This window comes from Neltuma alba, unplaced genomic scaffold (assembly GCF_004799145.2).
Source record: "Neltuma alba isolate B1F8T4 unplaced genomic scaffold, ASM479914v2 tig00011483_pilon, whole genome shotgun sequence".
Lineage (NCBI taxonomy): Eukaryota > Viridiplantae > Streptophyta > Magnoliopsida > Fabales > Fabaceae > Neltuma > Neltuma alba.
This window is the reverse complement of record NW_021636152.1, coordinates 57,219-129,307: the sequence shown is the minus strand read 5'-3', so window position 1 is coordinate 129,307 and position 72,089 is coordinate 57,219. Positions and strand designations below refer to the sequence as shown.

At 35.4% G+C, this 72,089-nt stretch overlaps 5 protein-coding genes and 1 pseudogene across 9 annotated transcripts; 4 read left to right on the top strand and 2 right to left on the bottom strand.

The window, feature by feature from the left end:
- Positions 1 to 1,467: 1,467 nt before the first annotated feature.
- LOC114713989 (GLABRA2 expression modulator-like) lies at positions 1,468 to 4,309 on the bottom strand. Its single transcript, XM_028898686.1, has 4 exons — positions 3,988 to 4,309; positions 3,812 to 3,913; positions 3,020 to 3,291; positions 1,468 to 1,692 (listed from the first exon to the last, which is right to left on the bottom strand). Exons 1-4 carry the CDS (start codon positions 4,304 to 4,306, stop codon positions 1,501 to 1,503), a joined length of 885 nt encoding a protein of 294 aa, XP_028754519.1. The 5' UTR covers positions 4,307 to 4,309; the 3' UTR covers positions 1,468 to 1,500.
- A 4,937-nt stretch (positions 4,310 to 9,246) lies between these two features.
- LOC114713991 (classical arabinogalactan protein 7-like) lies at positions 9,247 to 10,063 on the top strand. The gene has a single exon (XM_028898688.1). It carries the CDS (start codon positions 9,294 to 9,296, stop codon positions 9,738 to 9,740), a length of 447 nt encoding a protein of 148 aa, XP_028754521.1. The 5' UTR covers positions 9,247 to 9,293; the 3' UTR covers positions 9,741 to 10,063.
- A 6,143-nt stretch (positions 10,064 to 16,206) lies between these two features.
- Positions 16,207 to 20,436, top strand: LOC114714017 (protein DETOXIFICATION 27-like; annotated as a pseudogene).
- Positions 20,437 to 34,962: 14,526 nt separating this feature from the next.
- Positions 34,963 to 38,786, top strand: LOC114713986 (BTB/POZ domain-containing protein At1g67900). 2 transcript variants are annotated; one of them, XM_028898681.1, is made up of 5 exons: positions 34,963 to 35,137; positions 35,715 to 35,888; positions 35,975 to 36,044; positions 36,151 to 37,413; positions 37,957 to 38,786. In XM_028898681.1, exons 2-5 carry the CDS (start codon positions 35,830 to 35,832, stop codon positions 38,452 to 38,454), a joined length of 1,890 nt encoding a protein of 629 aa, XP_028754514.1. In that variant the 5' UTR covers positions 34,963 to 35,137; positions 35,715 to 35,829; the 3' UTR covers positions 38,455 to 38,786. The 2 variants fall into 2 exon arrangements, with proteins under 2 accessions (XP_028754514.1, XP_028754515.1); XM_028898682.1 differs by lacking the exon at positions 34,963 to 35,137 and adding an exon at positions 35,527 to 35,555.
- A 13,940-nt stretch (positions 38,787 to 52,726) lies between these two features.
- LOC114714016 (ethylene-responsive transcription factor ESR2-like) lies at positions 52,727 to 53,881 on the top strand. Its single transcript, XM_028898715.1, has one exon. The coding sequence runs from the start codon at positions 52,727 to 52,729 to the stop codon at positions 53,879 to 53,881; it is 1,155 nt and encodes a 384-aa protein (XP_028754548.1).
- Positions 53,882 to 62,972: 9,091 nt separating this feature from the next.
- LOC114714010 (cell wall integrity and stress response component 1) lies at positions 62,973 to 65,097 on the bottom strand. 4 transcript variants are annotated; one of them, XR_003737404.1, is made up of 5 exons: positions 64,864 to 65,097; positions 64,005 to 64,770; positions 63,801 to 63,910; positions 63,603 to 63,669; positions 62,973 to 63,462 (listed from the first exon to the last, which is right to left on the bottom strand). XR_003737404.1 is itself a non-coding variant. In XM_028898709.1 (2 exons), exons 1-2 carry the CDS (start codon positions 65,015 to 65,017, stop codon positions 64,241 to 64,243), a joined length of 684 nt encoding a protein of 227 aa, XP_028754542.1. In that variant the 5' UTR covers positions 65,018 to 65,097; the 3' UTR covers positions 62,982 to 64,240. The 4 variants fall into 4 exon arrangements, 1 of the variants encoding a protein (XP_028754542.1); XR_003737403.1 differs by having other exon boundaries at positions 62,973 to 63,445; XR_003737402.1 differs by having other exon boundaries at positions 62,973 to 63,669.
- Positions 65,098 to 72,089: the final 6,992 nt, after the last annotated feature.

The following is a 72,089-nucleotide window of genomic DNA, read 5'->3' as shown; positions in this document are numbered from 1 at the left end:
TCTCCTCAAATTAGTCAACTGGGTCTTATAATTAGGACCGGAGGTAGTAATTAAGTAGGCCATTTGAGCTTGCTTCATATATATTAAGTTGGATCAAAATTAAGAATCTACGTTTGAATCTATTGAGGAATAAATTATGTAAGATTTAACCCTAACATTTACCAATAGATCTAATTAAAGCCATAACCACATAACTTAATCTCACACGTTAACCTTTGTCTTCCATCTCAGGCCATTGTTGGAGATGAAGGTCCACCTCATCATCATATCGGTTATTGGCCATGTCCCAAATTTGAGAAGGTCATATACATATTATGATTAGGTCAGTATAGTGCTACTGTGCCAAGGCATTAACTCTAGCATAGGGTTTGGTTTAATTTCCACACTTTCGCCTTAAGACACTGGAAAGAGACTTTACAGGTTTGGAATGATTCATTACTGACCCACTTAGAAATTGTGGGTTTCTTTGACTTAATAATCACTGCCCTCTTGATTGCTTCCGGAGAATTAGATATCCTTTTTGACATTTGTGAGACTAATGATTCTATCATTAACAGTTAATGGTGCCAATGCCAAGTCAGTTCCAAGAGCACTTTTACCGTTCTTGGTATATGTTATAGTAATTATTCTTTCATCGTTTTTAGGAATATGGTAACTATCAGTCCTTGAAATTTTATTATTCTCTGCATTTGGGTGAGACTTGAAAAGTGTCCTCATGTTAAATGTTAAGCCCCCTTTTGTACGCACATGAAAAATTATAACATCCCATTCCCATAAAAATGAAATAAGCACTAATTGTTATATACTCCCTCCGTCTTTGGGGGAAAAAAATTGTATTTGCTACATATTAATTACTTTTAACTAATTTTAACTATTTTCTTAAACCACACAATTTAATTAAAAAGATCTTATAATAAGGGACAGAGTAGTCTATTTATAGCCATTATTTAACAGTATTTTTGTGATTAATTTTTATCTCGAGACATGACAGATATTTTGCATATGTAATTTCTAATATATGTAGCTGCTGATATTAAAGATGATAATTTAGATTTTAACCATAAGATCACTGAATTAGTGGTTTTATAGATCTTCTAGCTGCATATTGACTTCTTTTTTATACATCAACTAAGAAATAGCTATACACAGTAAAACCCAAATTACGTGAATTTAGGCAAAGAACTTCCCAGTGCTGCAAAACCAGATCCCTTATAGCGTGGAAGAGACTGCAAGGAAACGAAATGAATATAATTTTTTTTCTGAACTATTCTATACATAATGCATATCCTCGAATGTTGTATATATGAATACTATATACAATTAATTCGTACAAAGAAAATTGCAAAACAATTTTCAATCAGCGCGATAATTTTATGTTCAACTGCTCCAAGGCTAGAAACATAAACTCTTCCCTTACAAGTGCACAACACATACAGATAAATAAATATATATAGGCACACGTGGAGTTAAAAGTGCTGCCTGGATTCACAGAGCTATATGCTACTGGTCAGGTTGTGGGTCACTGGATTGAAAAACTTCTTTGAGGCACTCCACAGCACCATCGTAGTCAAAGAAGCCCATGAACCAAAATTCCTCATTGTCGACTGAGACTAGATGGATGTACTTTTCGGCTGGATTGTGTCTGTTTGATGATGGAAACACTGCTTTAAGCTCATGTAATGGGATGATAACCTACATCCATTACAAGTCAGCAAATAATATACATATCATCAAGCGAAAGAAAAACAAAATAAGATTGAAGAATGCTCTTGGCCGATCAAATTGAACAAAAAAGGGTAAACTTTGTTGAGTCAACAAAGCATGCATAATTCTTAATGCCCCATGAGCAGAAAATCATAAGAGATGCTGCTTTTTTTTAAGCATCTCTTATAGAAACAGAGAAAACGCTCATTAGAAGTCGAGACAAAGGAAAATTCTGAATGAAAGGATTCCTTCATTGAAGAGAAAACAAAGCCTCCCCTTCAGATGCATGTGTCCTTCCACACTGAACATAATATGCAGACAAGACAACTCCTTTTGAATATGAATTACAGCTTACCAAGTATATATGTCTTACCACCTTAAATGATTGGGATATTACTTTTATTAATTCAATTTCTGCTCAACGCATATTCCCCCTCTAGCTATAACCAAGATCTGTCTTTTCTGCGAATATCTATAATAAAATTCTTAGACAGATGGAAACCGCGACTGTCGTTCTCACATTAAACACAGGCAAATGACTTGCTCCAGCCCCAGGTTCTAACATCACAATCAAAAGAGTAACAAAAAGAAAAGAAACTATATATGATAATTACTCCTCCAATCTTTCATACAGGACTTAATTGGAGAATTGATGTTGATTCTATACGTAAGACCTATTTTACATGTTTATCAATTTCTTTTCAAATTAACACTATTATTATATATTCCCTCAGCAATAATCTAGTAGGAGAGCGAGGGAGGAAATTAAGGAAGATGATTATAGTATTTTAGAAAAAAATATTTGATATTAATTAACTAAGTTAATTAACATCATCTTTAATTTGTTCAAATTAATTAATTAAATTTTATATTAAAGAGTGCAGGAGTAGAATAATTTCATAAGCATGCCAACAGGACATGGACATATATACATTAATAAATATGAGCACACACCTTATTACCACTTGCGAAGACGCCTTAAGAGAAAAAGGCTCCAAATATGTCACGTTAATAAAAATCATGCATGTCTCATTGTCACCTAGACCAATGATTCAGCTATGACAAACATTGCATGAAGATGAACAGAAATTTAAAAGGAAGGTGCACGTTGTTATCCTCCCACACACAATAGAAGAACTTCAACGAACTTGAGATTTAAAAGAGGATCTATTACATAAAATTATGCCTACAAAATTCTCAAGAAGTATGAACTTTTAACCTCAGCTTCAATTGAACAGGAATCCATCCTGACTAATGCTAAACATGTATAAGCTATCAGATAGACTAGGATGGATCTAGGGTATTACGTATGTACCTTGTAATGACTCCATTCTGTTTTCGTTTCATATTGATAGGCAAGAGGGTTGTCACTACAATATGCAATCTTTTCAGTGGATATATATAAAGTTCCCATTACTGGACCAACTGATGTGGATACATAACATGCATAAGCTTTCAGAACCCGTTCCCCAGGAACCGACTCAAAAGTTTGTCGGAAGATATTATCATGGCCCCCTTCTGCAAGTATCTTTGTTCCCCGGGCAATCCTTCCCACAGCAGCCTCAGTAAAACTCGGGTTTGTTCTAACTTAACACATGATGAAAAGAAGCTATTTAAGTAATATGATGTTGTAGATTCAATACCAAAGAAAACGAATAGCAGAAGATGTAGGAGCTGCATAAAATGCAATGGTGATGAAAAAAGAAATGAGGTAAAGATTGTTCTTAACAGAAACGCTGGTTGAGGTGATGACATAGTCCCGAAGGAAAAAGTGTGAGTGTTGACGGCAGAAAACAGCATCTTAGAACAGAAGTTTAATATTTCCAAAGAAAGCTGTTAAAGAGGCCTTGAACCTTTTGATCACATTATATGAGCAGCAAAAATAAAACGTAAGAACAATGTCACACCCTCACTGCATAAATTGAAGCTGTCAAAGTGATCTTTCTTAGTGGTGAAAACTATTTATATAGCATAGTGCTTCAATTTTGATGCTGCCATTTCTCAAAGAAGAAAGGAATATAATACCGTTATAATTCCATGAATATTGTTACAGCAACAGCAATAAATAAATTAATGACAGACAAAAACAAAAAGGAAGAAAACTAACAGTGAATCCAAGTGTTTTCAGCCAGAGTCTCTGCCTTCTTTGTTGCTTCTCCCACCCCCCTCCCCAGTCTTCCTAGCACATTCCGAACGGTCTCTAACTTGTCTGATTATAACAACATGAGTCATAACATATTCTTGCAAGCGCGCATTCATATTGGTATGAGATAAAAAACTGACCCTTTACCGAGAAGGAGGGCGAGGACAAAGGGGAAGAATGAAAATATCGAGGCGATTCTTGGGGAGACGCCACGAAGATGGATTCCTTAACCAATTCGGGGTTCCAATGCACAGATTTCTTAGTGACGCCACCAGACGACACGACGAGTGCCAATGATTGCCCCGTCGGAGGATGCGATGCCGATTCCTTCGCGGAACTCGTTGCGTTTCCACCTTCATTAGGTGCTTGGCCAGACTCTTCAGGAACAGAATTACCCTGTTGGGGCTCTCGAGCATTGGATTGGACGTTGGGTTGGGTTTCCTGATTCGACTGTTCCATTCTCTTTCAGATCAGAGTTGAAAAAACGATGGCGCGTAAGGGCGCTGAAATGTAACGTATAACTTAATTTGAATTTGAAGGTTTCATCATTTTCGAGATTGAAACTGAGGAAAGCGTTCGTGCATATGGCTGAGGCTAAAGAATGAAGGAAGGAATAGTCATTGAATGAAAAATGCAGAAGATGATCCTTTTTTTTAATTATTGTTTTGAAAAGAAAAGCGCGAAGAAGATGGAGACTTCGCAATTTGCATGATTCTCAGCTTCTGGTCCTGGCTCTGCATATTCTTTGCTTCAAGATAGTCGAGGGTACCTTTGTAATTTTATTCTTTTACGCGGGAGGTGTCTTCTATTTTTTTTTTTTTAAATACTCCTCCGTTACTTAATATAATCGAAGTTAGGAAATTAATTTATAAAAGTTAAAAAACTAGTTAAATTAATTAGAGTGTTTATAATGAAAGTGTTAGTTTCTTTAAAATGCTACATTTAATTTTGACCGAATAAGATGTCAACTTGAATAAAAAAAGGTTAAGTGAAAATCTAGAAATAGAAGAGAAAGGGACAGGGATCCTAAAATAAGCAACATGATTCATGTGGCTTCTGAATACTAAATTACTTAGAAGAGTCATCGTATTCATGTTTTTAAAAGAAGATAGTCTGTATAGGATTTTACCAATACAATGGAGACTTTTTCCACCTTTTTTTTATGAATATCAAATTTTATCGCCTTTCGTAATGAATTTTTTCAGGGCTGGTCGATTCAATTTTGGTGGATGGAATTTTATTTCTCTAGAAGGGGTCATGCCGTCATGGCAGCTCAAACATCACTCTCGGCCTAAAAACGAAATTTAAAAAAAAATTATTGGCAGTGGGATTTAAAGGGCTTGTGTAAGGCCCAGAAGCCCAGGTGAAGAGGGGCCCGTGAAAGGGTTTTGGAGACCCGTACACTTCAGAAACCCAAAGTCCTCTTCATGTTTTGGGATTGGTTTTGCTTCTCTCTGATGCGCTTCAGGATCCAAAATAATTGGATTATTAGAGTAATTTTGTTTTTGTTGATGAACATGTTTCTTATTCTAAATTTCATGATATAAATATTACTTATTTTAAATAATATCCCAATTATATGAAGGGCACTAGATGGAGGTAGTTAATACTTAAAATGGCGTGCTATTAAATGGAGGGCAGGGGGGGGATAATTTTTGCATGGTACATAAATTTGATTTGATATTTGTTGTTCCTTTAGATTTTTCATAAAGTAAAGTTCCTTTCAAATAACTTATTTTTTTTTCCGTTTTTATAGCAAGGAGGGCAAATATAACTTACTTTTAGACGGGAAAAAAAAGGGAGGATAAAAGTCACGGCCTTCGTTGTGGATTCACACAAGTAACCATCATCCCTCCTTTTTTGTCATTATTTTGTCTCTTTCTTAACTTCAACCGTCGACCCGTGATCGGAAATTGCTGACCGCCTTTTCTCGGACATTCCTTCTCACTTTCATCATTAATCTAACGGTCATCCTTTTTTGAGCTCTTCAGTTAATAAAAGTTTCTTTTCACATATAATAAATAAATGTGGGATATTTTTTTTGAAAGAACTGATAAAAATGAACAGATTCCATATGCACTATCACTTTTACTGTTTTACATCACATCCTCATTTTAATTTAAACGATCCATTTCACTGTAAAAGATTCATTTTTTTTTCTCAAAAAAGTTAACTTTTGTTATATGAAATAGCTGTCCCGTGATCTGAGAGCGAAGTGTCCTCATAACACCTACTCGACAGAAAATTCTAAGAAGTTGAACCTAGTGGATTTATATTACTCCTATTGATTAATATACTACTAACAGGTTTCAATAATGGCCAGCTTTTGCCAGCTCGTGTTTCATCATTGAAAGCCGAAATAAACAAACCCCCGAGTGAAGACTTTTCCCTGCATTCCAATTCCCAACACCCCAATAAACAAATGCCAGTTTGTGCTTCCCGCATCCCTGCCTCTCCCTCCCGACACGTGTCCCTCCCGAGCACGTGGCGTCCAAGCAAAGGAGGTCCCCTCTGGATCCAGCTGATCCGAGGCCCGCCTCTCATCATGTTCGCGACAGCCAAACATGCGCCATTTGGGACGACCATTTTCCATCCCTCCCTTTCCTTCCTTTTATTCTTATTTTATTCTCCCTCGCATGTTAGTTGTTCTCCATTGGCAACATTATTTATTATTTTACTTTAATTTATTAACTACCCACGAAACGGCTATATCAATTAAAAAAATACGAGTAATATAATCCCAGTTTTGTGATCGGAGGGTCGACGGAGAGAACAGAAAAGGCGAAAAGTCAAGTTAGGCTTTTATTGAGTCCAAAAAAAAAAAAAAGTTAGCCTTTTCAGCTTTCCCGAAATGACGAAGATGTCCTCATCGTCCGACCCGCGTTGACTCGATCCATGTTAATCAGATCGAACAAACAAGAACGTGTGTCTGCAGCGAGTCAGGGACAGATGCACGGCTAGGATTTGCGGGTGCTTCGCGATAATCGGAGACGAGGACCGTCAAATCAGACCATACATGTGAAAACTAGAAAGGGTCAGTGAACGCGGAATGGGTCCTGAGTTCTGACCCGTCTGAAAGCCGAGAAGGCCGGGGGTTGGACAGTAACATCCTTGATACGTCTTCAATAAAAAATAATATATGTGTTGTTATTAGTTATCATACAATAATTACTAGTAAATTCCTAAAAGATACGTGCTACCCAAGCATTTTAAAAAAATAATACACATGATTTGCTTTAATTTTATATGATATTGGGCCGTAAAACTAATGAAATTTTAACTATAAGCTACTAATGTGATCGATAACAATAATAAGCCTTATCTCACTAAGTAGGGTCGACTACATAAATCACACGATGCTATTGTGCTTTGTCAACAACCCAGTCTTTAAATATGTTGTTAATCATGAGGTATTGTTCAATGACCTCATTAAGTGTTATTCTCGGTCTTCCTCTGTCACTTTTTATGGGACTCCATACTATTTGATTCACCCTCCTCACCAAGACCTCCAACTACCTTCTCTGCATATATCCAAATCACCTTAAGCAATACTCAATTATTTTCTCTTGCATAGATGCTACGTCAATCCTTGCTCTGATATTTTTATTTCGAATATTATTTTTTCTTATATGACCACACATCTATCTCAACATCCTCATTTCTGCTACCCAACTTTATGCTCTTGTTTTTCTTTTATCGCCTAACATTTACTACCGCACAACATGACTAGTTTTATAGCAGTTTGATAAAAAATTTTCTTAAACTTCTCATATACCTTCTTATCAATAACTCTGGTAGCCTTTTTCCACTTTGAAAAAGGCTACTAATGCAATCATATGTTTAAAAAAAGTTACCGAAGCACGTTTCTCAATTTAAGAAGGGGAATATTGTATTGCCCGTTTGGAAAGTAAATTAGGCATTGGATCAAAATATACAGCATTTTATTTTGCCATAAATATAAAACCGAATATAGATGTGATTTTACGTTGAATATATGAGTTTCATCTGCTATTTTTCTCATAGAAGGGGTATTTTAATAAAAGTGATACCATTTGCATGTAATGTTAATAATAATAATAAAACGATCAACTTAATCAATTTACTTAATATTTATAGATCAGTCACATAATTTTTATGAAAAATATCAGTAAGATGTCAATGAGTTTATAGTGTAATAATATGAAAAATACTTCATAAATTAGAGATAACATTTTTTTTTTACCAGCAAATAAGAGGCCACATTGGATCTTGTAATTTCAAATTGTGAAATAATTCTTTTGTTTTTTGTAAGAATTGGTGTGGGGTCCTAAAGTGAAAGATACTCCCTCCGTTCCTTATTATAAGAGACAGATAACCGAAATACGTTGATCAAAAAAACAGTTAAAATTAGTTAAAAACAATTAATGTGTAAAAAATATAATTTGTTTTCCAAACATGCCCTCATTAATAAGGAAAGAGAATAGGAGAGAGAATAATTAAAATATTAAAAAAAAGAGAAGTGGGAGGGAGAGAGAATGTGGGTTGGAGATAATAAATATGGGTAAAATAGGAAATCAATGCAAAAAAGTAGAGACAACTTTTAAGTGTCTCTTATATATAGGAACATACCATAAACATCAAATGTCTCTTATAATAAGAAACGGAAGGAGTAATTATTAAGAAATCTAAATGAAAAGTCGAGGCCTGTTTTCATTTAATTATTTCGGAAAGTTGTCACTACATCCTGTTATTATGAAACATTCCGCGTGAATATGTTTTTCACACGAAACTTATTACAATTTTCACTATTTGTTTATTTATTAATTTTTGGAAATGATATTAGTACGATGGGGGGGTGGCGGTACACTGGGGAGGCAGAGAGAGGGACCGCTCACTGGCCGTTTGCGAACCGACACATAAGGGAACGAACAAGGAAGGGTGGTTATGGTAGTAATGTACAACCATTACAGGACAAACTGAGTACATTCACGAAATCACAACTGTGGTCATCAAGTTATATCAAGTTCGCCACATGAGTCCAACACTTCACAGGTGGCACTCTCCCATTCGACATGATTAGGTGCGGCCAGCCCACCACCCCATTCCCATCCATCTGTTCTTGCACCAAAATTCAAACACAACGGAAATATATCTACCCAAAAAAAAAAAAAAACAAAGAGGACCCGTTACACGCAGGCACCGTCCATTGATGAGTTAACCCACGTTACGAATGTGGGTTAGAAATATTCTTTGATGAAATGATAATGAGAGAACGGGTTTATTAATTTAAGCGACTCGAGGAATCTTTTTGAGCATTATTGGTTGATTAAGTCGCTTGTCTCTCTACACCCTTCCCCATCTCGCCTCTTTATATTCACTCTCTTCTCCTTTTCGTCTCCCACTCACCTCCATCCTTCTTCTTCGTCTTTCAATCTCTGTTCTCTCTGTCTCACTTTCAGATCTCGCCATGGCCTTCGCTGCTCTTCGAGTGTTCCTCATCTTGGGCCTTTTGGCTACTTCCTGCTTTGCTCAGGCCCCAGGAGCTGCTCCCGCTCAGCCCCCAGCTGCATCCCCACCGACAGCCACCACACCTCCTCCCGCCACCCCACCGCCCGCGACTCCTCCACCTGCTACTCCACCTCCCGCTGCCGCGCCTGCTCCCACCACTCCTTCACCAGTGGCTTCTCCTCCCTCAGCCACCCCTGCTGGTTCTCCGGGGCCATCCTCCGAATCACCTGCTGGCTCCCCACCCGCCCCTGCTGCTGAGGGCCCTTCAACCGGCGCTGCCGGCCCTGCTTCTGGGCCAACCGCCGGATCTACTCCACCACCCTCTGCCGCATTCTCGGTCAGCAAGGCCTTCGCCGCCGGGACTGCTTTTGTGGCTACATTTGCGGCCATGGCTGTGATTGCTTGAAGCTAGGGAAGGAAGGATTGGTTTTTCATGGGATTCGTCTGCCGCACATAGATGAGCCGTTGATATTGATATTTATGGATGGAGGGACGAGATCTGTTTGATTTTCTTCTGAGCGTTTCTTTCTATTCTTCCGATCCGTTTCATATCTATTGATTTTGAGGGTTTTACTTTTTCTTTAATGGTGTTTTTATTTGTTGGTTGGGAATTGGGTGATGATGATGATGATGATCATTGATCTGGGGATTCATATTGTTTGTGTTCACACGTGTATGTAGATGACTATCCTGATCATTTCGGTGTACATCTAATGATAGAGTATGAATAAAACAGTTTGTAATTCTTTCACTTATTGGGAGTGTATCCGTAAAACAGGCTGCTTTCTCTCCCTGTTAGAACTAACCAATTATGGTTCTCTGACCAAAATAGGATTATTGATTGTGACATTATAACATCTTGATTGTGATTTCGGCTGAAATGAGGCCGACCACTTTAGGATCTAGAAACAATCTGTCTTCAGCAAAAGAAATTGCTTCTTTTATGCGCAGATCTGCAATTGAATTTCTGGGGCAGGTGGCAGATGTAGAATGGAAAGAATGAGTATTGTAGTACTGTAAAGTGAAAGCAAGCAATTTCTTTGACGGCAACCCAACAAGTTTTTAATCTAGATATGTGATATGTGACTTGAGTTGAGCAACAATACGAGGTTAATTCGGCTTCAAGTTGTTTCCTCTTCTTTCTTTTTTTCCCACCAAAAGTTCGGCGGCGTCGAGATCAAAAGCGTATGACGAAGGTACAACGACTTTTTCCTTTCCGTATTGCTTCTTTTTTAAAAAAAGAAGGAAAAGAAAAGATCATCTAGGGGCTTTAACTTCTCTGTGTAAATGCCTTTGCCTTGGATCCTCTGACTAGGCGAAATTGGAGATCAATCTAGGCGCTTAATTTAGCTTCCCCGGTTGGATGCTTGCCACTTGTACCTTCCCTTTTCAAATTTATAAAAAAAAAAAAACACGAGCAGAGGATTGAGTTCTGCATCGAATTCTTCATAATTTTCCACTATCACTTATTTCCCATAAATTCAGTGTTAATAATAATTTATTTTTCATGATTTGTAAAATATGAGTGCTCTGGGGTTTCAAATATATAAGGCTTGGCTAAATAATTTATAGAAATCAGAGAAGACCGTTTAAGCAAGTTGTTTGTCATTATATAATATTTCAGTGTTATTAAAACAAATCCTTCGGTTCAATTGTATACACAGAGCTTGGCAAAAAAAAAATAAAAATCGCACACCTAGAGGGAAAGAAATGAATAGAAAAGGGAGGAAGGGAACAAAGAACGTGGCTTGTGGGTTAGGGTTCGGTGATCTATGCTTTGCAGTCTGCACCCCCATCGAGATTGGTTAAACCTAATCAAATTCACAAATTCGAAGCAAACAATGCTTCCCATAACTTAATTGTTTCATTTTTTTTTCCCTTTAAAAAAATATTTGTTCAGTCACGAGCTTGAAGCTCGTGGCTTCATAGACCCGCCCCCCTCTTGTATTTTTGATCTGTTGCGAGGGGGTTCTTTTTTTTTTTTTTAAATAACTTTTGTCCCATTTGTTACTGTTGTTCAGTCTGTTTGGCGTAACGTTTTGAGGGGGAAAAAAAGCTTATAGGTATAATAAGTCAGCTTATAAATTAAGGAGCTATTTCTCATAGTTTTTGGTACCGTTTGGATGTTTGCCCAAACTATGGTTTGGGTAAAAAATTGCCTAAACAGTCATCTCAAAAATCAAACCATGGTTTTGGAAAAAGCAAATTTTTTTTGCTTTTGGAGAAAAAAAGGAGAGTGCGAAAGCTTATAGGATATGTATCTTGTTATTTTTTTTATAAACATATTTTTTTATAAACATATTTAATCTTATATTTATAAATATATATACATATTAATTATTTATTAATTATATTATCTTATGTATTATTAATTATGTTTGTAAAAAATATATTATTAACAATTTTATTCCTTCAAATTAAAATATATCATAAAATCTATTTTTCTGTAATTATCATATTAACTTATGTCTTTTTTTTTAGTAATTTGTGTATATAAAAAGTACTTCTGATAACAACTATCCAAACACTCTCACTTTTCAAAATCACTTCAGAATCTATTCTTCACAGAATCTATTCTCCAGAATCACTTTTCCAAACCACGGTTTGGTTTCATCCAAACACACCCTTTGGCTAATATGATTTGTAGGTCAAAAGCTACTTTTTTAGACACAGTTACAAAAACATCTAAAAATTACTTGTGACCTATGCAAAAATAGCTTTTTAAAATTAAAAGACATTTTTACCTTATATCTATGTTGTTCTTATGTTTCTCTCTATATATTCTTTATAATTTCCAATTGGTTTTTAGTTATTTATTTTTAATATTTTAAAATAATCTTTAACAGTTGTTATAATATTTTTAATATTATTTTTATTATATATCTACATAAATTATACAAAGCACATCATCTAATTAATTGTGTAATATGATTTCGTTCAAAATTTTCATTTCTAATTTATATTTTATTAATTAAATATAAAATTTTCATACTATAGTAATTTAAAATTATTATATTTTGTAAATTCATATTTTTAATTATTTAATAAAAGTCACACTCATTTTTGTCATTCTGAAAACTAAACTTACTTATTCAATCATAATCCAAACAACTTTTTCACTTTACAAACTAACTTTTATAAAAATCAATTGAAACACAAATCAAACCACCCAATTTAATCTTTGCTCAATCTCATTTTTCTAAAAGTGAGATTGAAAATAAGTTATTTTTTCTACTACTAAGCCAAATGAACCTTTTATTCTGCAAAGTTTCCCACAATTGTGCATTATGAATCCCTCCAATTATTGGACTACATATAAGCCAAACCCCATTCCGATTTTCATTTTAATAGAGCTTGTGACGTACTACCTCCGATTTTTAATATAAGAGTTCGTTTGACTTTTAATTTGATTATAAATATAAGATTCTAATCTACTTTGTCTCGCATATTTATCTATTTTTAAAAATAATTCTCATAATAGTTACACATATTTTAAAGGTTATATCAAATACTACCTCCAGTCCTAATTATAAGACCCAGTTGACTTATTTGAGGAGATTAAGAAAGTAAGTTAAGTTAGTTATTTGTAATAAATAAGTGTTGTCATTCCTAAAATATCCTTGCTAATTAAGTGTATTGGCTAGAACTATCATTGTTAGAAGGACTATCTTGAAAAAAAATACATAAATATGAGAGACAAAATGGATTGGGATCTTATAATTAGGACCAAACAAAAAGTCAAACGGAGTCTTATATTAAGGACCGGAGGTAGTAGTAATATACATTATGAGCAATATTGTCACTAAATATTATTAATTTAATATATAATACTCAAATAGAATTTGCAGGGTCATGACCTCTCTCTCTTTCTCTGGTCCAGGCTCAACAGAGGCAGCCTTTTGAGTTTGGAATGGCCAGCCTCAACGCTTTCATGCGATCTTGCCACCTCACCAACTTTAACTGCGTCCAAGAACTTGTCTGCTGTATATGTGTTCCATTAACTGCCGGGCCACCAAGGAGATCCCCGTGAATAACACTGACCTCCAGACTTCAACTGGACCCACAAATGGATCAGCCAATATGGACCTAATAAATGCTGGCTAGATAGAATTAACTGATCAAAAGTTGAGCACTGGCCAGTGAATGTTCGGGTGGAGCCAGTAAGATAGAGATATGGGTATTTAGAAATCAAAAGCTGAAATTCTACTATTATGTTTAAAATGTAGGGTCTGTTTGGATTGGTTTCAAAAGCACTTTTCCGCAAAACGAGGTACCTCCTCCACATATTTACTTCGTAATCCGTAAAGCACTCTGAAACCATGGTTTGTTTCTATCCAACACTCTCGTAGTATGTAACTAACATACATAAAATCGGCGATGGAGGACCTGGAATTTGCGAGATTCAAGTGGCGTTTCACGCAGCTCTCACATGCATCCTGCTTCCCGTCATCAGCCGGCAGAAACACGAAGGAGAGACAACTATTGCAAGCTGGGCCACAATGGCCATTATTGTTAGGCCTCAGTAATCATCAGTCCATAAGTGCTATTTTAGGATAGGCACGTGATATGATGATCTCACCTAACAATGGTAAGGTCGATATTAGTATAAGGCAGAGGGTGGCCTTTTTTTCTCTCAACGGCATAAGTATTTTTTTTGTTCAGAGGTAAAATATTAGTGGGTACTATAACATAGGCACTTTTCTCAACCGAATAGATTTTGAATAATTAATTAAATTGTTGGGCCAATGAAGGGCCCACTTGTATCTGAAAGAAGGCATAGTTAGTAAAGCACCAATTGGCAAATACGACGGGCTTGCTTTTTATGGCCTTTAATTTGTATTCACACTGGTCCTTATTACAAGATGTCAATAAGCCCATCAATGACCTTTTTTTTTTTAAGTTTACTCTTGGTGACAAATTATCAAAATAAAATTTATTAAACAATATTCATGTAAATTATATTATTAAATAGGGGTATATTTGAAAAATTTTATAATTTTGAAACATATTTATGTCATTCATTGATTTGTGTGAATTAGGTGACAACCCTTTATGATAAGAATAAGCACTAGAGAGAGTACTAAGTTAACAAATTTCGAGGAGAGGGAGCTTTCTCAACCACAAATTAAAACTTACAAAAAAAAAAACAATAAAGATGAAGTGATCGATGGAGCAATAGTGTTAGTGCATATACATGCATCTGTATGCGTGTTCGGGGAGGGGTTGAAAGGAGGAACATGTGCATACTTAGAACAGTACTCCTCCTGTCCTTAATTATAAGACCCAATTGACTAATTTGAGAAGATTAAGAAAGTAAGTTAAGTTAGTTATTTGTAACAAATAATGTTATCATTCCTAAAATATCCTTCTAATAAGTGTATTGGTTAGAACTATCATTATTAGAAGGACTATTTGGAAAAAAATACATAAATAAAGAGACAAAATAAATTGGGGTCTTATAATTAGAACCAAATTAAAAGTCAAACGGGGTCTTATATAAGGACCGGAGGTAGTATTAAGAAGCCTTAGAAGATGGGCGGGACAAAAGAACCATCAGTTGAATGAAGCAATATATGAATTAAAATAAAAATCCATGCTTATCAACACTAATCCAAACAAAGGCGAGGATGGCTGGGTTGAGGAGACTTTTTAAAAGTATTTTTTTGTAAATTATGATAAATTTTTCATATATTTATTTTGTATAGCATAAAATCACGTTTAAAACTATAATTTGATTTTCATTTAAACATTTTTTTAATATTCCAGGAATTAAAAAACTGTCATCTTTTTTTCCCCTTGGGGAGTTTGACAATCCTCTATACTCGGTTAAAAAAGTACTTTTATATAATTAATGCATTACCCCAAGGGGGGGGGGATGCTGCCAAAATCAGAGCAGAAAAGGAGTGGAGCATGGCTTCCCATGTGGGTCATTCCGCAGCCTCAAGGTCTTCAATAAAACGACAGCCTTCTCTTCCCAAGCGTCCATCGTCACTAGTACCTCCTCTGTATATACATCCACAAGTTTTTTTGGGTTATTTTTTTCAAATTTTATACTACTTATGTAATACTTCTCTCAATTCTAAATATAATACTTATTTTATAATATAAATCATATTATAAAATAGATTTTATATTTACAACACAAGATTATTTTATATTTTCTCAACACTTATCTGGTTCTGTATCGATTCGCATGCTATCACATTTATGTCGGGAAAAAAAAACATTCCATTTGATTGTTACCACTTACTGTCTAATATCTACGCATCCATATATATAAAATGCCTGTCTATAGTATTAACTTATATATTAGATAAATTAAATTAAAAATAAATAAAATGAATTAAAATAGGAAGAATTATTGTGATGTTTTAATGGGCGATGATAATTACCAAACATTTTTAATAATAAGTGAGCAACTAAAATTTATTATTATAAACTCTTTAGTTGTTATGAGATTTTTTTTTTTGTACATACGTGGTTGCTTTCTTAAGACGTTATCTTAAATATTAAACTTCTTCCACCCTAAATAGTTCATCTGCTTCTATATATAACTTTCATTTTCAAAATAAATTTAATCTAAAATATAAGTTTTTTTTTAAATTTGTATGAGTATTTATTATTATTTCATCTATTTTGCTTTCAGTTGTATTTAGTACTTCTTTTCTCTTATATTAATCCCCATATATTCATCTAATTTAATCTATTTTTTTTAAAACATATTTCTGACTTATTTATTCTTTTTTTTTACTAATTTTAATTATCAATTTATTATATATAATTCAGTTATTTGAAATTTATATATAAAGTCGGACGACTTCTGCCACAAGATTTATTTTTCGGAAGACGGCATTAATGACCCTCTTACAAAAATGACGTAAGCAATGACCCAAAAAAAACTGTGATATTAATATAGATATTGATATTGTACGTAAACGAACAGACGCCTTGTTCTGGCCTCTCGCCCACTTGCATTTTGCACCTTTCCCCGAAATGACATGTGCATTTGTGCGTGTAAGATATGTGGATCCCATATCTACTACTTTTTTTTCTTTTTGTCAAAAAACAATTTTTATTTTCCCCCAAATTCCCGGGATATAAGACCTTACGCCCTTGCTACTCTCAAATATTCCTCCTCTCACTCGGTCAACTTTTCTCTTCCTGCGCCTGTCTTCTTCGTCGTCCTTGCGCTATTCACAGCACGGCATGCGAGCAGAGAAGCGTCGGGTCCTTACTTGGGTGAAGCAAAGGTTCCATTGTTGGAACCCCACCTCTCGGACCTTGTCCCCAAAGATGAACAAGACCACGTCGCTCATGAAACTCTAACGCGGAGAGTATGGGTCGAATCAAAGAAGCTCTGGCACATTGGCCCCGCCATCTTCAGCCGCGTCGCCTCCTACTCCATGCTGGTCATCACCCAGGCCTTCGCCGGCCACCTCGGTGACCTCGAGCTCGCCGCAATCTCCATCGCCAACAACGTCATCGTCGGCTTCGACTTCGGCCTCTTGGTACGCACACACCCAGAACCTTCTTTAACTAAACTCTTCTTAAATCACTCGGTGTTTGCCTGACATGTGAATTTCTGTATTTTTGTTTGATGGATCAGTTGGGTATGGCAAGTGCGTTGGAAACGTTATGTGGGCAAGCATTCGGAGCGAAGAAGTACTACATGTTAGGAGTATACATGCAGCGCTCATGGATAGTTCTGTTCATGTGTTGTGTGTTGCTGTTACCAATTTATCTTTTTGCGACGCCGGCGCTGAAGCTGTTAGGGCAGACGGAAGAGTTGTCGGAGCTTTCTGGGGCGGTGGCCAAGTGGATGATACCGCTTCACTTCAGTTTTGCGTTTCAGTTCCCATTGCAACGGTTCTTGCAGAGCCAGCTGAAGACGGGGGCGATTGCTTGGGTTTCTCTGGTGGCTTTGATCGTCCACGTTTGTGAGCTGGTTGTTTGTATACCAGTTTCAGTTTGGAGTGATCGGAACCGCCGCCACGATTAACATTTCCTGGTGGGTTTTGGTGTTTGGACTTTTTGGTTACACCGCGTGTGGCGGTTGCCCTGAAACTTGGACGGGATTCTCTATTGAAGCTCTTTCTGGTCTCTGGGAGTTCGTGAAGCTCTCTGCTGCTTCTGGGGTCATGCTATGGTACTTCTAACTAATGACCGACTTAATTAGTTCTGAAGATCATGAATAGGTCAAATTAATATGATTGATGGGTTTTAATCAATTACAGCTTGGAGAACTGGTACTATAGAGTGCTGATATTGATGACTGGGAATCTTCAGAATGCGGAAATTGCGGTGGATGCTTTGTCCATATGGTAACTCTCAAAAACTCCCTGACGGATTTTAGTTTGTTTCTTTCCTCTCATTTATTTGTTTTTTGCCCTAAATTTGCTTGAAAAAATTAGTGTTGGGATTCATGTGACGATGCAGTGATAACGTTGTTTGTCTTGCAGCATGACCATCAATGGCTGGGAGCTCATGATTCCTCTGGCGTTCTTTGCGGCCACCGGGTAAGACGACGACGCATTACATATATTTTAATAAGTAACTTTAAAAATCTATTGCTTGTTTTTCTGTACCATAATAATTAAACAATTGCGAATCATCACATCATGCCGTCTTTTTTTTTTTTTTAAATTAACGGAATCTCAAAGGCTTCAGATTTCAGAAAATGTTGTCAAACTCAAATTGGGCAGCAAACATGTATATAGCCAAATAATTTCCATTACGATTTATCGCATAAAATGAAAGTTGTTATTATCAGCTGATGCAGTAGCATCCAACAAAAATTCGTGTGCCCGAGATTATCAGCTCGGAGTTTGATTGTTAGTTTTTTTATGGTGCCATTATTGGCCTGACGTTCCAGAATTCAAATCCAACCCACCTACTAGCACAGCCTACATTAATAATGCATTGCTTGAAAGAGACAAACAGATGATACGTCAGATTAATAATGAAACCCAGTTGGCGTTCTTTATTGGGTTCGGGTGTATGAGGACTAATGACGGGAAGAAGACAAAGTAGCAATAATTAATCCGTAGTTACTTGTTTCTCTAATTAAAGTGACATGTCGGGCAACGTGGAAGATTAGGACAGGAACCTGCGCAGAAAGAGACCATTCCCCTGGGTAACACGTGACCTTTTGCTGTGTCCCCGCTTGAGCTTTTTTTCCCCGAAGTTAGTCAACAAGGTTTCTGAGATTTTCATGAGCTGCAGATTGGTAGGAGAACAATTTAAGGGGACGACATCATATTTGGCGCAGGTCTCATTACGTTGGTGTTGGAAATGCAGGGTGAGGGTGGCGAACGAACTCGGGGCAGGGAATGGGAAAGGGGCAAAGTTTGCGACGAAGGTGTCAGTGGGGACGTCAGTGGTGATAGGGATGGTGTTTTGGATGCTGATAATGGCATTTCATGATCAATTTGGATACATATTCTCTTCCAGCAGAGCCGTGCTTGAGGAGGTCAACAAACTCTCTCTCCTCCTCGCTTTCACTGTCTTGCTCAACAGTGTCCAGCCTGTTCTCTCCGGTATATATCTTTATTATTACCCACTCTCACTTTTCTTTGTCTTCATTCGTATCCTCACGTCTTCACATAATATTTTACTACTTCTTAGTCTTAATATAAGAATTAATTAACTAATTTGAGTAGATTAAGAAAGCTTGTCAAGTTAGTTATTTATAATAAATGTTATCTTTTTTAAAATATCCTTACTAATCAAATGTATTAGCTAAAACTACTATTATTACAAGAACTATCTCAGAAAGAAAAAAATAAATACGAGATATAAAAAAAATTAGTCTTATATTAGAATCAAAATAAAAATTAAACGAATTTTTCTATTAAAGACCGGAGGTAGTAGAATTTAACATCAGCGTGTTTTGGTTCTTACAATTTGATTAAATCATGATTTTAGTTTGGAATTTGGTCTGAATTGACGGGGTTGTTAGGTGTAAGAATCAAAAAACCCGTTTAAACCAAATTCTTACGAAACCGTAGCAACCACAAATAATAATCCGGAACGAGGGAGAGTATATTAACCTTAAGATGTATGACAATGATGGATTTTGATGTGGGTATGAACAGGAGTTGCTGTGGGATCAGGTTGGCAGTCATACGTGGCATACATCAACTTGGGATGTTACTATCTCATTGGGGTCCCTCTTGGATTCTTGATGGGTTGGGTTTTCCACCTTGGTGTTATGGTATCTCTTCTGTCTAACTATCATATACACGCATCCTCTTGATTAAATGTCTAATCGTGTATTAATTATATTCGCATGCGCATCATTTGACTTCGTTACATACATAAATTATCGCATGTGTCATATCATTTCGTGTGTATGCATGAGCTCATTTCACTGTTTCGTTGACTCCAAATTTTAGATATTTATATTCTAAATATTAAACAATACATGCTTGGCGTCCGCCATAGTATCAATCAGAATTTTGCAAACCTTTGACCAAGCTCAACGGCACAGACGTAATTGAAAAAGATAAGAAAAAAAAAAGAATTATAAATTTTAGAAATCAAATGAAAAATTGAGTACAACTATGATTGGAACTAATAAGAAAATCATATGACCTAAAAATAATATTAAATTGACGTGCTAATCTTTGGAGATATATGCAAATTGTTGGGGTCAGGTTGACTCCAGATTAATTAATTGTGTTTGTGACTGTGACACCAGGGGATATGGGCCGGCATGATTTTTGGGGGCACGGCAACTCAGACACTGGTATTGGCTTTGATCACCATTCGCTGCGACTGGGACAAAGAGGTATTATTATATATGCCTGATTATATTATTATCATCATCATTATTATTAATTCATCCAGGTTAAATTTCACTAATCCGTTTTATTTTTTTCTTCTTATGGGATCAATTAATGAGTTTGACATATTTGAATTGCTACCCTGATGCAGGCTGAGAGGGCATCCTTGCACTTGAGGAAATGGGAAAATCCAAAGCATGAAGTGGCGTAATTCTATTGGTCTCCTCAGTTATATCTATAAGGGACCCACCTCGTCCTTTTTTGACCCACACTGGCTCCATGGATGGAATAATTTAATTTTCAAGGAGAAAAAAAAAAGAAAAATAGAGAAGGGAAATTAAAGAAAGATGCAAAAACCAAAAAGAGAAGAAACCTGAGAAGCTTGTCACAAAAAGCTGGAGAAACCTATTTCGTTTTGGGCTGTGCATTCAGCTAAAACTGAATGGTAGGCCCAAATTCATAACAATTACTAGCTTATTAGTACCCGCTATTGATAATCACAATTCATAAGCCCGCGTAAATGATCAAATATGTGTGGAATATTGGGATCATTATTGGGCTCCTGAAAGTGAAGCCCAATGGGCCTCCAGTGGCTTTTGTTTTAAGGGCCAGAGAGGCTCAAGTAATTTAGTTACATTTATTCATACTTTCTCTGTACCCCATAAATAAAAAAAGAGTATTCGTGCTTTCTTTCCTTATCTCTTTCAATACTCAAGCCCATCCATCTATTTTGATTTTTCTGGTGAAAACATAGTTAGCTGTTAACATTAAACTTCTTTTGTCATATATTTAGTTAACATCACAAATAATTATTCAAATTTTTATAGGTCATACTATTTGTAATAATAAATGTGGACTATTAAATTAATTCTATTGTAAGATTCCTCCTAACCATTGGATTGCAATCAAAGAGGAAATTAAGAAGAGAAAATATGACCCATACTTGAACTACCTGTATTTTAGATAAAAATATCATAACGAGGTTTTTCTAAACAGGCTCAATTGTATCTATCTTCTTAAGCACTTACAAGTGTTTTTATGCAAGTTGAGATAAAATTGTCCTTTCACATTAATTTAATATTTCATAAATTATAATTAAAAAGTTGCTTTTAAAGGCTCTTATTGCACACACTAGTGTGGTTTGTGAAGTTACATCCATGCCAAAATTATTTTGTTTTCTTTTTATTTCATTTTAAACGAGGAATATTGTATGGAATTTGTTTTATCACCACGCAAATGCCGAAAGGATTTGCTTTAACACGAAGCGGGCTAGGTTTGTCCCAAAAGCATTTGAATCTACTTTATGTGCGTGTAATTTGAACAGCCCTCGATCAATTCGAACCCAAATCTCAAATGAACTTTCCCTGTTCTTCTTTTTCTTTTTAGAGACACACATATCAAAATCTTTTATATGCTGCTTGTTTATTCTGTCCTTCTTCTTGTTTTTTTTTTTTCCTTTGGATATTGTTGCAAAAGAGACAAATGGCTCAGCATGCTTTCGCTTATTCCTTACTTTTTAACTACCGCCAGCCCACACTGTCTACCCCCACAATAATTCGTCCGATTTAGATTTTCTATTGAATTTCACCCTCTTATATATGTAGCTTGGTTTCATTTTTGCATACATAAGTAGCTGAACTTAGTTTGCAAAAAACAGTTTTTTGGGTTCGAACTCTGAAGGGAATATTCAATTTATAATTGAAGAATGAGAATTTGATTTTTTTTTAAGGAAAAAAAAAGTTTGGTGATGGAGTAAATAGTAAAATAGGAAAGGGAAGACCGAACACTCATGTGAGGCTGCTGGCCGTACAATGTGGCCCAAAGGCATATATCATCTTTACCAAATTGCTCCCTCCCTTACTTTTTATAAGTAATATTAGACCTCATTGTGTAGATCAAAATATTAGTTAAAATTAGTTAAATACAATAAATGTGTAGAAATTAGAAGTTCTTTTTCTAAAATGCCCTTATTTATAGTGGGAGAGAGAATAAGAAAGAGAATAAAGAAATTATTATAATAAAGAGAATTATGGAAGAGAGAGAATGTGTGATGGAGAGATGATGGTTTAGAAAATGAAATAATAAATATATTGAATATTAAATAAGTAATTAATTGGATAAAATAGGAAATTCGCTACAAAAATTTAAAATAATTTGCAAATGTTGTTTATATTTAGGGATAAGGGAAAGATGGTAGTTGTTATTTATAAATAGGGACGAAGGGAGTGCTATGTGCCCATTCATTTATTCCCCGATTTCAGCCTTAAGTCAATTCTCAATCATTCACTCTCATCAATTAAACAAAAAAATAATAAATAAAGTTTTATCTTTTAACTAAATCTTCATCTGATCTGATCAATCATCAAGTTGACTAGCACTCACTGTTTTGGGTTGACTATTGTTATTGGCTTGACGCCAGGGAACCAAACATTACAACTTACAACCATATTTAATAATTTGAGGAATCATTACCATCAACAATGAATCTACATATCATATCTGCCTCTATTATTTGCATCTTCTCTTTATTACTCATCTCCTACTAACATCATGATGAACATTGTTTTGAGTCCTAACCAAAATTTGAGTTGAATTGCGAGATTTCCGATCCAAACATACCGGAAATTTGTTTAAAGACTCAAGCGAAACATATTTTTAGGGGGTGTAATATATCTTCAATTATATACATTTTTTCGATCCTTAATATAAGATTTAATTAACTAATTTAAGTAAATTAAAGATGTTACTTAAATTAGTTAATATAATTTTTTTCAAAAAATACCTTAAACATGTTCCTTAATTCCCTCCTTCTATTTCTTATTCGATTATTGTTGGGGAATATTAATACGGTTAATTTGAAAAAAAATTAGTAAATGTATAAAATAAATCTTACATATAAGACCAATATCAACTCTCCAATTAAATCTTATATTAAAAATTGGAGGAGTATAAAACAGAATATATTTGCATCTAGCTAGGGTATGTTGCACACAGTTAAAGAACGATTATATCCGTTGAAGATAAGTTGCACCTCTTCAGAAACCTGGATCATTCGGTATTTTTGGACGCTTGCGGTGGTGCTCATCCTCGTGGATTCAGAGTGAATTAAAAAAAGAGACTGCTTTTTCTGGAGATTATGTTCATCTCTAATCTTGATTTCTGTAAAGTTGATAGCAAACATCACTAGCACGCAGCTAATCAAAGAACGGTCAATTTAAGTTGCTGTCTCTACATTAAAGCATATAACATTATGCCTGGTCAAGACGGCTAGTTAGTGTCAATTCACTGATTTGGATTAATCCTTTCGAGCGATTATTAATTACAAACTAGCTTTCTTGGCCGTAAAGGGATGAAAATTAGTACTTTCTCCGGTTTTAAATGTAAAACCCATTCTTAGTGTAAATTATTTCTCCGGTCTTTATTATAAGACTTATTTAAATAATTTCATTAGATTAAAGAAGTTAGGTAAATTAGTTAATTATAAAAAATATGATATATTTTTTCTAAAATACCATACTAATCTTTCTTAATATTCTCTCTTACTTACTTGATCGTGGTTGAGGGAGTATCCATAGGGATAATTTAAAAAAAATTGATAAATATAAAAAATAGGTTTTATATTTAAGACCAAAATTAACTTAATAATTAGGTTCTATATTAAAGACCGAATGAGTATATTAATAAATAAGTCTTATATTTGGGACAAGATAAATAATAATTCCAATAATATTTCTGGATATGCCCCCTCTGTTTTTGCATAGAGAAGGCAGCCACACATTTGCTGTTTGGAAAATTGAGCTTGCATCCCCATTTTCGTGCTTTATCCTGAAATTAAGCCAACACATTACAGTGCTTTGCTCTGTAAGCTTGACAATTTTTGTAACATGTAAATAAATAGATGCATAGATAAAGCTGAAAGGTTTTAAGTTTCATATGGAATTCAGCTTTATTTGATGATACCTATCAAATTGATTTTTTTATATATGCTTGGATCGATGCTCACAAGGACAACGATATATTATGCATCCAAGATGCTTATCTAGTACACGTATTTTTCAGTTGTCAACACGGTGGAATTCACAAGCAGAATAAATACTTTTTTTTTTAAAAAAAAAGCCAACCTTCATGTAAAAATGAGATATTTGAATTCACAGCTCCAAAAAATTATCCCTTTGCATGCTTCCCATGTCATATCATATGCTAAGTAAATATTTGAATGACAACAATTTCACGGAAAATTAAAAATAAAATTCAGCATGATATTTGAAGGACGAAGTCATTTTGGGCATTTCACTTAAAAAATATAATTTCATTTTCATTCTCAAATATTTTACAGAAATTTTAGCATTTTTTTAGGACCTAAATATTGAAAATTATGCATGTTCCATGGGACTTTACTAAATTCTCTCTTCTTTATATATATTCGATTTCGAGCCAACTTGTCAAAGGAGAATGTCATATATAAAACTTCCACTTTGCCTACTTGCTAAAGTTATTGAATACAAATTAAAAGACAGCTTTACAAACAGAAATCCATATATGTATATATAAAGATATAATATGAGGCATGAAAAGTGGAAATATACACAGAGGATTCATGAGAAGAGACACAAGTGAGTGGGAAAACAAATGAACTTGATTGAAGTGATTTAATTTACCGCCATTGGTATCCAAAGGAAAGAACCGAGGAGCCCACCAAATGAAAAGGTAATATGTTTGATGATGAATGGTGAGGTCAAAGGAGAGTGTTAGAAAAAGGAAGGGGCGGATGATAATTAGGATTAGCACACTAATCATAATAATCAAAGACACAAGAATCCCCAAATCGCCTCCCTGTTTTCTTTCTTTCTTTCTTTTTTTTTTTGGTTGTTGGAAGGGATTATTGAATAATTAATTAAAATAAAAAGAAGGGGCCAAAGCTTAATGTGGCGTCACATTTATGCTGCCTAATCCATGCGTTGCACGCGAATCTTTGACAAAAGCCGCCACACATCAATGGTTGGTAGGTCACTTCCACAACCATTTGTTTTCTTATTTCTCATCATTTATTGTATTTACTTACCCTTTTATTTTTATACACACCATCTTTTTTTGTGTGTGGTTATTTTCCAGCTCTTTATGTCCTTTTTCTCTATATTGAGTGTTTGCTGCCTATGAATTAACAAAAATACAATTTTTATGTATGGAAAAATATTTTTAAAACAAAAGAGATTTTTTTTCTGTAAAATTATGTTCTTTTAAATTAATATACGTTGTTGACAAAAGGTCATATAAGAAATTATAATAATAAAAGTCAACAAGGCACTTTTAAAATATGAAACTAGAAGGCAGACAAGCCACTAGTTGGTGGAAGAAAATGAGCTATTTTTTTAAAAAGAATTCTCTGCATATTAAAAATGTGTTACTCTTCATGAAAAAACTAGTCCTAGTTAATTATGATTAGTTATAAAGTTATGTTAGTTCATAAAACAATACGAGGTTATACCCTTTTAATTGAAGAGTCATTTGCTTCAAGAAGCATCACTTCATTGTTTATAAATAGCCCCCCTTGCCATCATTCTATCAAAATTCATTGTTTTTCATATTATTATTCAGCATCTATCCGGCCTTTTTTTTTTTTTCTTGAATCATATTACCAGCTGTTTTAGTTAAAAGAGAGATGCATCTCATAGGAAATTATTATTTCCTTCAAATATGCGAACCAAGCTTCCTTCGCCATTCCTTGGAGTTGGATATAAAGTCCTCCATCCTTAGCCAGAAACAAAAGTTGCCCTAACGGAAACCTTAACGATGTTACCGTCACCGTCCCCGCTTCATATTAACTAAAAAACGATGCCAACGTACGTACCGGCCCGTTTGGGAAAGTCTCCCAAGAATCTGTAACCCATACCGAGGAAAACACAATTTTGCAGATGCACATTTGGGAAACCAAATTGAACTATCTAGTTTCCCTAACTTGCTCTATACTCATCTCTTCTTTTCCATTTTCATTAAAAAGGCTTCCGTCTTGCCAACCATGACCAGAATGTTGGCCACTCTAACAATAATATTCTGGCTTTTGCATAGCGCGTCTTGGGAAACCCAACTAATGATCATGGCTCTCGTACTAATTATTGGCTCAAGCTAAGCGCTGTAATTAGGGCAAAGGCTAACTATAGCTATTTCAAACAAAATGTTTGTCGTCCAAGGTAGAATGTTGGCTGACCAACAATTGATTTTCAACCCATACCTTTTTCCCGAGTGAATAATCAAACACATCACAGGCGCTGTTATACTGATGATTATTGCCGGATTCAATGCACAACACTTGGCTAAAATGCACACCTATTATAGTTTGAGTACAGCTCTAATTGTTTCTAAATAAAAGCCATTCAATGTAAATAATATATTTGTTCGGATCTAATTCTTGCCCGTACCAAGATTTGTCAAAACCAGATGTTGGCCAGCAACACCATGACTTGTCTCAGTCCCCACCTAATTATACTAATTAATGTTTGGACCCAGGAGAGTAATCAAAACATGGTTCTTTTTTCCCTGTACATATATAGGATTGTTCTACAACCCAATCAGTATCAATCAATTATGATTGGCATAATTTCTTTTGGAGAAAGAAAAACTTGAAAGACCACTTTCTGTTGTGTTCCTCCGATCCCATTCCTTTACATATCAAATTCTCATTGGTGGGGGGGGGGTACCTAATGAAGAGAATTCAATTAAAAGATTTCTCATGAAGGTGAGGTGGATCATTATTAGCCGGCGCGCAATGTATATGCCTTGTACTAATCCTACTAATTAATTGATAATTATCTTAAAATGCGTACGCTAATATATCTGCTTTATGGGACCCATTCTCTAGTACCGATATATGGTTCTTATGACTGATAACGCCTTACGCCATTGGACTAAGATGGCAACTGGATTTCCAAAACGGATGTTTGTAGCGAATTTTGGTTAGAATGCTTATTAATAATTAAATTAAATCAGAAAGTACAATTGCATGATACATTGTCAGTTGCATTTAAATAGTCATCTTTCGAATATTAATCTTTCTTTTTCTATTTTCCAGCCGAATGTAAATCTTTCTACAGCTACCATTCCTTGTAATATTCATTGGTTATTATATTTTCTTCTAATTAGTCTTAGTATATCCGCCTCTTGGTAAATATTTTTTTTCTTTTTCGTGAAAAATGGTGTGGAGTCTATGAATTATGTTGTGTGAAATTTGAAAAATAATAAACTCTATTATTAACCTTAATCCTTTGTTTGGATGGGAAGAACATTAGCTAGGAGGAAAGAATATATTAGGAGAGAAAACTCTCCAAAATAGTAATTATTTGTTTTACTATTTTTGAAAATTTTTCTTCCTAATATTTCTTTCCCCTAGTTTCCTCTCACTTTTATCTCCATATACAAACATAGACTAAATGTTTTACTCTATATAATATGGGCAAGTCTTTCCATTCATTTATCAGTGGCATCTTGAGAAAAAAAAAATTAATTGCTCTTCAAATTTTTGTGATTTGTCTTATAAATAGGGACCATAACCTACCAAAAATTTCTCCCATAACTAGAAGGGAATCAGGGCTGACCCGGCCCTCCAGGACTGGTGGGTTTAAAAGGGCCTGCCCTCCAGGGCTGAAATTTCAAAAATACCCTAATTTACTAGGTCCGGCCTTTAAATTACAGGGCTCAGGGCTGGCCCACGAGCTTTTGGCCCGTTTAAGAAAAAAATTAATATTTTTTATATTTATCATATTTTTATAAAACAATAAAAATAAACCAATGAAATTATTAAAAAAGACATAAATATGAATAAAATTAAGTCACAAATATAAAATATCATCATATCTAAATATCAACATCCAAGAACATCTAAAACATTCATTAACAAGATAACAACATCCAAAAGTTTTATCTATAGTGCAATTGTGTAATAAATAAATACTATCATTAATCTTTTGAAACTTCATCATCACTATAATTAATTACTCTTCTTCATAAGTATGCTTTTCTTTCGTAACAAAAATATCAAGTTTTTCTTCTTTATAAGAATTTTACTTTTAAATTTTACAATCTAGCTATTATTTTACTTTAATGTGAAAAATATTGTTGTTGAAACTCATAAATTTCTAATTCAAATTATAGAATCACAAGTTATATAAATATAAAAATACTCTATTATCAAATATATACCTAGTTTAAAAATATCAACGCATATAATATAAATCAAATCATTATTAAAGTCCAAATTAACCCATTTTTTAAAAATTTAATTGGATAAATTATTGTTTAACACTAAATTTAATTTTAAAATGATAATAACAACTAAATATTTAAAATATTATTAACAATGTAAAAAATTAATAACATTAGAATTATATAAAAAAAATTAAAAACAAAAAAAATTATAAAAGAGTTTAAAAGGACAGGCCCTTTTAAGCCCTCGGCCCTCCAGGACCAGCCCTCTAGGGCTTATTTCTATTTGAAGGGAAAAATATCAAGCCAGCCTGACGGGCTCGGCCCATTTTCCCGGCTCTAAACAAATGAAGTAGTAGTTTCTAAAAATAATGCGACTTAATTAGCAAAGTTTTTACATTATATATGTATTAAAAGAATTTCATGTGATTGGCATGAACTAATAATTAACCAGCTAGCTGGAGCCTGCATGTAAGTGCATTATAACAAAAAGCTGCTATTTGCTAGCACAAAAGTTGGAAACTACACACATTTATTTATTAACCGTTTAAATGGTTGATTTTTTATTTTACGCCGAAAATTGACTGGGTAGGCAACAGTGAACACTAGATCAGATTCTCACGTTAATTTGTAGAGAGGGGTGTGTGTATGAATAGGACATGGCAGAACTACTGAATCACTTATTTCTGATACTGTTTGCTTTTATCATTGTCTTTATCTGCACCGCTCCTTTATTCATTTTAACTTTTATTTTGCAGAGAAGAGAACGCAGTGGTTGAAAATTGTCAATATTCTGGGCCTCCTTTCTCAAAAGAAGAAATTGATATGTTCATCACTCTCTCTAATCATAGAAGATAGAATATGAAAAAGGTTCGCAACTCACGAACATCTCCAACACTACCAAACAAACTCAACTCAGAGAGGGTTTTGCAACTCATGGGGACTTCCCCCCACTTGGTGCCTACGTATTCTCTTTTAAACTTTGTTCCTACGTTCCACAGAGACAGACCCCACAAGATGAAACCGAAGGATATCCATAGATATATATACATATGGAAGTTGTATATATAAAGAGAGAAGACAAGCCACAAAGGAAAAAGCTGAAAGAGACTGGTGTGTGTGTGTGTGTTGATATGTGAATGAGCAAAAGCAAGTGGGATTTAGTGCTGTAGTGGGTTATGAAGGGAACAGTTCATATTATATAAAGCTCAACATACAGTACAGTGACCATCGTCTCGAGCAGATCAGAAGGAAAACGCCAGAACACATGCATATATTATAGAGTATATGGTGGTGACAGCCTCTGATACGTACAAAAAATTAATGAAGGGATGAAAAGGAGATGTTTTAGGAGAGACAAGAAAACAGTGATAGTTGATGGAAGATGCTCGTGTCCAAACATGGGATTCCCTCATGCGTACGTTTTCAGACAACACTTTAGTGAATGAGCTTTGTGTGTAACCACGACTCAACGAGGGCGTGTCGGAGATCACCACGTTCATGTCTCCACCACCACCATAACAACATCTATCTCACGGATATCTACAGCAAGCTGCACTATTTATGATCGATTAGCTTGTTGTTAGGAAGAAATGCAGAAACATAAATACTAGCTCTCATACTAAATATAAGAACTAGTTAATTAATTTGAGTAGATTAAAAAAATAAATTAAGTTAATTATTTGTAATAAATATATATTACCTTTTCTAAAATATCCTTACTAATCAAGTTTATTAGCCAGAACTACTATTATTAGAAAGATTATTTTTTTTAAAAAATAGATAAACACGAGACAAAGTAAATTGAAGTCTTATAATTAAGAGCAAAATAAAAATCAAACGAGATCTTATATTAAAGACCGGAGGTAGTATGTTTAAGAAAAGGATAATGCCAACATAACAGGGTGGGTCCACATGAAGAAGTTGGGCCTATTAACTTAAACCTTAGATCTTATCTAAGTATGTCGGGTAGCGCTACTAGTAGAGCAACGTAACTTGCCATTCATGTGTTTAAGCAACAATATCTAATGAGAGTTTATTTGTATTTAAGCAGCAATAGGCGACGGTAATGTGTAATAGATATGGCTTGAATCTCTTAAACATTTGGGGAGGACAAGTTATACTGTTTATTAAACCGGGGTCATGAATTGGATTATGAAATATACTTAAAATGTAAAGGAAACAAAGGGTTAGCAAAATTCTCAAAAGGAAAGGGGGGGCCCACAGGAAAAGAAAGCACAAAACGGGGAGGGCCCACGGTGTCGTTTGGCAGCCCCGTTGGGAGGCAAAGAGAAGGACCCGTTACGGAGTATATGTGGCTGTCGTCCAAATCCAAAACGCCACCACCGCACCGATCTTTTAATTTTTCACTTGAGATTCCATTTTCGCCCTCCTCGCTACCCACTAATTACAGAACTGACCATTGCCGGAGCCAACTCACCCAGCGGTCAAGCCAAGGCAATTTGACAGGAAGGGAGTGATAATTTATTTTATGGCAATTTTTGGTGTTACAGATTAATTTGAGTGCACAACACAGCGTACAATTTCAACCCCCCAAAGTCCCTATCAAATCTTCTTTTGTTGTTCTCTTGATCCTTCTAAAAGGGTTTTGTTTCTCTGTTGGGAATAATCCTGATCTGTGCTTTCCGGGAGTGTGAGATATTCTCTTCCACAATTGGTCGCAAACTAATGAGTCAACAATAACGGTGTCGTTTACACAGATCAGTGTTTGCATCTGCATCACCATTGTGATATATTTTATATGCGTGTGTGTGTGTGGGAAAAAATCACTTTGTAGCTACGTATATTTTTAAAATTTTTAAGGTGATATCCATTTATTTTTTTTCAATTAAATCTTTTAATTTTGTTCTGCTGGTGTTAGTCCTGGTGTGTGAGGATTAACAGTACTAACAGAAAAAAATCGGGTAGGATCATTTGATGATATGAGCCTGTGTCAATTATCAATGCAATTAGTTGTTTAATTTGGCAAAATCAAACCACATGCAATGGACATCCTCACATTAATAGTGAAAAGGTTATATATTTACACGAGTCTAAGCATTTTTTAAATTTGTTGGCCTTGGGGAAAAAGTTGTTAAATAAAAGTTACAAAAATTATTTCTTTTCTGCATAATTTAAAATTTAGAAGATTCTGTTTCTGTATAATTTAACCATTAAAATCTTTTTCTCTCGCGTCCACACCCTACTATTTCCTGGAAGAATGATATTTCATCATACAATTGATGGTTTAAGCTTGCCTATGGTGACAAAATTCTACGGGTTATAGCTAGGTAGCATCAATATATCTAATTTTATTATTGACGTATAGAAGGCGCACAACTTAATATTTTGAGAATAAAATTACCCAAACAATGTTATGATGAAGTTGTTCGCCCAGATGTATAGTTATCAGTATTAATTCTGCGTCTGTTTAATTAGGATCATTCAAAATCTACATCAAACACGTACAGCTTAGCTTATGAACATTGCCTCTCTACGTTTGGACAATCATTGATCCGGATTTGTTTTTAATTTTTAGCTAACAAAAAGAAACATAAATCTCACAAGTATATATATAGACTCATTATTTAATTTCATTCTTTTTTTATTTTTTTAAAAAAGAGAGGTATCTTACTGGATTCATACTTCCTATATGATTAAATTATGAAATGGAAGGGCTCGAAAATCTTGAATGTCTTTATACATTGAAATGAAAATGATACACACAAGCACCTTTTCCTTGGACACCTCAATCATTATAATTTTTTAAAATAAGCTCAATTAACATGGTTTTCCCACATCATAAAAAAATAAGTCATTTCTTAGAAGGTTCAAATAAAAAGTTCTCATGATCAGTAGGAACTAATTGTTATATTCTTTTCTTTCCCTCTTTTTCATTTGCTGGGCCAAGCTCAATTATTACACTTATTATTACAACTATGTAGTACCCGATATATGATATTGATTAATTCAAATCCAAGCATTACTAAGCTTTAAAAAATGGGTATGGTTCCCTTGATGTGGTTTTTTTTCCTCTACATAAGTTTCAAGTCCTCAAAATTTGTTTAAGGAGTATGAAGCCTTTTTTTTTTTCCACTTGATTCAAGCTCCAGTTTTTAAAGTATTCATTTGGTCTTAAACATAAAACATATTTTGTAGTATAATTTACACTACAAATATAGGTTTTATATTTATAACCAAAGAGAGTATTTGTTTTTTCTCAACTAATTCAAAGTTAATTTCGACTTTTGAGAGTAATTAGTTGCAAATCAGAAAAACTCAGCACAATTGAAAATTCTTGAAACAGTCACAATCTTGGGGATTACGTTGATATCATCACACATCACAACACTAATTATATATAGTGGGCATTAAAATGTATTGAATATAAAATTACTCCCCTATTGATGAGGTTTAAATTTGAGAAGAGATCAATGTGGCTTATTTTATAAGCTTCTGTTTATCTTAATATTTAATGCATTTTTTCTAATGTTATCATTAATTATTTCTCTCTTATCACATTTCTCCACACATTCTCTTTTATTTTTTTCTTATATATTATAAGGACATATTTAGAAACAAAAATCTATTTCCAACCTATTTATTATGTTTAACTAATTTTAACTAATTATTTGTTATCTGTATATTAGCTATTTAAAATTTATAATAAAGACTAAAGAGAGTATTTCGTTTTTATATCCTTTCAACAGGTAATAGTTCATTGATTCTCGTATATAGTGCAGTAAAGTTATAAAGGACTATCAAAAACAGCCGTGGAGATCATCTATATATCCAAGAACTTTTTAATCGTGGTATTCTAATTTCTTATTTTTAAATATTACTTTGGTTCAAAAACAAACAAAAAATCATGAGATATAGCAGTATAATAACAAAGAGAAAAAGAAAAACAATTGTCTTGAAGTTTCTGTCGATAATAATACAATAGCTCTTTTGAAAACCACCCTCCACCTAATTATATATGCCCATAGGAATTCTTCTTCTTCTTTTTTCTTTCTAAAAAATAGTTATGAGATTATTCGTTATATATGACCTATTAGAAGCATCACAACTAAGCAAAGTGATCTCAGCTAATTTTATCATCATCTTTTAGCAACGAAATCACTATTCATTATTGTAACATATAAAAGAAGGCCGTTGAGATTTAGGATAGACTTGGATTGATGAGGCATATAATTAGGACCCGACCAACCTTTTCAATATTATTCCTTTTCAAGTTTTCAGTGAATATATAATACTCCTCCGGTCCTTAATATAAGACCCATTTAACTAATTTGATTAGATTAAGAAAGTTAGGTAAGTTAGTTAATTATAAGAAATATGACACATTTTTCCTAAAACACCATAATCATCTTTTTTAATACTCCATCTCCCTCTTCTACTTGATTATGGTTGAGGGAGTATCCATAGGGATAATTTAGAGAAAACTAATAAATATGATAAATGGGTCTTATATTTAGGACCAAAACCAACTCAACAATTGAGTCCTATATTAAGGACCGGAGGAGTATTTAATTTAAAGTATTAATAAAATCAGGAAAATTACTCTAATATTCTGATTGTTCATCAGAGTATATATGAAACCAATCATGAATATCATAGCCTCGTTAGTCTTATGATGTTCTTCCTTTCATCTTTCTACCAATAAATGGGCCCACACGTCATCAGTCTCATTTTTCCCCTTAGGCTGATGAAAAATAAAGACATCCGGAAATAGCAGAAGCCATCCGTCACAAAAGGAAACCAAGGTTGAAGATGACCCTCAACTGCAAGATTAACACATTCTAACCATTTCAGTACCTGAAGCTTTAATTTGCCTTCAGAAAGCTTAATTTCACCTAATCAAACACCAACATCTTAGGAATGGTGTATGGCCTCAACTTTCTTGGTTTCACACCAATTAAAACACATAGTCATGTACACGTATAATTCAAACCTTCTGGACTGATCGCTATAAATGTAAATGAATGCTTATAAAGAAAAACAAACAGGTCACAGCTCAGAAAACTCAAGAGACAAAGAATGGCGGAATGGTTATTGCTGGTAAACCAAAGGGCGAATCTTTGAACTTTCTTTCCGTGATTATTTATATGATAAAACTAAAAAGCAGGTTGAGGCTATCCGCCATAGGATTGTAGAAAGTTGTCTTTGATAGCGATACGATACAGTGAGTGATATACATCTATGATCCCTATTCTTTCTTTTCCCTTTTCTGATTTCTTTTACTTTTTAACTTTAGACAACAACTTGCACTCCTTTTTATATGGGACAGGTGAAAGAAATTATCTTCTCTGTAATATTCGCTTTTTAGAATTGATGAGCGAAAGGAAAGATAGAGAAACACGTACGATGTTACGTATAAAATAAACTAGTGTTTGACTATAATAATCTACGGAGTCTCAAGGTAAAAAATAAAAATGGCATCTTTATATATAAGAATAATTTTCTGAAATAATAATATCGCGTTCCCGAAAAGAAAACCTGAATACACACACACACACATGTGTAGAGAGAGAGAGAGAGATGCAGTGGTAATGATGGAGAAGAGGGACACTAGTGGGCGCAGGATAAGCACGTGTGAGTTGCCTATAGAATGGCACGCTGGCATGTCCATAGCAAAACCCACTAAAATCATATTCATATTCTTCTTTCTAAGTTCTTGCCCAAAATAATATATATTCTTCTTTGGAGCAGCAAAGAGAAAGAAAAATAAACAAAGTGACACAGTTTTTGCAGGTCGAATTTTCCTATGAATGATTGGCAGTTTCTGCATTGAGAGAGCAACTAGAGGCTCTTCTTACCTCAGGTTGATATCTAAAGTCTGAACCCTTGAGTTTTTCTAATTTAACTATTGATATGTTCTTGAAAGAATCTCTCTCTCTCTCTCTCTCAAGCTGTTGGTTGGTATTAGTTTATTTTACTGTCTGACTGTGTGGCCTCTGAAATCTGATTGACTCTGTTGGGGTGCGAGTATGTCTGAATTTTATGTCTTGCATTGCCCTCTAGCTCTTTGTTTAAATGTCCAAATCACATGGGGTTTGCAATTTGACTGAAATGACATAACTTTGAAGTGTTTGAACTGCTGGGTTTCTTTCAAGTGTAACATTTTCCTAGATCCTTCTTGTTAATTTAGCATATATTGTTGCTCTCCCCAACAGAGTTCTTGGTCTTTTTTTTTTTTTTTTCCTTCTTCTTCTTGGACTTTTACATCCTCTCTTCACCAAGTAAATTCTAGCATCTTCTCTTTGTCCTTCTGAGAGTTCATTAATCTTTTTTCTTTCAAGGGCTCTGTCTGATTCTCTCGAGTTCTTTTGGTTCAGTTTCCACATGGGCCTGCTCACTTGTTGAGCAACAAGTGATAATCACTTCGATAATTTTTGCAGAACCTTTTTCAGTAGCTGTTCGAGGGGAGTTATAGCGAACTATAATTCATCTAGCTGACGCATGCAGTAGTGGAGGAGAAACTGTAAGCCTAGAGGGATAGAAAAATAAGTAGTCATGAAGTTTATGAAACTAGGATCTCGTCCAGATACCTTCTACACCACAGAAGCTGTAAGGTAAGTGACGCAAGACATTAATCATGAACATGACATTTTAATCCTAGAAGATGCATCTTTAAGGAGTTTATTGTCTCTGCATGCAGATCAGTCTCTTCTGAAGTTTCCAACGACCTCATAATTCAAGTGAAAGAAAGTAGATATCTTCTTCACAAGGTAAGCTCCTTGATAAATTAAGGATATCAATAACAGAAGTTTTTTATTTTCCTTGTCCTCTCTACTTGTTCTTGATCATCTGAAAGTTCATTCTGATTCTGTTCAGTTTCCCCTGCTGTCTAAATGCCTGCGCCTACAAAGGTTATGCTCAGAATCACCGGATTCTTCGCCTCATCAGATAGTTCAGCTCCCTGATTTTCCTGGCGGAGTGGAGGCATTCGAACTGTGTGCTAAGTTCTGTTATGGCATTACCATCACTCTTAGTGCTTACAACATTGTAGCTGCTCGATGTGCTGCTGAATACTTACAGATGACAGAAGATGTGGAGAAGGGGAACTTAATATATAAGCTTGAGGTTTTCTTCAATTCTTGTATTCTTCATGGTTGGAAGGATTCTATTATGACTCTACAGAGCACCAAAGCTTTGCCTTTGTGGTCTGAGGACTTATCAATTACAAGCAGATGTATTGAAGCCATTGCCTCTAAGGTTTGGAGTCACCCCTCAAAGGTAAGTTTGTCTCATAGTCACTCTCGAAGGGTCAGGGACGACATATCTTGCAATGGAAGCGAAAGTCAGAGACATAAATCAGCAAGTAAAGGATGGTGGGCGGAGGATTTAGCAGAACTGAGCATAGACCTCTACTGGAGGACCATGATAGCAATCAAATCTGGTTGCAAGATGCCCTCAAATATCATAGGAGATGCATTGAAAATTTATGCTTCTCGTTGGCTTCCTAACATCTCAAGAACATCACAATCCAATAGGAAAGTTGCTTCTGACTCTGATTCAGACTCGGCAAGTGAAATAACCTCAAAGCATCGTTTGCTTTTGGAAACAATAGCAAGCTTGCTTCCAGCAGAGAAAGGGGCTGTCTCTTGTAGTTTCCTTCTTAAACTCTTGAAAGCAGCCACCATCCTCAATGCTTCTTCCTCTTCAAAAATGGAGTTAGCTAGAAGAGTAGGACTTCAGTTGGAGGAAGCTACAGTGAATGATCTTTTAATACCTTCACTGTCTTACACCAATGACATGCTGTATGATGTTGAGTTGGTGATGACTATACTGGAACAATTCAGGTTACAAGGTCAGAGTCCCCCGACCAGCCCACCAAGATCCAGGCTGGCAGTTGAGAGAAGGAGGTCACGTTCAGCTGAAAATATTGATTTTGAATTCCAGGAGAGTAGAAGGTCATCTTCAGCATCTCATAGCTCAAAATTGAAGGTGGCAAAGCTAGTGGATAGGTATCTCCAAGAGGTTTCTAAGGACGTGAATTTGCCCATGTCCAAGTTCATTGCTCTTGCTGAGGCTATACCAGACTTTGCCAGACATGATCATGATGATCTCTACAAAGCCATTGACATTTATCTCAAGGTAAAATATTACAAGATAAAATGTTCAGTGCTATATAATTTCTGCGTTTTATTTATTTATACTTTCACATTTTAGCGTGTGCGACATCAGTAGTGGATAATCTGCTCTCTTGACATCAAAATCTTGTCTTATTCAACATTTATTTCCGGTTAGGTTTAGGTTGACCCACCAGAATTTAACGTCAACAGATCCTTGTTGTTAGTGATATATACTGCTGGTTTTTATTCGGGTGTCTGCGAATTTACTTGTATGGTTATGTAGATCCGGAGAAATTGAGAAAGAAATACATGTTCTTAAGTTCTTCACTTGAATGGTTATACTCTAGATAATGTAGTATGTCTGGCTGTCATTTAAGATGAACTTGTATAAACTATGCCATGGAAGGAAACAAGGAAAAATCTTAAAGATCGTCCTTGCACACGAAAGTGAGAAATGTACTTAACAATTTATCGAAAATAAGAAAACCAGTCTGTAAAATTTCTAGCTCGCAGGAGTACCTATTTAGTTTAATATAACTATAATTTATACTGGGTTTTGATCCAGGCTCATCCACAACTCAACAAAAGCGAAAGGAAAAGGCTATGCAGAATCCTTGACTGCAAAAAACTGTCCATGGAAGCTTGCATGCATGCAGCACAGAACGAACTTCTCCCCTTGAGGGTCGTAGTCCAAGTACTCTTCTTTGAGCAAGCGAGAGCTGCAGCAGCTGGTGGCAAAGTGACAGACTTGCCAAGCAATCTCAGGGCACTACTTACGACACATGGCTTTGACCCATTAAAACACACTGGTCCATTGAGCACAACAACAAGCATACATGCAGATGATCAATGGAGTGTTTCTGGCCTCAAGTCACCTAGGTCTAGGAGTTCAACTCTCAGGATGAAGCTTGCAGAGGACAATGGCTTCGACGAACACGGTGTTACCCGCAATGGAATTGAGAGAAGTTCTAAGCCCAAGGCTATCCGTGGTCTTCCAAATCAACCCAAAAGAATGTTAAGTAAGTTGTGGCCCACCAATAGAGGCACTAGTGAAAAGAATTGAGTGAGTTTTCTTCTTTCTTTCCACCGCAAAATGCATTGTAACTTTTCTAGGAGAATCAGAGAATCCAACTGTGCATTGTTGATGTAATCTATTATAATAAGAAACGAGATTTTTCTCGTCATGAGAGGAAATCTCCTTGGCAAGTTACGTGTTTGAAAAAGCTGTTATAGGAATCTCTGGCTAAATTAGTGACTGCTCGTGGGGCCAATTTTGCTGTGTTTTGTCTTCCAATCTGCAACACACGTCTCTGTTCATCTGTGTTAGAGCTCCTTATGTTGGGCTCAGACTTTGTTGACATATATTCTATATTTCACGTGTCCGGCATCATTCAATACTGTTTTGTGACATGAATATCAGTTTTATATTTGTCTCATCTATTTGTATCACCCCAAATGATCTCGTCCTCATAGAAATGATATTGACTTAATGCACTTCAACGTGCATTTATCGTTCAGGTTTCTTGCTGCCAGAAATTTGTCATTGAGTCATGTTGTGGCACAAGCTGGTACTCCCCCGGTCCAAATGGGTTTTACAGACCGGAAGAGTATTATTATCGATAAGGAGGATGATGCTACATAAAGCCAGCCTAAAACAATCCCAAAACGTAAGGAGGGCGAGGGAAAAAAGAACAAGTATCAGCATTGATAAGATGTGCTTGATTCTAAGTAGTATTATTATGAAAATGGTGACAACTTAGAGGGTATCTGTCTATCTGATCTTGGTGACTTAGCATGTGCGAGACTTCCACATGCGCATTGATAGAATAACATAAACAAACAGACAAAAGGGAATATACTATATACAAGGCTGATTAAGATTTTCCCCAAGACAGTGAACGACAAAAAATCTCCCAGACCAGCTTCAGACACTGTTTTAAAATCAAACATATGTGTGAAGTAATGAATAGATTGTTTAAGACGAATAAAATGATAAATCACCGAAGTGCTCCTAAGTCAAGCTACTGTTTAAGCATTCTTCATTATACCTTTGTGATTAAACCCTCCTGAAAAATTAATATAGAGTATTTAATTACAAATGCTACTAACGATCTCTTGTTTGGCTTCAATGCTTCCTTGTCTTCCGCAGATACTGTCCACTTTTTATTTAAGTCGTTCAAAATGATATTTTTATGAGGACACTAAACAAATTGAAATGAATTGTCACTGTGCTGAATAGCAAATTGTTGATGGGCATATTGTATGCATCTCATTGCTTTAAATCAAATCAACTGACTGATTCACCAAGATGACATAACCCAAAACATTCTGGGACCTTTATGAGCAAACTCAAGGTCATCTCCATTCCCATGTCTTGAGTTTGAAGAAGGGTGTCAATATTATTAACAAAATAATTAAATTTTAATTGTTAGGTCGAGGTTGATAGGTGTAACTAATGTAGGCAGTTGATAGATTGCAATCTTCGTGTAATTAAATTTACATAGTCGGTAAAGAGATTGATTTATTACAACATTTACTAGAAACCAATATCTCCCTGTTTCTGTTCAATAATGATAGTTTCAACAATGCCATGAAGCAAGAAAGGATTTTTGCTAAAACATCATTGCTGCAATCAGAGTCATTATTCATCGTAGCTTCCCTTTTGCTGGTCATTACCAAATGTTCTGAAGCGTACAAGCACGAATCTTTCTTTGTTTTTTACTTCACCTATTGTACTAATTACTGTGTTTATTCCTGTTGCTCGTCAGCCCAGTTACTTCTCAACTAGATTGTAAATTTCTGGGATGATCGCTTAATATAGTCAAGAAAGTCATTAACCCAAAATAGTCAAGAAAGTTATTACATCAACCACCTTAACCTACTCCACTAATGCCGTGATCATCGCTTAATATATCAGTCATTTCCTGCATATAATGCCAGTGCTTACATATGATTGCTACTGTTTTATGTTCAGAGATGAGGAAATTTTTTGAACTTCTACGGCATCAAGTATTTTCCAAGTCCTAGGTAAAACCCAAATGATGTTTTTTTGGTTGTGGTGGTTGTCTCTGTCTCCTTGTTTCCACTTTATTACATGATCACCAAGTGGAAGAGAGGATCTCTGCCAGCATTTCAGCTTCAGAATCACTATGATGAACATAACATTTGTGAGTAACAGCAAGGATATGTGAATTATTGCAGGTTGACAATGGGTTTCAGGTAGAGCTGGTAATATGAGTTGAGCCTGTGGGTTCAACCCGCTAAGTGGCGGGTTGAGTTGATAAAAATTGGAATCGTTTTAAAACGAATTTTTTGAGCTCGTAACCCCCAAGCTCATAACCACGGTGGGCTAACCGGCAAGGTTGGCAAGCCAGCCCGTTTTACTTTTTTTTTTTTTAATTTTCTTTTTGAATGGAAGGCACCGTGTAGGAGTCATGAGTCATGATTGAGCACTTGACACATTATGTTTGTGACTTTGTAGTATTGTGCTGTTGTTAATTTGGATTTATGTTTTAATTTGAGTGTTTATTAAATCATTTTGGATGGATGGGTTATGTAATCATGTTTAATATTTTGAGATACTCCTCCGATCCTTAATATGAAACTCATATAACTAATTTGAATAGATTAAGGAAGTTAGGTAAGTTAGTTAATTGTAAAAAATGTGACACATTTTTCCTAAAACACCATAATCATCTTTCTTAATATCCCTTCTCCCTCTTCTACTTGATTATGGTTGAAAGAGTATCCATAGGGGTAATTTAGAGAAAATTGATAAATATGAGAAATGGGTCTTATATTTAGAATCAAAATCAATTTAACAATTGAGTATTATATTAAGGACCAGAGGAGTATTTAAAAGTTTAAACTTTGTATTCTATGTTTTATTTTTTATAATTTTTATTTGTATGTTTTATTTTAGGTATTTGGGAATTTGAGTAAATTTTATTAAAAGAAAAAAATAAAAAAAATTGGAGGGTTGGCGGGCTGGGTTGGAAAAATCCCAGCCCGCTAGAAGACAGTCCTAAAAAGACCGAATCGTAAGTTTTCAGACCCGTCACGGGCTGGCTCATATTACCAGCTCTAGTTTTAGGTGACAAGCAAACTTCGTCAAATCCTGCAAAATAAGAATATTTCATAGACTTCACTTGCTCATTGTTATCGGTGAAATTAGGCCAAACCAGACAAACTTGAAATATAATGATGTCATTGGTACACATGTTGTTTGGTGTCAACCTTGCATGTTTTTCCTTGAAGGATCAATAACAATGCATTGGAGAGATTAAGATTGAAGATCGAATGACGGCAGCAGAATCCACCAACTACAGCACATAGGTTTGCGACAGTATGATTATTTTTGCGTTGCAGGTATGGTTGGAGATGCATTGGGTCATAAATCATGATGGGTTTTTGGGGCTGAACCATAAAAATCCAAACTTGAAGGTCCCCACTTGGCAGACATTGGAGTGGGTGTCAATTAGCTCCACACATGCTTGCGAATCCGATACACACAAAAAATTTAATGGAATTATCACATCCAATTCCTTATTTGTGGACTGCGTGTGAGATGGATAAGATGCCTTCTTCTTGTTATCTTGCTATAGCGAGATGACGACATGATAACGTTGACGTGAATGGATAGACTATAGAGTAGTACATAACCAATATTTTATTTTTTTAAAATGAGTTTTATATATACATATATTGAACTTTTGGTCAGTAATTTTAATTCTTGAGAGTTAAAAAGGACTAAATGAAGCTGACTTTGAGTGCACGATATCACTGTAGTAGATGGACCATTCATATTAGTCTCCTTCTCTAAGCCCAATAAAACAAAAAAGCCCAATAAATGTGGGTTACCCGTTACTTAATAACGCGCCCTTCATAACTTCCAGAATAACGTTTAGGAGTTTTCCTCATGTCGAAGCCCATGTTACCCAAAATTTATATTAACTTTGATCTTTAATAATAGGATCTATTTTGTAAATATTATATTTGGACTCGGAGTTGTATATTGTGTAATCACCTGGATTAATTTTTTTTATTTGTAGTATATGTATTAAATACTACCTCTGGTCCTTAATATAAGATCTCGTTTAATTTTTATTTTGATCTTAGATGTAAGACTCCAATCCACTTTGTTTCTCATATTTATACATTTTTTCACAAGATAATCTTTCTAATAATGGTAATTCTAACCAATACACTTGATTAGTAAGGATATTTTAGGAAAAATAACACTTATTTATTACAAATAACTAACTCAACTTATTTCTTTAATATTCTCAAATTAGTCAACTAGCTTTTATAATTAGGACCGGAGGTAGTACTTAGTAAGTTGTTACTCCTCCTATCCTTAATACAAGACCTAATTAACTAATTTACGTGAATTAAGAACATTAGTTAAAATTAGTTAGTATGATTATATTTTTTCTCAAACACTGATCATCTTTTTTAATTTTTTCTCCTTCTTATACTTGATTATTATTGAGAGAATATTAATAAGATTAATTTTAAAAAAAATGACAGACATGTAAAATAGGTCTCATATATAAGATGAGTCTCAACTCTTAAATTAGGTTTTACATTAAGATTAAAATAGTGTTTGGCTTCCTGCATGAGTGTTTTTCAAAAGCACTTGCCATTAAATAAAGATAGATTACTGTTCATATTTATTTCGTATATTATAAAATTATTTTTAAAATCATAATTTAGTTTTTATTCAAATAATCTCTAAGAATAGAAGGGGTGTAAAATATCGTGGTTATCTTATTTTCTTGAACTTTTTTTTTTTTCAATTTGCATATTCACGTTAGCTGAAGTAATTGCCATTAAGGTGGGAGGATGGAAGAGAGTCAGACGCAAATGTCACTTCCACGTAACCTATAATTGAGAGGATAATGCTTATCTCTTTATCTTTTTCTCCGGGAATACCTTTTACTGTAATGTTGAAATAATTAGTAAGTTGGGAAAAAAATGATTAGTAAGTTATCGTCTCCGTTGTTGCTTTAAATAGAACCCAACAAATCGTTCGTAAAACAAAACAGAGAGAAAGCATTATATTTATCCCCATCGTATCTAATTTTAGATTTACGTTCTCTTTTTTAATTTTTTGCCAACTTTAGTTTGACATTCTTACCGACATATTTTTTCTTTTCTGAAAAATAAACATTAGCAGATTAAAAAGGTGAGCCATCATGTTACGGTTTCGAGATTCGAGAAAGAAAAGAAAAGCATTTCCCGATCTGAAACCGACAGAGATGTTCATACTAGTCTCATCCAAAGATTTTCTATTCCAATCCTACTGCCATAATCTTCTTTCTAGGTTGGTTTAGTACCTTCCAAATACTATTTGCTTTCCCCGATATAATATAGCATACAAAAATGCACTCCTCTCCACAATAAAACCAACCATTAATTATTTAACATCCAAATAAAATTAAACTTCGATAATCACGCCATGTTCAAGCCAGAAAAATGGTACCTCAGCAAAAACATCACCCCTCCATTCTCCTAATAACTAATAATTAGAGACGCACATAAAAAGAATGGAATTTCAAGTAGGGTATTATTATAATTATATATACTGGGACTTGATGGGATTGGCGAACAAAGAAGGGTAGAGGACAATTGATTAAGACAAAATAAAAGAAAAGTGCACAGAGAGAGAGAGCAGAGAGCACAGTGATAGTACCACGCGTTGCACATAGCAATGACGACCAAAACACAGCATTTCTTAGCGATGGCGGCACTATGCCATGCTTTTTCTTAGCCCTTTCTGCTTCGCCTTCTCTTAGACTCGTAGGCTTGCCTGCTCGTTTTTGGATCTCGAAGAGGTATTCATGCATACACATCTTCTCACTTACCCTACCCCCATCATGTACCACTTATGTGTATACATGTATACCCTCTCTCTCCCCCACTCTCTCTCTCTACTTATAGTATATTTGTTGCAGCCATAGACATGTATATTTGCAAGCCCCTCTCTGCACTAATTAAAGTACTACATACTGATATATCACAGTACTGTCGTGAGGCCCTTCGTTAACCTCGATGGGATCCATGTTTTTTCCTGTTTTGCAGCAGTGTTAGGGCTTTCTCTGCTGTTAATAGAACGGACAAGTGGTTTTAAGATCACGTCTGTGTATGTATATGGAGCCGGATTAGGGTACTTGAAATCTCTATGGATAATGACAGTACAGTCTATGATCTTGTCACATATTATACTGTAACCCTAGCTCTAGTCCGATATGCGCGTGTACACCTTGGTGAGATAACATTAATCTACAATATGCACGCCCACAATTATTGCTCTTCGCTTCCCTAATAATAATATGCTCCTCCCTATGAAACCCTAGATATCCTTCTATTATTATATCATGAGGGTGACTTGGTATGTGACAGACTGAAGTTCTCTGATATATTCACTCTCATATACAAAACCTTAAACCCTTTTTTTTTTTTTTTGAAGTAGAGGGAGATTTTGATCTTTGACAGGGAACACGGATAAGAATAAAAGAGATCTTTGATGAGAGGGAAAAACAGAAGTGAATCGGGGTTGCTGGTCAAATAAAAAGAGAGAGAAATGAATCGGGGTATGCTTATGACTTGTGTGTAATGAAAGTGTACAGTATATATATGGATTTTTGAGTATGGGCCCCAGAAGGAGATGAAGAGCAGATCTTGCACAGAAGGATCAGTTACAGCAGAGAGTGAAGCAGCTGCAAGCATCAGGGAATTTAATGAAAGCTGCCTCTGTGTATGAGAGAGAATATGCATATATACATATATGAATATATATGCGCCCCAGAAATGATAATGAAAAGGGTATAAAAGAGAGTAATGCCTCTTGTTGTGTTCCCAACACGTATGTACGTAAGTTACTGTTTCCTTTCGTGTAAAACCGGCCATCACAGTAGATGCAGAAGCCAACCGTTAAGACTTTAGAACCATTCAACCACTGTAACAATACATTCCATTCCCACGCTGTGTAATCACCTTTTTATTCATTCTTCTTCCTTCTTTTCCTTTTTCTGGCAGTGCCATGGGATTTAATTGGGATGAAAATACCCGAATGAACATAAGTAATGCCTTTGTTCTCACTTACATAGAAAATTAGGTTTATCCTAGTCATAGGAAAAACATGATAAACAATTTTCATTCTGCAAAAGATGTGTTATTCTGGATACATATAATATATATCGCTGTCTCTGATTCTAGCTACAATATTTCTTCGTCTCTGCGTGATCCTTTAGAAGCTTGTATATACTTTGTTTTTCTTTTTTTAAGTGTCATCTTAATTAATAATTTACCAAGATATTCATAAGGTGGATTTAATGTCGTGGCCTTGAATTGGCCGGTTAAAAAGAGGGTGTCTCCCAAGTTCCGATCCCTGTTGTCAACTTCTCATTCAAATCTTTCTATCTTTCATTTCATATCATATCCTTTGGAGGTGACCTTCAGAGATATCATGGATTTTTTTTTGCCTTCTCACCCAAAGAGATGTCATGATGGCTTAAGATTATCTTTTTTTTTTTAATTTAAAACTTAAGCCACAATAAAATAAAATTCGGCGTTAGGGTCTGATTTGAAATTCTTCAGTTCGAGGTAACTTTTTCCCCCTCCATAGGTTCATCGGGAATCTCCTCCCTCTTCAGTGGAGAATGATTATGAGGATGATATGGTGAATTTACATTCATCAAAATCACCCGCTTGCATATTGCTTCTCGCTCCTCGATCATTATAGTTTTAATTCCATTCTTTTTTTAAGTTATTACATTCAAACTCATCAAATCAATAAATGTGTTAAAAAAAAAACTATGGAAAAAAAACTCACACATTCGACAGACAATAGGATCTTAATCTATCTCAAATTGTAGTTCAGTTTTTGAATTTCCATCTCATAATTGACCTGACCCTATATAATATGTCAACATTCACATAAAATAATTTTTTAATAGCTTATTCATAAAGTAATTTGGTCAAGTGTACATAGATCATGTGTTCCAGGCTCAGTTTAGATGATGAGATGAACCTAATTATTATTATTATTTTGCCAACAGAGCCTAATTAACATTTATGCAAATCCTTTAGGTAACACGAGACCCGGGACGAAAATGGACTTGCTTACGAATAGAACTTAAAATAAACAGTTCAATTTATATATTTTTGAACCTGATCGGTGATCACCAGAATTAATCTCAACCCCGTGGCTCTCCGATCGGCGCGACGGCAACTATTGGCGAACAGACAGGAATAGGATAACAGAATAATAAATGGAACTTCGATTTAAAAATTTATTAATATAATTTCGTTGCCGATAATAAAATTGATGGCTGACAGAAATAATCATGTTCCACGAGGTAATAATATTAACTAATAATAATGGATTCTTCATGAACAACACAAAAGTCGATGACGGAGCAATGAGACAAAATGACAAATCTTATAAACAGATTTTGTGCTCGTACGTTCTCCATTTTGCTTGATCACAAGAGGATCAGAGTTGCATCTTTCCTCTCTCTTTTTTTCCTATTAAATAACACTGTAGATATATGTTTACTTCCCAAAAAAAAATGTTATCCAAGAAATTAATACACACACGTATATGATTTTTTTATCAATAATCCACTAAGTATTTACGTTTAATACTTTTTAATGATGAATCAGATGACTTGAGTGAATAAATCATAATAAATTGAGATGTTAAATTTATAAATTTCAGACAATATTAGTATACCATATAACTTGCATCAGACAAGGTGTAATAATAATAATAATAATAAACAGGCTGAGATTTGATAATTATAATTAGAGGAATAGAGTACAATTAGCTCACTGCAAGTTTGATGAGCGACCTGCACACTGTGCATGCATGGCACGATGATAATTTCCACTGTGTCTGTCCTCTGCACACAGTGTTCTACGGTGCTTGCTTGAGTATATAGCTCTCTTAGATCTTTGACTTTGTTCCCCTTTTATAATTATTTCTTAAAAAAAAATACTAATTATCAGTGAAAAAAACTTGGCTCATGATCTTATGTAGGTTTATAGTGTCCCGGACCACTATGATCCTACACCCATAAATACTTTTAAAAGTCAGTTATGGCCCACTTTCTAACACATACACAGATGCCATCTTGCTTTTCCAAATCGAATCAAAGATCGACACTTGTAAATGCTCCACACGGTAATTAAACAGATAATTAAAACACGTGAAATTATTGTAATCATTATGATCAGAGAGAGAGCTATAAGAACTGGAATTATCCCAATAATTATTCGAGTTTGTGATGGGAGCAATAGTGATAGCAGAGCACAAATGCGTCATCAATCATAGATAGCGGAGCATTTTTTAAGAGGAAAACAAGAAAAGGGTGATAAGCAAAGGACGGGGAGAAGGAAAGAAGATGGAAAAAGAAAGCTACTGCACTTCTTTGGAGTATGTAAAGTCATAATTGACCGTTGGATTGAGATTTTGTAATGAAACTAATTAAAGGGAGTAATTACGGATTTAAGGATCTTGCAGATTTTTCTTCCTTTTCATTAATTCTCAATTCTCAATCTTGAATCTCCATCATGTTTGATGCCTTGGAAATGATCGAAGTTGTGAAAAGAATACTTTGCCATTTACTGAGACCTACACATCCCGACGTCTCCATCCAACATGTAATAAAGGCTTGGGATTTTCGAGCTGCTTTTTGTTTATACTATTATATCTAAGCTTTTTCATACATTACTATAATATGAGAATAAAAAGGCTTTCTGGGAAGTTGGGGAAGAAGTCTATTCAGGGTTCTGGTCCCTGAAGGTGATTATGAATTTTGAATGATTACACTGGCGGCGCTCAGAAGTTGTTCCTCCTACAATGGAGGTTTCAGCTCATTGCTTTTCACTTAATCTTTTCCTTTTGAGTAACAGGTGGAAGTTGGATTATGGAAAGGTACGTGATTTTAAGCATCATTACTGAGTGATGTGGAGGTAGAAAAAAACCAAAGGATTTAAAGATCACATGGCTTTGTCTCTCATTTATAGGCTCTGTTTAATAGCTACAAATTAAAGTGGTCACTAAAAGTAGTTACTGCTCTCTTAGTCAGAAAAAGAAAACCAGATGATGAAGACGACCAACGTAAAATGCAGTGATCTGAGAGAGATCCATTCTGTGATATGAGTAAGCGATGCCCTAAATTGGGTTGTACTCCAACTAATATCTTTGCATCGCAACTAAACTCCCTCAATGTGAAGCGTTGCTTTTCAAAATTGTATTCCCAAGGAGGGGTGAAATGGACGTGTCAGTGTCCACAAAAGCATGGTTTCCCTCTTCATAATCTGTGCTCTTTTTGTTTTTTAACTTGAACAAGCACGTCTAATTAAAGACTACAGTAATGAGTTTGATTTGCTTGCCTATCTTCAGTGTCTTTTGTTTTCATTCTGTAAAGCACTTCACCGCCTTCTTGTATTAACTTCTTATATGTTCCTTTTTCTTTTTGTTGATACTCGCTAGTTAAAAGCACAAGAAATTACTTGCGCAAGCGATCCTTTTAACTTAACTCATGGCGGCTTCAATACATTATTTATCTGCAGAAAGCTGTCTTTTAGATTTCATCATCATTTCAGCTAAAAAAAAAAAAAAGATTTCATCATAGTTGATTATTTCTTCCAACGGCCTAGCTGTCGGGACGAAGTTATGGCGTGAAGATGTGTTGTAACCCCGTGGCCATAAGAAGATGAAGACGCATTGAAGTTTTTGCGGACGGCTAAAAGAGCCAAGACTATCAGTATATTTAATATAAATTGGTATGAAATTAATATATTTTCTGCAAGAAATAAAATATGCACTGACCCGTATCATTTATAAATCATAGTGTGTATAATACTTTTTTCCACATTTTGTACAATTCAATATAGTTCATTAAATTTACATCAATTCATTGATTTCATTCACTCAAAACACTACATAATATCTTAGATCCTACAGATTATGCAGGCATGTCTAATCAATAACGTTAAATATAAAATTAAAAAAAAACTATGGTAAATACTACCATTTTTAAATTTTTTTATCAATTCAATATATTTCTTGATGCGTGAAAATGAGTTAGAAGTGACATATAATAAATATTGGAGTGATATACAAATATTATCTTTAGTCCTTAATATAAAAATTAGTTTAATTTTTAATTTAATTTTAAATATAAGATCCTGATTTATTTTGTCTCTTATTTATCTTTTTTCAAGATAGTATTTGTCATAAGTTCTAGTTAGTATACGTACTAGAGGTATTTTAAAGAAAACAATACATATTTATTATAAATAACTAACTTAACTAATTTTTTTAATTTATTAAAATTAATCAACTAATTTTTATATTAAGAAGAAGAGATAGTATATAAGTAATCTCATGTCTCTAGTTTACCGTAAATTGCACAAGCATCGGATGTGCATTATTTCCATCCAATGCCATCAACGCTGGGTTTAGAAATCCGTTTACTTATCAAGCGCATGTTTGATCAACGGAAAGCGTGCATTGAAGGGCGCAAACCAGTAGATAAATGCTCAAACATTCAAACAAATGTTTGGATAAGCGTTTTTGCAAATGAATTTTTGGATAAAAAGATACCTAATGCTGAAACTAATTTTTTGAGCTCTTGCCTTCACAGACGTGAAGAGAGAAAAGATGATAATTGAAAAAGACAAAGTTACCCCCAACAAACCCAATAATTTGATACTACGTGTTCTTAATATAAGAGTTACATAACTAATTTGAAGATATTAATAAAATTAATTAAATTATTTATTTGTAATAAATTGATGTTGTCTTGCCTAATATATTCTTGTTAATCATGTGTATTAAAATTACCCATTAATAAAAACTCCTTAATATGTATAATCATTACAAGGATTAATTAGAAACAAAATAAATAAATATTTTATAATCTCACAAATAAACTATTTTTATTTTATAATAATAATTTTAGGTTTTTTTAAACAATTATCACATTAAAAACACAAAATATCAAACATTACTATCCAATAAAGTCCATGCTCTTTTCAATCATTTTACAACTAAACTCACTTTTCTATTAATCATCCAAATAACTTTTAACTTTTTCAACTAACTTTTTAAAAATACATATCCAAACATAAATCGTATTATTCTAACTGACTTGTATTCTAACTTTAGTTATAAAAGTTAATTGGGTTAAAAGTCAGTTTTACCCAATATCAATCTAAACATACCCTAAATCTGTATTCCAAGAGCCTGTTTAGAATAACTTATAAATAACTTTTCAGTTATGATTTGTGAAATACAAGATGATGAGTATGGTCGAAGGATTTTATCACGACCTGCGTTAATTGATTATAGTTGCTTTTATATGCTTTCCCAAACGCTTAATTAGAAATCCAGCACTGAATGACGCTGAGAGAACCAAGGCCTCTGGAAAACAGTATCATTTCAACTTACGAAACACGTGTTTAATTCACAGAAGTCAGGCCTGATTAGAACGTTAACCAAGTTCTCTAAACCTCGGCTTGGAAGTTGGGCCTTTCAACTAGAATTCAAGCATGCACTGAGGGATGCATGAACTTGTTATGAAACAAAGGTATACTCTTTTGAAATTTTTAACGATTGGTTGGATGTCACTTGCCTTAAAACATGAACAGAACACACATATTAAATTACATTTATCATAAATATAATATCAAAACTTAAAGGAGATCAATCATGGCTCAAAAATAACCAATATATTATATTATCTCTGATTCTAAATATAAGATTTACTAGTGCAATTAGATAATTAGAGCTGGGCTATTATATGTCAATAAAAAAGCCTTCTATATTTGGTCCTCGTGTAATGAGTAATTAAAACTAAATTTTTTCAATCACATTGGAAATAAGAAAAAAAAACTCTTCTCTCGTGTTTATAACCTGTTGGAGTGTGTTTTGTAGTTCATCTTTGCAAAAAAGTCCTATATATTAAAGGAGAGGATGTGAAAGTTTTCTTCACTAATTATAAATTCGGAAGTCTAAGAATCCAAATACTACGTACTGATAAAATCTTGCAAGATATTCTTATAGTACTTACTATAATATCTATTTAACTAACTTGATTAGATTAAAAAATTAAATAAGTTAGCAATTAATTACAAAAAAAATAAGTTTTTTAAAACATTATAATTATCATCCTTAATAGTTAATATCCTACATTCATTTTTTACTTGATTATAATTGAAAAAGTATTAATAGAAATAATTGAAAAAAATTGATAAATATAAGAAATATGTGTTATATGTAGGATCAAAATCAATTCAATAATTAGGTTATATATTAAGCATCTGTACACTTTGAATGATCAAATCATTAAAACTCGCAAAATTTTAGAAGTTAACTTCTCTATCATTGCCGAAGAAGGCCAAATGCAAATTGCAGATCACATTATCGTGTCGTGAATTTAGGAATTATAGTTACAATTCTTTTTTGGTGAGTTAAGAGTGCTTTGTAATTTCGCTTCTAACTCCTAATTACTTATGGATTTTTTAAAATTTTTTTTATTACATGGCACTTTAAAATAGCTTAGGTTTCATCTAGAGCAAATTAAATGCGTTTAAAAATGTCATTGTCTCTGAATTCAACCCATTTCATCAGTTCTGAACAAAAAGAAAGCTTAATACATGAACACACATTATAAGCTCATTAACCAAGTTAATTACTCCTAGTTAGTGATAATAAATATATTTCAATTTTTATGACAGCTTAATTTCTAAGACACTTAAGTTTTATATCATATGATTTTTACAATAATACAGATTATTATAAGGAATAAACCGTATAACACTAAGGTAAAAAAGAAACCATATCACGTTTATATTTAAATACTTTACATGTATGGTACCCTTCTTTTATTAGTTATAAATAGCAATAATAACATAACCTTTCAAATCAATCACTATCCTAATATCCCCCTCACAACAAAGGTGTTTGTAGAGGTGGCTCTAGCTAGGATCCCAATTGCAACACACTAGTATATTGGGCACATTTTTCAGACGTTGGAATTAATGAAGATAGTTCATTTAAAACAAAACGAAATAGAATTTAATTACAGCTTTAAAAAAATAGTTAGATATGAAGGCTAGGGAAAAATGTTATTTATGTTTTTGGTGCTTGGGAAAAAAAAATCCCTGGCTCTGATTATCTGTCATGCGGCCAAGGGAGCTCAGTGTTCCTCTATAAATAATGCTGATACGAAAGCTTCTGAACTGATAAATTCTAATCAATTTCCTCGTAGTCTGCTGATTCCATTCGTTCGAGCGGTTCTTTCTTCGCCAATCCTATCATGGAAGAAGCACTCAGGAGGCTTAACGGGTTGGCCCCGATTCCCGAACCCGACCCACATGACTCTATCTCCGAGCCCTCGAAGAAGTGCCCAACCACCACCACCGCCAAGAGGACGGTCAGAGAAAACGGCGGCACAATGAGGTACCGCGGCGTTCGGCGCAGGCCCTGGGGCCGTTACGCGGCGGAGATAAGAGACCCTCAGTCCAAGGAGCGACGGTGGCTCGGCACTTTCGACACAGCGGAGGAAGCTGCATGCGCCTATGACTGCGCCGCCCGAGCCATGCGTGGCCTCAAAGCGCGCACCAATTTCGTTTACCCGACTTCACCGCCTCCCTCTGCAACCACCGAACATCTTTTCCCTCATTTTGCCTTCCCCAAACAATCGCACAATCAAATGACCAAAAACCTGAACCCTCATAACCGCCCTTTAGGGTGGCCTACTTCTAGCTCTAACTCTCACGTCACTGATTTTTCTTCTCCTGCTAATTCTTCTCTGAACATGTTTCTGTTTCGTGACTACCTTAACTCTGCTTCTAATCCATCTTTGGTTACTTCTGCTCAGCAACTTTACAACCCCGTGAACAAGATCACATGTTCATGTTCTGGTTCCTCGTCTTCCACATCTTTACCTTCTAGTTCTGTTCCAGGCTGCTGTGTCGTGAATTCTGCTGGCGGGGATATGGAGGATGCCAAAATTACTGAAGCTGATGAAGAATCTGAATTCTTTCCCAGAGAGCATTCAGACTCTGGATTGTTGGAAGAGATAGTGCATAAGTTCTTACCAAAATCAAAGCCCAACCAGCAGTCGGAGGTTCGCGTTAAAGAGGAGACTCTGTCTCTGTCGACGGCACAGTTGCTTCCTCCTCAGCCAGTGTATGATCATGGCATGTTCACTTCCGCTACTTCTCTGTGCTATGAAAGTCTTGGCAATAAGGAGGTGACCAGGGCTGAGAATTATGATGTTACTTCCGACCACCGAGGTTTCCCCATGCAGCAGTTTGACAGTTTTCAGAATGGTTACAGCACTGGACAAGGCTTGCCTCGTAGAAGCGACCTTCACTTGATGAACGGTGCAGGGTACTCCATCATGGAAGATATTTTCCAGTATCCAGAGCTTCTCAATGAATTTGTAGCTAGGATACAAAACGCTTAATTGTAGTTTCATTTCTGTGTAAAATGTTGCTAGTTAAGTGCTGAGCAATTCAAGGAATCACAGTGATCTAGGGTGACCTGCATGTGTGTTGATTCCTTTCTATGTTAGGGTTTTTCTTGTTGGTAATATCAACTGGGTTAGGTCGTCCTAAAAACTCGACTATGTACTCTTCTGCATCCTCCTTTTGGGAAGCAGTTTCATTTAGAAAGTTATGAGCTTTTGCTATCTTATAATTAGCTTCTGGTAAAGCATGCAATTCTGCCTTTGGACTTCATACTATACCGTATGCCTTTTTTATGTTCGTATGCTTCGGATGGGTAGGGGAACACTAGAGGGAATCATGAGAAGGACGTGTTCGGAGGGAAGTGGGGGAAATCTTTGTGAACATGTTGTGCTCAATTGGGAACTTTGCGCGTTGACTTTGGAACTCAAAAAGTTTGTGTCTGTTTGCTGCATACTTTTGATCTGCTGCGCCATATATGTGTGTTTGTGTATATGTTCTTCTTTTTCGCTTGAATATGGTGATTTTGGTTCAAGTAATACCCAGGTTGTGCTGTCGTTTTCTCCTTTTTCTTCTTGGTGTTTGTTGCTATGTGTGGGATTTTGATCAAAACCACTAAAGTAAAAGTGAGAACTGAAAAGGCCAAAACCCTAGCGACTAGCACGAGTATGGTATTGGGGAAGGTGTACTCACTGGTGGAAAAGGCAAGCTGAAGCTGCCAGGGTGAAGATTTTCAGCTAAACGACAAAACAGTAAACCCACCGCAAGCCAAGTATTTTATTTCGATATAGAATTTGCTCTCGCCTGGATCTGTTTCAGGTAATAATAACACTGATCATATGTTACTAATTAACAGCTGCATTTTGTGTTACGAGTCAATGAACAAATTAAATTGCTTGCATGTGATGTAGCAGTAGATGCCTCTTGAATATTGAAGTTCTACTCTTTGGTCAATAATGAAAGTTAGGTCATGAACTTCTACTAATGTTTTCGAGTGGGCTATTAGGCCTCTGCGGCTACAAATCAAAGTACAAGATATGGGGTTATACCGTTCAGGGCGTTGAGTCTGTGATGGTATGTGATACATATATATCTATTTGTATGAGCTGTTAATTAATCAGCTCAACTTTGCATTAAAAGTTTGGGAAGGATGATATAATTGACGTAAGGGTTTGTTGAAAAGATTGTAAGCTAATTAATTGTTTGAGAAGATAATAAGCTAATTAAATGTTTGTATAAATACATGGCTGCGAGGAAGCCTCTTGCGTCACCCATATCGGCTGTCTACGAACTCTAGATGGCAAGTGAGCCAAGTTAACTGAAAGTCATTAACCCTTGAAAACGAGTTGATGAATGCCATAGCAAACTTTTAGAGGGGCTTTTTCTTTTTAAAAGGAAAAACAAAATTCCCTTCCCTTGTTTAACTTTTTATGATTAAAACAAAACGCATTTAGAGTGTTGCGTTGATTCTTAAAGGACTTCAGGTTTTTCCTTCCTTTCGTTGTAACCAAAATTAACTTTTAATAGGTTGAATTGAGTTTTTAATTAACTCTATATTTATGACTAAGGCGAAAAAAAGTTTACTTTTTCTTTTATTTTCATCTAAAGCATGAAACATGAATGTCTTGTATATAGCTAGGCGATTATTAAACCAAAACCCAATTAATAAGTATTACTTCCATATAATTACAAAATAGATCTACTAATATTTATTCATTTTCGGGAAAATAGTAGAAAAGAATTAACGTGACTAGCTAGGTATAAAATTTGTATTCTATATTTATAGAAGTTTGTTTGTTTCCTCATCTCTTTGTATAATGCATATGAATTCATTCTTCTTTTTTGCGAGTAAGACTAGGATTACACATTTAGTGCACGTTAATTAACTTTAACACACCAAAGTATACATGTTGTGTGCGTGCGTAAATTACTGTGATCATGATCTTAAATTATCAGTGAATTTAAACTCTCCAGTAAATACAACATACAGTTGTCGATCAACGCAATACAGATGCGTTAATCTCTTTAATTTCTATATTAACCCCCCCGGGGGAAACAAAACAAGTAGCACGGTAGATTCAGATTAAGGGTCCAAAGCTTATAATCAATCTCCTTAAATTTATATATATATATATATATATATTGAAAAAAGCGTCATAAACCGCAGGTTGAATTATGTATATTGCTATGTTTTGAGATAAAAAACTTATGGGCGCACAACACAGTATCATATCTACATATGTGTGTGCGTGTGCAAAGCCCTCAGATAATAGATATATTAGAACTTGTATTAACTGGAAATTTGTGACCCATTTCGTATCATACAAATGCAGTTTAAAACTCATTTCATCAAACAAATTAGATACAGTTTAAAACTCAAACATTTGGATTTATAGGATAAGATGAATATTATAGCATGCAGCACTTGCATGCGAGGGAAAAAGGAACAACAAAACAGCTTTAATTTAATTCTGAGATATATATGCGTGCCTGGCAACACGTCTGTGACAGTGGGTTGCTGAGCCATTTGTCTCCCTAGCTATCTATAACACACTACATATGTATTAATTCCTCTTTCATTAATTAATTAATTAATTCCCTTCCTGTTCTTCTTCTTCTCAAATCTAAAATCTTCTCTGTCTTTTCCTTTTCTTTTCCGAAACCCTCGCTACTAAAGCTCCCTCTGCGTCTGGGTTTTGTCCCCAGACCCAGCCACCAGCTTTTGCTGTTTCTGGCAAAAACCATATGCTTCGACCTCACGTATCTACCTACACATTACATCCTCATTCCTCTCTCACACAAACTTGCTTTCAAGTTTCGAGCTCTCATCAGCTCAAAGCAATGGCCCTGCAATATCAACCATTCCCCATGTCAACGCATTATTCCTTGTCTGACACATACGTACACCCAACCTTCTTCTTTTCTTTATTACTTCAAAGTTAAAAACCCTAGCTCACTATTAACCCCAAAGCCCTAGCCAATTAGCCACCTCCTTTGTACATAAAGAAACCCACAGTTCCATCATTAATTAATTCTAGTGTAGCTGCACCCCCGGGAGGAGGGATCTTTGCTTTCCAAACTTCACCTGCGTTTTGATTCACGTTTTTCTCTATAGTTAATTACGAATAGTATAATGTTGTAATGTATAATTGATGCTATTCATCGACATGTGGCAAGGGGACACACACACACACATATATGTAGAAGAGGTTAATAATATAGTTATATAGTAAATTTTAGATTATTTATTGAACCTTTCATTCATTAAAAAGAAGCAGGAGTGGTCCAATAGCCTAAAAATAAATATATTCACTCTATTCTTCAGTTCTTTTAAGACCATGCTGGTTCTTAAGCAACACCGTCACTATCTTTTGAAAAGTCATATAACTTAAAGATTTGCTTTTTATTAAGTTAACAATATGTAATGAATATACATAGCTCTCGCAGTATTTACCACAAATAAACGAGACAATAGTATTATTGAATTGAATCCAATAAGTCCATGAATCTGTGTTGCTTAATTAGCTGTAACATAATTAAATTATTTAATTTAATGATTATAATTGATGAAGAACGTCCGTAAAGAAAGCTAGTAATATCTAGGGGAGATATATATAGCAAAAGCTGAAATTCGGTTGCAGCCAGCACAGTAAAAGGTTATTAGTAGCTTCTTCAACACAATAATTAATGGATTCTCAAAGTAGTTAATTAAATTCCAAATTCCGGTAAACCGTCAGTGTGACGAACTAATTAATATTAATTAAATTGTGGGTTATGATGGATCATAAATCAGGGCTGAAATGTCATATTATAGTGTTGACATGCATGTGTTGGTCCACGTGTGCAGGGTCTGATTCTGATACTCCATTGGCCACTCATGTCAACTTTTGCCTGACTTGTAACTTCTCGACTCGTAGGGCCTCTTTTCATTCCCTTAGGGCTAATGAGAAAAAGCAAATATAACTTTTGTGTATGCGCGCATGTGGACATATATAGATACACGCTCACACAAAAGCATACTGCTTAGCACAGAAGGCAGAGCTTGTTTTTTTTTTTTTGTATGAAACGTGCATGGTGGTAGCTGCCTCTTTTATACCAGAGCTATGGTAGGCTTCTGATAAGCTTCAAATATATTGCGGCTACTCCGTGCCACCACTAGTTGACTTTAGTTGAATAATTAACTACTTTTCATTCCATTATCATTATCATTATTACCGTGATGATAATTATTAGTACTTCTATATTATTAAAGTTGGTTTCGTATAGTATCGAACAGTTTTAGATTAGACAAGATGCCGCTTGGCATGTGGAATTAAGAGACGTAAGCCTTGATGTTACGGCAATTCATAGTATCATCTCGTTTCTTTCTAACTTTCCTTTTTGACAAGAAGTTCAATATAATAATATAACAGATAAAAAGGAAACGTGACAGTACCGTAGGTTTAAACACATACTGTCCATAAGGTAACTGAAATAAAATTATCTGCTTCCTTAGAGATGTTTTGCGTAAAAGATTCGAGAAATCAGATCCAGTATCAGCAAGAGAGCCGGCCATTTGAATTAGAGGAGAATTGAAAACCTTTCTTTACTGATCACCAGTCTCCATCTGCACTTTGGCTCCAAATCAATCTGTCAGGCTAGTGATTGAAAGACGAGAATTTCCTTTGTTGCATATCACAGTCACAAAGTTCTTGAATTAATTAAAGGCTTGCTTTAGATTCTGAAGACCCATCAAGAGGGATTGTGTAACATTGAATCTGAAACCTTTCGGATGTTCAAACTATCAGCTATATATGAATGAATATGATAACTTTCAACTGACATAAATGGTCCAAATTTATTTAGAATGTTTCTTTTTTTTGGCAAACGTTTGGAATTTTTTTTTTATGCAAGGAATTTTTATTTTTATTTTTAATGAACATAATACTTTGATAATAGATTGCACAGCAAATAAGAATTTTAATAAATCGTGTTTATATTAAATTGAATTAATTAATCGAACGTAGCTTCCTTGTTTCTTAACTTCTAGATGTTTGATTATTCTACTCCTGGTTTTTAATATAAGAACTAATTTGACTTTAATTCATTTTTTTCTCATATTTATCTATTTTTTCTAAGATAGTCCTTCTAGTAATTACATATGTTAAATGTTTTATTAAATAGTAGTTTTAGTTATGCACTTATTTATTATAAATAATTTACTTAAAAGTTTCTTTAATCTACTTAAATTAATCAATTAGTTTTTATATTAAAATCATGAGAGGAGGAAATATACAAGTTTTGCTCATGAATCTCATTTTGAGTCTTCAAGATGGAACACACCTTTAATATGAACATGTACTAATGAAAGGAGTAGAAAGAAAAGATTAATTGATCAAGTGATTACTAAACATTAACTTCATCGTGATGTTAACTTACCATGTGCCTAAAGGGGGAAAAAAGAATGTAGAATAGCTAACAGCCTAGCACCACAATTTGACCAGTGGATATGAACGTGAGCTTCATTAATTAGAGAGATATGAAAATGAAAGAGGATCTTGCGTCTTTCCTTCAAATATGGGAAGGAGGGAATTCTTGGGGGCTACCTATTTAGGACTATGGATTAGCATGGGCCTACCTAACCCTTTTCCACATAATTCACCCATTGACTTAATTTCCCTCCGCTAAATCAAAATCACCATTTATTACCACTATGGTTTTTTTTTTGGCTCTTAACTCTGTATATAAATGAGGGGTATCTATCTTTTATGCTCACACACACACACATGTATGATGTATGTATATGTCCCCAATAATATGCTCACCCAATTTTTATTTCATTTTTTGACCAATACCACCCAAGTTTTATTAAGATTGAGGAAAACTGTTAAAAGTGAAAGAAGTTATTGATTGATTGGAAAATCAAGAGCTTCCAAAACTTCCCCTATTACTTACTCTATGAATTCACGTGCCATTTAAAGAATCCCGAGCTCAAAAATCAAAGGGTATTTTTTTAATAAAAAAAAGTAATTAATACCCAAGAAAATTCACACGAGTTTTTTAATACTTGGGATTAAAAAGGTTTATAAAATAGATTTTATAATCAGAAGAAACAAAACAACTAGCTTTGAAATGAACACCTTCCCAGATTGATATGAATCTCCACTAAAGAAAATGTTAACGTTTAGTGACTGATAGTACCTTGAATATAATTGTTTCGGATAAGAAAATCTTTGTCTAATGTTAAAAACAAAACTTCCGGGCAGGTCATTTATTTTTGTAGCCCTTCGCGAATTTGGTCATATTTCCAAGTTGCCAGCGAGTTTGATCGTCTAAGCTATCCAGCTATTGGTATTTTTCAAACCACACTGGACTCATTTATTTATGTTTTATTATATAGCATTTCACTGCAAAATAACGGGGAAAAAATAATTCTTTTATGCTCGATTTATACCTTTTGGGAAAAAAAAAATTTGTACGGATAGTAAAGTACCGCTGGCAAAAGGGGGAAAATGGAATAGTAAAGTAACAAGATGCACTTGTTTTTGCTAGGCACAAATAATCTCCCATTAAAGAGAATCTTATTCAGGGTATTGTCAAGTGTTAAATGTGAGAAATTTTCTCAATAGGAATTCAAATTTTAATTTGCTATATGATGAAGAGTTAACTTTTTTTACAGGACACCATGAAGCCAAATTTCATCGTCTGCCCTGGCCCTGGGGTCCAAAAAACGAAAAGGTGCCATGGCCAAATTTTTTTTTTTTGGGTAGGCACAGTTCTTTTTTTATTAGAGATAATCTTATTTCAGGCACTGTCAAACATTAAATATGAACATATCTCCTAACAAGAATTCAAATTTTAATTTATCATGTGGTAGGAGACTAATTTTTTTTTGTTAGATCTAACTCCGTTAGTTGTAATGGCTAATTAATAAAGGATGGCTCAGCTCCTTTCAACTAATGTTCTTCATCGTTGGTGTTCCTATTATTAATAAGGGCCCAACTGAAAATTAAAGTCCATAGGCTTCGAACCACTTTAACGAAGAGAAATGAAAATTGTTTCCGACTGACACCGATGGGCCCAAATAATCACATCGAGTTCGAAGCTAAACTTTTTGTTTTTTTGTTTTTTTGCACAACTCTATTAAAAAATTGTCCAAATTATTGCAGGGGGACCTTAAGTGCTCAAAGCCTTTATTTAAAATTGGAATTTCAAATGGTGTATACAGCTTAAATCCTTTTTTCTCTTTTTATTTGGGAGGCGGCTTCCCTCTAGAAAAGCAGAGGCTTAATTAGAATACATGTGATCGTAATAAACGCAAACGATTCATTGTACGGCAAACCACAACCATATCTTGAGAATTATAAATTTATAATACTAGTATGAAACTTGCGCTTACCAGTCGTGGGTTGTTCACTGATGTAGATTACACATTTTCTTTAAATTTTTGTGATATGAACACTCTCACAGTTTTGTAGGTCATATTTCTTGATGCCAATTTCCATATTATTATATATTTACGTTTCCTCAGTGACTGAATTCTTTCTTTTCTCTTCCTTTTTTTTTTTTTTTAGTTATGTATAAATATCCTCCTAACAAAAGCAACTGAGAGATTTGAGTTTTGAACTTGAGTCCACCATTAGATAGGCTTGTTTGCTGAGACACATTTACGCAACAAGAAGCTATAATGGATTGCTTCTGCTCAACATTGACAATTCAAGTCATGGTCACAATATTTCTTTTATTATCACTCAAAAATAATTACCACCTTCAATCTTTAATATAAAAGTTAATTTGACATTCCATTTGACCATAAATATAAAATCCTAATTCATTTTATTTCTCATATTTATCTATTTTTATCAAGATAGTCATTTTAATAGTTGCACATATTAAAGATTTTATTAAATAGAATTTCTAGCTAATACACATAATTAACAAGGGTATTTTAATGAAGGCAACATTTATTTATCATAAATAATTAATTTAACTAATTTTATTAATGTTTTTAAATTAGTTAAATGCATTCTATGGATTTGGACTCCTGATCGCTATTGTCACCCCGCATCATGAATATATCTTGTGGCCATGACTTGAACTGGTCAGCCTTCAAAAATGTGCATGAGAGAAATGCACAGTTCACATGCCATGATGCCAATCTTCACGTCCATCTAAGACGTGATTTGAGCCAGAGAAAAGAGCTCTTGAAGAAGTGATATTTGATGTTTATTCACCAGGGCAGAGCAATATTCAACGCACTAAGGAGTTATGATTAAAATTGAGGATCGAGTACCAACGTAGGTACGTGGAAAACGGTGGGAGGTGTGGTCTCGTGTCACCATGTGGGATGATGAAGTGAGAAGATAAGGATAAAGAAGTTGACCAGTGGCGGGACACCTCAGGCCAACCAAAAAATTGTTCATCTTCAAACTCAATACAGTTACGTATTCTGGGGAACTTGGTGGACTGTGTTGCTAGTAATGGTCTGGGTGATTTTAATATCATCATGGTTTGATATATAACAGCTCCGTAAGCTTGCGAATTGCGATCAGGTTTAACTTCAGTGAAAACTGACGAAGAAAAGATGCAAAAAGGGAGGGCAAGAAAGAAACAATTGCCTTGATATTTTGCAAGTTTATTTGGGCAGATGAAGATAATTCCTTAACATCGTCCTTTCTAAAATCTTATCTGCTGAAGATATTTCTGTTTGTTGGGACCAAGCATCTAATATTCTCAAATGACCGGAAATTTAATCCTGTAATGTCTTTCTCTATTTGTTTGTTGCTATTCATCGTCTCCATGAGTAGAATTGTGGCATTATTTGGGGCAAGCGGTTGTAATACCCATCTCCCACGAGTCATTTTCCCACTCACCCCATCATCCATTAATGTTAGCTTGTAATTCAACAGCGACTCCACAATTGAACCATGGCCAAGCATTGTGTCTTTTCTTTATCAGATTCGCTTCATTCTGGTAAATGCTGGGTAGACTCCAATCTTATATTGCAATTTATTTATTTATTTCCTATTGAAGGCCATAATGACAGGGAAGGCACATGGTGGGGTGGGACAAGACATCCTTGAACCATCCTCCAGAAGATAACAACAAAAATTAACTCACTTTCTCAATTTGTTCGGCTTTTATTTAGAATGTTAATTAATAAATTTTGGGTCCTTTAGAGAATTAGGTGTGTGAGGATTTCACATCTTTCCAAGATTCAGAAAGCGAGGGGAATCTTGGCTTTGAATATTACATTAGTGGAGGTCTTTTTGCCATATCTGTTTGGAGAAGCCACAAGCACAATCCCTTCATTATTAAGGTTCTTTCACTGTTTCTTTTTATAGCTTTTGCATTTATTCTTGTTAATTAATCAGGTTGCTCTGTTGAAGCTTAATGTTCCTACTATTCTGTGATGGTTTTCCATTATCAGTTCATGTAATGCACCTCTCGGATATTCTATAAACAAAAATATCCACTACAAAGGTGCTTCAAGATAGAGGTCCTGGTCCCCATGTCAAGGTTCTTCTCAGCTTGATTCACATCCCCCTGTTTGATGGGACTTCACAGCGGCATTTGAATTTAATCTGCCCCATATCCAAATCTAAAATTGATCATCATCATTAGCTACCCAAATGTATTGAACAGATAAATCAGCGAAACCGCACGAGTAATGGTAGCTATCAAATCTACTATCTGGTCAGAATTTTCTGGGAAAAGAAATTTAGTTGTGTAGGTACTTACAGTGGCAGTCTCCAAAATCCATCTCGAGAGAGTCCTGGCCGTGCCTTCCTGATTATTTTGGTTGAACCTGCAAACGGAAGAGTATATTATTCATAGGATCGGAAGAGTATATTATTCATATGATATATTGATATAACATTTTTTGTATCAATAAACTCAGGAAGAAAAGACAAATGACAAAAAAGATAAGGGCATCACCAAAGCAAATGGAATTGGGGTCACCAAACATTGAAGCGCACAGTGAGAACAAAAGGATGACGGGGCAAACACTGGCAGGATTGTTGGAACTGCGAAAACGAGGACCCAACCTTCATGGAAGCAGTTTGGCAACGGAATTAACTTCCCAGGAAGACCCAAAAAAACCAAAATAAATCACACCCACAGGGAGGGAAAAATACTCACCATCATATATTTGCAACCAAAACGAAAAATGGACTGAAAATTCATCAACGATGAAGTATCACTGAGCTAATACGGCAATCCTTTTAAACGATTTATAGTTTCATATACATCATATATCTCGGAATATTTTTCAATGGAATATGTATGACTTTTAAACTCTTTCGCCTTTTCTTGTTCGTTTCTATTATGAGATCTGCTTCTCATGTTCATAGGTCCATGTGTAAATTACTCCAGCACTATTGCCAATGGTTCCCGTTGTGGATAAGGTAAATGTGGCCAGAGTTTCTCCGAGCATGATAGGCACAGTGAGGAAGCGGAATATTCATCCCAGAAGACTTTCCTCTGCAAATTGGACAGGCCCTCATCGGCGCCGACACGGAGCGGAAGCACCGGTCCGCCGTGGCCGGCATCACCGGATACCTCCGGCTGGAATCAAGATTGGAGCAACCACAAGCAGCAGTAAGACTGCGAGATGAAGATGACGACGACGAAGACGACGTAGATGAGGATGATTTGGACAAAGACAACGACGAGGACGAGGAGGAGGAAGAAGAGCAGGAAACCTTGCTCAATGATTTTGGCGGTGAAAGGAAGGCTCTGATCTTTAAAGCGGAGGACGGCGACGCAACACGATCATACTCCTCGATGAGGTTAGCTAGATCTTCGTCGGAGGTGATAGAGACCAGAGCATCAAGATCTTCCGCCGGCAATTGACAACGGAGGCTAACAGGTGAGCCGCACAAGTCCCCCATCTTCAACAACAGCTCTGTAACACGCCAAACACCAACACAATCTCACTCTCAGTTGATCATCCAAACAGATGAAAGTGAAACTGACTTATAGAAGAAAGAGAACTGACCGGAGAAACAGATGGAGCGGGGGGCGGAGAGAACACGAGTGTGGCCGCCGAGATAACGGAGCTTGCCGTCGGGATAGCGAGGGAGGATTTTGCCGCCGTAGCTGCATAGGAATTTGATGGTGGATTTGGGAGAGTGTGGTGCGACGGCGACCATGGCCGATTCGGGTTGAGATAAGAGAGAAGAGGGGCCCAGTTTCGGATCGAGAGATGAGAAAGAAGATTTTTCACAAGGCCCGCTCTGCTAGTCCACCGCTAGTCCCCTTCGCCCCATATTTATAGAGATTTATGGGACTTACGTCAGTTTGATTCCCAGAATCCCAGTTAATCAGGAGCAATGGATCCCCGTGGTAAAAATAAGAGAAACAGTAGAAGAGTTTAACGCCGGATTTTTTTTTTTTTCTGAGAGAAGAAAATAATTACCGCTTTAGTATGTGCACATTTTTTTTTTCATACAATTAAAATGGAATGAGAATGTTTCCACCTAGCCTCTCTTCACTTCTTATTTCTATCAGTGGATGTTGATCAAATAATTGAGATTCAATATATTATACCAATATCATTATAATATTAATTAAATAATAAATATATATAAGCCGTTGGAAGTTAATCTTCATACTCCTCCGGTCCTAATTATAAGACCCAATTGACTTATTTGATAAGATTAAGGAAATAAGTTAAATTGGTTATTTATAATAAATAGTGTTGTTATTCCTCCTAAATTCCTTGCTAATTAAGTATCATTGGCTAAACTATCATTATTAAAAGGATTATCTTGGAAAAAAATGCATAAATATAAAAGAGAAAATGGATTGGGTCTTATAATTAGGACCAAATAAAAGTCAAATTGGGTCTTATAATAAGGACCGGAGGAGTATATCATTTTGGTATATTTTTATTGAAATATTTATATGTTTTTAATTTTTCATTCCCTGCAGTCTGCACTTCTCAACGGTGTAAGTTAAACTTATTTATATGTATTTTTTAATTAATTATAATAATATTTGTATAATATATTAAAGGGTTAATGTAATATTTGATCTCTTAAGTTTGTTCTCATTTTGGTATTTGTCCCTCAAATTTCAAACAATAGGTTTTGGTTTCTCAAAAGGCAAAATAGTCTAATTTTTTATTAGATTATAGATACTATTATTTTAAATAAAATAATTTGAGAGATTAAAACCTATTATTTAAAATTTAAGGGACTAAAACCAAAACGAAGACAAATTTAAAAGAGTCAAGTGTGTATTAACCCTGTATTAAATCTTAATTGTCGGGTATTAATCTAGGACATGGAGAGAAAGCTAAGCAGAAAAATTCCTCTCCCGATCAAAACACTAATATACACGAACATATTAATGATACACTCAAGTTTAAGATTTCATCCAAACATAGTAAGTGGTAGCGCTGCAATTAGAACAAATTCCCATTAAAATATGTATAGGATTGTAAAAGTGATTTATTTTGTATATTTAAATAATTTTTTTAAAAAAATGAAATGATGAATAAAGTACGCAATCGTTATTTTTATAGCGCGTGTGTGTGATTTTAAAAATTAAAAAATCATGCCAAACTCATTCATAGAATGGTTTGTGCAACTACACAATAACAGAATGTTCTTTTTTTTTTTTTTTTTTTTTACAAAGGCAAGACTAAAGTCTGAAAATACAGGCACAAACACTTTCAAAAACTCTACATCTGTGGGTAATCCTTGATCAAAAATGGATACATCCCGGTGGGGGATGCTGTAGAACTCTAAATTCCTCCATCAGTTGGTGGGCCTCCCGCGCAAGGTAATCTGCGCATTTCATACTCTCCCTCGATGCATAGTGCACCTCAACCTCCCATTCTGAGTAGATCATGCTTCTAATTTTTCCTGATTTCGGATCCCAGTAGGTTATGATTTCCCTGGTCATGCATTATGAGGTTAATGGCTTCTATTGAATCTGTATATAGTTTGGCTTTTCGATGTGGAAGTGCTTGCAGATCTCTAGACCCGTCAAAATCGCCCAATACTTCAGCTGCTGTTGACGGGTTAGGTTGCAATTTCCTCTGGAAGCCCCCAATCCATTGGCCATGAGCATTTCTAATTAATCCTCCACACGCTGCTTGTCGATCTCCAAAAACTGATCCATCGACATCCAGCCGCATATAATCTTCGTCAGGCGGTTCCCATGTTAGGCTAGTCTTATTCATACTCTTGAATATCTCATGCTTATACTTCCCCGCCTCTGAATCCTCCATCATATGATGTAAACAAGCCTGACGGATGCTTGTCGGTTGAATTCTATTTCCATTCATGGCTCCACTACATCTGTTTTTCCATAGTAGCCAGCATATGTAGCAGAAGACTCGACTCCATGGCCACCTACTAAACTCCTTGTTTGCTAGTTCCTGTTTGAAATTAAAACGCAGCCAATCCTGTAAATCAGAAGACAGGAATTTAAAGAGAAACTCTGTCTTAATTACATTAACCCACACATTTCTAGCCATCTCACAATCCCTGAGTATATGTAACACCGTCTCTGCTCTTTGGCATCCGAACGGGCATTCTTCACTTACTCCAACCCCTCTGTGTGATCTGAGGGAGTTTGTGGGGAGTCTTTCATGAAGGACCAGCCAAAAGAAAAACTTAACTTTTTCCGGCACCGGAGTCTTCCATATCTTTTTCCACCAACAATTAATGATTTGTTCCCTCTGCATCATTGTATAAGCTGCTTTTACTGTAAATCTTCCATCATTACTTTCCCTCCAGACAAATCTATCTTCTTCTTCTCCCCCTGGGGGTTTGATTTGTTGAATAAACTCAATAATCCAAGAAGGTAGGAATCTTCTCCATTTCTGTACATCCCACTGTCCAGTGCTTGACACAAAAGAGCTTACTGTGGCTCTAGGGTTGATTTGGTGAATATTATTCTCCACATAATGGATCAATGGTTCTTTTATCGGTAACCATAAGTCCCACCACACATTTGTTGATTTCCCATCGTTTACCCGTCTTCCGATTCCCTGATGAAACTTCTCCCATACCGTCGTAATGCTTCTCCATATTACCGAGGAATTACTCTTCTTACTGATCAACGGGTATATATCGTTTCCACAATCATATTTAGCTCTTAAGCACTGCACCCATAGAGCTTCTGGTTTGGTGAGTATACCCCAACATAGCTTCATGATAAAAGCAATGTTTTGTTTAACAAGATCCTTGATACCCAATCCACCATGCTCCTTGTCTTGTTTTATTGTTTCCCATGAGATCAAGTGCATTTTCCTACCTGATGCCTGTTGGTTCCACAAAAATTTCCTACTGCTCTTCTCTAGTTCCTTTAAAACGCCTTTGGGGATTAGCATTGTTTGCATTAGATGACTAGGAATAGCTGCCATCACTGATTGTATCAACACAGTTCGACCGGCCATATTGAGCAGTCTGCTTTTCCATCCTGCCAATCTTTGTTGTGCTTTTTGTATTAACGGCAAAAAAACCGTTCTCGTCATCCTCTTATGAAGAAGTGGTACCCCCAGATATTTCCCGAGATCTACTGTTCTCCCAATTCCCAGTTGTTGGCAAAATTCTTGAGCTCTCTGCAACCCCACATTCCTGGAAAAGAAAGCCTTAGATTTGGTCAGATTAATTCGGTGTCCCGAGACCTTACAGAATTGTGTCATCACCCCTCTTATAGTCTCCATTTGCTCCGAAGTAGCTTCCCCAAACAAGATTAGGTCGTCTGCAAAAAAAAGATGTGAGATAAGAGGTCCCGACCGTTTGAATTTAATACCTCTCCAGCTTCCTTCATATACCATTTTTTTAATCTTCTGACCCAATCGTTCCATGCATAAGACAAAGAGATAAGGGCTAAGCGGATCTCCTTGCCTAAGCCCTCTAGATGGTTGAAAACCATTTGAATTTTTCCCGTTCCACAGGACCTGCATGGATGCAGAGGTAGTGCAAGCCATAATCCGGTCAATCATCTCTTCCTTCAAACCGATACTTTTTAAGGTAGACTCTAAAAATCCCCAATCTAGTCGGTCATATGCCTTCTCCATATCTACCTTGATTGCCACCCATCCCTTCTTTTTCTTCATCGTTCTCATCGTGTGGATGGCCTCCTGAGCTATGATCACATTATCACAACTTTGTCGCCCTGTAATAAAGCTACTTTGTTCCTGACTTACAAGTTGGTTCATGACACCTTTCAAACGATTAGCAATAATCTTCGTGATAATTTTGAAAATTACATTACACAACGAAATGGGACGGAAATCCTTTAGTGTCTCAGGTTTCTCCACTTTCGGTATAAGTACAATGTGTGTCTGATTAACTTCTTTAACCTTCTGAGGGTTATTCCAGGCTTCCTGTATAAATCCACAAACTTTTTGCCCGATTATATTCCACTGTGACTGGAAGAAGTGTGGTTGTAGACCATCCGGTCCCGGGGCTTTAAAGGCTCCCATCATAAAGGCTGCATTTTTTATCTCCACGTCACTTAGTTCCCTGTGTATGAACAGAACATCCTGCTGGTTCAAGGCTGGGAAATCTGCACACCATTCTGAAATCCTGTCACTATCCGTGTCCCTTGTATATAGGTTTCTAAAGAAATGTTCTGCCATGTCTTTTAACTGTTGTTGATCCGTTATCCAATTTCCAGTATCATCTTTTAATGCCCCCACTTGCTGTCTTCTTCTTTGTATGACTGCTGAAGCATGAAAAAATCGCGTGTTCCTGTCTCCCCACTGAAGCCATTTACATCTTGCTTTCTGAAACCAAAGGAGCTCTTCTTGTGTAGAAAGCTTTAGATATTCCTGCCATAGCTTTTTTTCTAACTTGAACAGTCCAGTTGACACCCTGTTTCTCCTTACCTTATCAATTCCTTCCAGTCTCCTCAAAATTTTATCTTTTCTTCTTGGGATGCTTTTGACTACTGTTGCATTCCAGTGACTTGCTTCCTGTTTAAACGAGGCTGCCCCTTCACTCCAATCCGCATTGTCCCATGATTTAGTGACAATATCAGAGAAGCCTTCTTCCAGAACCCAAGCCGGTTGATATTTGAATGGACGTTCCATATGCCTATTATCTTGATTGATTGTACCAGTGTTCACCACAAGGATTCGATGATCTGATTTGAACTTTAACCCATGCGTCACTTTGCTTTGAGGAAACGTCAGTTCCCATTCAACATTACCAAATGCCCAGTCAAGACGCTCCTTAACCCCCTTCCTTTCCCAAGTAAAATGTTCTCCTATAACAGGAATTTCCATTAAATTGCAGTTAGTTATACAATTCATGAAATTTCGCAAGGCTTGGCATGTAGGAGGACGTCCCCCTATCTTATCTTGTGGTTGTAGTAATGTATTGAAATCTCCTATTACAAGCCAAGCCTTATTAGTATGATCCGCTATTACTTTGAGGGATTGCCAAAGGTTCAGTCTCTTGGCCTCCGATGTCTCACCATATACAAATGTAATTACTAACTTCTCTTTAGTTGTTAAGTCCTGAATATCACAGTGAAGGAATTGAGTATTTGAACATATATACTCTACCATCAATTCGTAATCATTCCATAGTATCCAAATCCCCCCTGTATAACCAGACGCCTCAACTCTCATCCAGTTGGTGAAACCACACTTTCTTACCACCATTTCTGCTCTAGGACCACTTACTCTAGTCTCAAGAAGGCAGAGAATTTTTATGCCATATTTTCTTACCACATCTTTCACAATTCTCGGAAACACCTTATTCCCAGCTCCTCTACAGTTCCACGAAGCGATAATCATTAATAAGAGATTATTAAAATAAAGATGAATAAATCTCTTACTCAATCTCCAAGTTCGCAGTTTAAATTACCCTGTTCCGTCGGCCATGGCCGCTCCCGCACAGCATGAGTCTGTTCTACTGGGCCTCGATCATAAGAATCCTGGTCCCTGTTCTCACCTCCCCCTGGGTCATTATCACCCATTTCCTCTAATCTCCGTACTTCCTCTTGACTATGCGTTATGTGTAACTCCATTTCTGCGCTACCTCCATGCCCCATTCGAATCATTGTTTGACTTGATTCACTAGCATCCAGTAATGGCCTTGCGTCATTCCTACTTTGATTCTCTAATATAGGTATCACGCTGGACTCTCCCATTTCTTTTGTATTTGCTGGTCCAATCTCCTTGGGTCCTAAATCATGAATGTTTCCTTCCACACAAATGTGTTTTCGTTGGCCCACAATAGCCTTTCCTCCCTTGAGCCCATATACACGTTCGTGTTCTCCTACATTTTTAGTTCCTCTTGCTTCCATTGGTCCTTGGGCCTTGTTACTTATTTTTGGCCCATTAGAAATTGCTAATTCTTTCCCTCCCAACGACCTTGTCCTGTTTTTAGCGCTGGTCATCTTAACCTTCTGCTTCAAAATCGGTCCCTCCTTCCTAACTTTCTGCTGTCGGCTACTGTTCTCTAATAATATCTTCTGATCAGGTTCTTCCTTTTCCTGACTCAGATCTTCTATTCTTTCCTGTGCCATATCTTCCTCTGACATTCGGTCTTCCTCATCTGTCAGATCTTCTAACACTGTGAATCTGGTGCCCCGATTATCAATACTGCTTCCTCTGACATAGCTTGAGCCACTCCCATTCAGTCCTGCTGTCTTACTGTTCATGGATCTTCGAGCTCTCCCCGGACGACTTGCAATCATCCAGCTTCCAAACGCCTCAGCCCCTGCTGCTTGAGAAATTTCTGACGACGTGACTACACGCAACTGAGCATCTTCTGGATCTCTCTTAGTTCCCGAAATCGACGCCTTTGCTGGTCCTGATTCACTTGAATTCATTTTCTCCTCCGGTTGTGCTATCTTGAGTGACCATGGACAGTACTCCCGCCGATGCCCATACCGGCCGCAAGCAAAACAGATCAGGTGTAGCCCCTCATACTCCACATTGTATATGGAATTTGCTGCTATTATTCTCGGCACCAGCTTCTTCTGGAGATCGAGCTCTACACATACTCTTGCAAAGCGACCTCTCTCCACCCTTGAGATCTTAGCTGTGTTATCAGTTAACGTCCGTAAATCCACCTTGAGTGTTCTTCCAATTCTATCTCCCAATCTCGTTATGAATGTTTTGTTATAGCAGTGAAGGGGAATATTTGGAATTCTAATCCATGTTGCTATTCGCTTTAGAGGATTGTTATACGGATCAAAATGTGGCGTCCATCGTTGAACCAGTACGCTATGTTGCTGGACTACCCA

What these genes read in the sequence shown, in the direction of transcription:
- LOC114713989 (XM_028898686.1), bottom strand. Translation starts at nt 4,306, where the DNA reads ATGGAACAGTCGAATCAGGAAACCCAACCCAACGTCCAATCCAATGCT. An exon ending in GCCCTCCTTCTCGGTAAAGG is followed by an intron (nt 3,914 to 3,987) that starts GTCAGTTTTTTA and finishes TGTTATAATCAG; the next exon opens with ACAAGTTAGAGACCGTTCGG. An exon ending in TGAAAACACTTGGATTCACT is followed by an intron (nt 3,292 to 3,811) that starts GTTAGTTTTCTT and finishes TCATGTGTTAAG; the next exon opens with TTAGAACAAACCCGAGTTTT.
- LOC114713991 (XM_028898688.1), top strand. Translation starts at nt 9,294, where the DNA reads ATGGCCTTCGCTGCTCTTCGAGTGTTCCTCATCTTGGGCCTTTTGGCT.
- LOC114713986 (XM_028898681.1), top strand. Translation starts at nt 35,830, where the DNA reads ATGAAGTTTATGAAACTAGGATCTCGTCCAGATACCTTCTACACCACA. An exon ending in GTAGATATCTTCTTCACAAG is followed by an intron (nt 36,045 to 36,150) that starts GTAAGCTCCTTG and finishes GATTCTGTTCAG; the next exon opens with TTTCCCCTGCTGTCTAAATG. An exon ending in CCATTGACATTTATCTCAAG is followed by an intron (nt 37,414 to 37,956) that starts GTAAAATATTAC and finishes GTTTTGATCCAG; the next exon opens with GCTCATCCACAACTCAACAA.
- LOC114714016 (XM_028898715.1), top strand. Translation starts at nt 52,727, where the DNA reads ATGGAAGAAGCACTCAGGAGGCTTAACGGGTTGGCCCCGATTCCCGAA.
- LOC114714010 (XM_028898709.1), bottom strand. Translation starts at nt 65,017, where the DNA reads ATGGTCGCCGTCGCACCACACTCTCCCAAATCCACCATCAAATTCCTA. An exon ending in CCGCTCCATCTGTTTCTCCG is followed by an intron (nt 64,771 to 64,863) that starts GTCAGTTCTCTT and finishes GGCGTGTTACAG; the next exon opens with AGCTGTTGTTGAAGATGGGG.